The sequence below is a fragment of the Camellia sinensis genome, chromosome 4, assembly GCF_055761805.1.
Source record: "Camellia sinensis isolate YWXY chromosome 4, ASM5576180v1, whole genome shotgun sequence".
Lineage (NCBI taxonomy): Eukaryota > Viridiplantae > Streptophyta > Magnoliopsida > Ericales > Theaceae > Camellia > Camellia sinensis.
In genome coordinates, this window is record NC_138964.1 from 185,286,468 (window position 1) to 185,358,556 (window position 72,089).

Genomic DNA, 72,089 nt, shown 5'->3' on the forward strand with positions numbered 1-72,089 from the left:
ATATAAAGCAAGATGCTCACCCCTGAAGAACCTTTGAAGAACAAATGGTCCAGCCCTCTTCTTTTGATCAAAATCAGTCCAAAAACTCAAGAATCAACCCCCCAAGTCCCTCAATCTCGGAGCTAGGTGTAATAGTGTGTGTAATGGTGCAAAAGTAAGGTAAAAACACACTTTTGGGCCAAAAATCACACACAAAGGAGGAGAGAGAGGGAAATATAGAGATAGGATGTATCTATATCTCTAAGCTCTGGTTTTTGCTTCTAAGTTTCTAACCTAGATCAAAGAGGAGAGCCCATCCTCTTATAGGACTCCCTCTTGCAAAGCTTATACAACAAGCTTGCTTAGAGGGAGATCCCTCCATACACGTGTATGGAGGGAGGCAGAGTTGGTGCCAGCTATCACAGCTGGCACAAAATATCTCCATAAAGTATATGAACAGTGGTCGGCTGCCCAAAAATGTTATTTCGACAAAATTTAGTGCCGACCGGCAACAAAATATGCCGACCGGCAACAAACAGTGCCGACCGGCAATAAAAAGTGCCAATGGAATCAAAAACCAGCCGGTGACCTCTAGCCACTGCCGGTGGTGTGTGGGGATGCCTCACAAGGCATTTCCTGCTCCTCCAAGGCAAAACACAAGTGTTTTGTGCAAAACCAGACATTAAACAGTCGAGCTCGGAGATCTTGAGGCAAGGCGTGCGAGCCGAGACCTCCGGGAACTCCAAACGAACACAAACATGGATAATCACCGAGTGTTCCAAGCGGTGACGTCCAAGTCTTGAGGACGGTCAAAAATGGGGTGTCTACACATGGTCAAGCCAAAATTCACATTTAGACAGTTTAGCGTACAGTTTCTGTTCTCTTAGGGTTTGTAGGGCAAGTCTCAGATGATGTTCATGTTCTTCTATACTTTTGGAGTAAATCAATATGCCATCAATAAATACAACAATAAAGTCATCAAGGTATGGTTTAAAAATTCTGTTCATGAGGTCCATAAATGCAGCTGGGGCATTCGTGACTCCGAATGGCATAACTAAAAATTCATAATGGCCATACCTCGTTCTAAAAGCAGTTTTATCAATGTCTTCCGGTTTAACCTTCAGTTGATGATACCCCGATCTGAGATCAATCTTGGAAAACACTTGTGCACCCTGTAACTGATCAAATAAATCATTAATACGTGGTAATGGGTATTTATATTTCACAGTTACCTTGTTCAATACACGGTAATCAATGTACAGTCTCAGCGAGCCATCTTTCTTCTTTACAAACAAAACCGGTGCACCCCACGGTGAAGTACTGGGTCTGATAAACTTCTTGTCTAACAGTTCTTGCAATTGCACTTTCAACTCCTTCAGTTCAGTTGGAGCCATTCGGTAAGGAGCTTTAGAAACTGGCTGTGTTCCGGGAATCACATCCACGGTAAATTCAATCTCCCTGTCAATCAAATCTCCTGGCAAATTTTCTGGAAAAACATCTGGGAATTCTCTGACTATAGGAATACAGTTTACATTAACATTATCATCGGTAGATACAGTCAGTACAGAACACAGATATCCTTTACACCCCTTTCTAATTAATTTAACAGCTTTCACTGACGAAATCAAGTACGGAGGAGGTACTACTCCACTCCCATTAAACACAAATTCAGGCAAACCAAGTGGACGGAAAACAACTTGCTTGGTCACACAATCAATAGTGGCATGATATTTTTGTAACCAATCCATCCCCAATATTACATCAAAATGATCAATGTTCAATGGTAGTAAATCAATAAACAGATGCATATCCCCAACAATGATTTCACAAGCAGGATACATATAAGCACATGTCGTGGATCCCCCTACGGGTGATGATACGGCTAGCAGATAGTTCATGGGTTCTAAGGGTCTATTCAATTTCCGTGAGAAAGCATGCGATACATAAGAATGTGTAGACCCCGAATCAATCAATACATATGCATTTTGTGTACAAATAGAGAGAATACCTGACACAACGGTTTCAGTATTTTGCACATCTCCCGGTACTAGTGCGAACACTCGGCCTTGCCTCATAGGCTCTTTCCCAGTAGCTTTAGGGTTCGGTTTTGGTGGAGCGTTTGATGCTGCGCCGCTGGCTGCAGCTTTGCTATTGCCCTGAGGAGCAGAAGGGCAATCTTTAACCATGTGGCCCAACTTGCCACACCTGTAACAGGCTCCAGATAATTTGTGACAAACCCCTTTGTGCTTGTTGCCACATACAGAGCAGGGTGGAATGAACCTACTCCCTTGGCTGGGGCTAGTTGTCGACCCCGTATTCTGTTTCTTGTTGGCCGGGTTGTGCTTGCCTTTTTTGAATTTGAAACCCTGCCTTTTACCATGCCATTCAGTCATTGGTGTTTCAGATTGTTTTACCGCTGCAATGTTCGACTCGGCCATCAATGCCCGGTCGAGAACACCCACAAAAGTCGGTAGTTTCAAGACATTTATTCGGTCAAGAATTGCAACATTAAGGCCACCTTCAAATTTTCTGGCCTTCTTATACTCAGTATCCACCATATGCGGTGCATAACGGGCAAGTTCAGTAAATTTTGTTTCATATTCGGCAACAGACGTGGTGCCCTATCTCAGTTGTTCAAACTCAGTTACTTTCCTATCCCTGATACACTGTGGGAAGTACTTTTCAAAGAAGGACTCCTTGAACTGAGCCCAAGTCATAACAGTATTTGTATCGCAGATCAACATCCACCACCTTCTAGCTTCTTCTTGTAGGGTGAAGGTAGCTAACAATACTTTATTTGCTTCTGAGCACGGAAACACTTCAAATAGTTTTTCTGTTTCAAGCACCCAAGCTTCAGCCTTTAACAGTTCCAGTCCTCCCTGAAAGGATGGCGGTTTCATCTTGCTGAATTTATGGGTGAGAGCAATAATATCCCCATCATTCACATTCGCATTAAGTTCCGGCTGTACCGGAGAAGGAGGAGGTGGGGGCTGTTGGTTCTGTTGTTGTTCAAGTCTAGCAGTTATCAGTTCCATCATTCTTTCCATTCTTTCCATTCTTGCCTCGGTAGACGAGGATTCAGGTTCATTTGTATTGTCCATTTCACTATAAGCAGTTATAACAGTTTTAAACATAAGCAGTCATTTGTTTCACAGTTTAACAGATTAGCAGATATTCAGTCATAACATAACCACACACTTTTCAAGTTCATGAAATGCCCTAATCACTTTTCTAGGACACCCTGTAGCTCATTTGGACACGTGTGTGCGATATGACTTGTGTTTAAGTATCGCTCTGATACCACTCTGTCACGACCCAAACCCGGCCCTATGGGTTTAGCACCGTAACCGGCCAGTAATCCGAGATTACCGATGGCCTGCTTAACAGTAATACAGTAAAACAGAGTACAGGGCCTGGCGGAAGCCAATACAGTAAATAAATAATGTCCATTGAGCTGTGACAGTCTGTATGCCCAAAAAGATTTTTCATGCATTTATACGTAAACAGTACAGAACAGTATGCACAATATTTACAATCATTCAGACTAGGGACTCAACCCTATATAACAGTACAGTAAACATTCAGTCTATACAATCCATACGGTTATTACAGAACAGTAAGGCAGTACAAAAGGGGGAATCCTAAAACACCCCTAAGCCTTAGCAAGATAGGCTCGGAACCTCGCAGTGAGGCACATAGGCTGACTTGACAAAACTAGAGTAACCCTGACGCTCCTAGCCACGGTCTGGTGCCTGTACATCTACATATATATATGAGCAGTGAGCTAAAGCCCAGTGAATAACATAATGCGTAAAGAGGTTAAGAATGAAATGTCCTTACAGTAATGAAAACAGTTCATTAAACAATACTTCAGTCTTTCAGTCAGAACAGTTATTCAGTCATATGTGGTACATCCATTAGCATAGCAGTAAGCAGTAGGTCTAGGGAGACCGAACAGTAATGATGGCCATCAGTCAGTAAACAGTAGTGGTTCCACGAGGGAACCGACAGAGAATTCTATCACAGTAATCAGTAAACAGTAGGTGCTAAGGATGCCACAATACAATTCAGAATATAGGACATACATTCATTCAGTTAACAGTATTCAGTTCAGAAAACAGTACAATTCAGTTGTTCAGAAGATATTCATTTGTGAACATATCTTTACACAATCGTTACTCACAGACTTTGGGTTACAGTATGCTAGAGCGTGCTCCCCAGTCGCCAACCCTACACAGTTTACAGGTTGAACACACACTAAGCTACACAGTTGGGAAATATAATAACTTAATCCCTAATGCCTCGGTGTGTTCTACATCTATATCCTCAACAAGATGCCTTAAACTAGGTCTAAGAATGCCTAGAATGGGATGAGGATGCAAAAATGTGATCAGAAAACAGTTTCAGAATTTAACAGAAAACAGAGTCCCGCTCGAGCGCAGGTTTCCCCGCTCGAGCGGTCATGCAACAAAGGTACACGCTCGAGCGTAAACTTTCCCGCTCGAGCGTACTGTAAAAGTACTGGATAGGTGAAATCTCCGCTCGACGCCCGCTCGAGCTTGAGACACATGACTCCGCTCGAGCGGACTGAAAAACAGTGCAGAGATACTGGATGCTCGGATTCTACGCTCGAGCGCCAATTACCCCGCTCGAGCGGAAGTGCAAAATCTGGGAATTCCAGATTGCACCTCCAAGCCAAAAACCAAGTTCAAATGCATCAAAACCGATCCTCTTGGGCTGAATTTCCAGAAAACACTTGTAAACATAAAGAATGACATGATTCAAAGCTCAATTTTAAGAAATCAAAGCCCAAGGGTGTTTAATTCAAACCATTTTCAAGTCAATAACAAGAACAATATGAACATGCAAACATGCATGAATTCAAATCATTTTGAAGCTCCAATTTGATGCTCTAAGGAGCCAATTCTTTTCAAAACATGGTGAAATCATGGACTTAACATAATTATGAACATGCATGTACAATTTTGCCATGAACTCAACTCAAAACTCATCAATTCAAACATGCATACATGAATTATGCTCTATATCAACATGTATGAACTAAAACATGTCTTAGCTCTATGATTTAACATGGACCATGCAAGAATTAGCTCAAACACAAGAATGAAAAGATGAAATCCTTACCTAAGTCTTGAATTAGGAGACTAGGAGCTCAAATATGCGATCTATGCTTCAATTCTCTTAAATTTCCAAGCAAAACCAAGCAAAGTGAGATGAAATCTACCTCTCAAGTCTCTCTCTCGCTCTAAGGTCGGCAAGACAAGGAAGAAGGCTGAGGAAAACATTTTGATTCAAGTGTGCAAGGCTCTAATAGTGACTAGGTAGTGGGCCACTCATGTGGCAAAATAGTAATTAAGTCAAACTATGAAATTGGTCAATATTCAACCTAATTTAATCCTACCTAATCAGTTTTCAGATAATTATATCATAAAATCACATTAATTCTAAGGATCCTAGAACACTAACCAATTCCCGGTTCGGCCGCCGATAAGGCCTTCAATTAGCAGTTTAAACATAAAACACGAACAGATCAAATAATCAATCAAACAGATAGAATACAAATTAACATACACACTCAGTCAATTCAGTCCCAGTTTTCAGTCAGCCAGTTCAGTACTTTAACCAGTCCAATTATCAGTCATAATCAGTTCAGTTTAATGGTAATCAATGTTTACCGGTAATCAATCAGTCATTAATCGGTAAACAGTATGAGGGTTGTTACACTAGGGCAAGGGCAAATTTATTAATCTAATTGGCCAAGCATTTTGGCCCCATGCTGATTGATATGTGCCACAACCACTTCATGTACTACTTTTTGCCTTACTAAAACGGCCTAATTAGATAGTCAGCAAGGATACAAAATGTTTCATCCAAAATAGCAACCAAACAATTCCATTCATTAGTAACAGCAAAGCACAAAGTGAATTTTTATTAAGTAAATTAGGCACAATTCCATTCATTAGTAATAGTAAAAGCCTGTAAAAAGCTGAAAATTACAAGCAAATTCTAAAACAAAAACAAGAGCCGCCTAAGTTAGCCTTCGGAGCCAGACTCCAGCGGCTCAACATCCACTTGCTCATACGAAATCGGCATAGCCAATGACACATTAGCAGCAGCAAGGGCTTTGAACCAGCAGTGTTTAAATCCCCGATTCTCAAACTTGGGAACTTCGTCTACATATTCATCAAAAGCTGATTTTCTCCTAGCATCGAATGCGCTGGAAACCTTTAGGTCGGCTGTTTCCTTCGCCGCCTTCATCTCTGCCAACCCAGCTTCCAATTTAGAGATCGCCTCCTGGGCCAACTTTAGCGCGTTGTCGCTCGCATCCGTTCTCTTGTCGGCGACCGATCTCAATTCTTCGGCATTGCGGGCTCTCTCTGTCTCGGCCTCAGCACGGGCACCCTCCGACTGCGCCCTACTCCTTTGGCCCTCAACCTTTGCTTGTAAACGGCCAATTAGCTCGACGGCATCATGATAGCGACGGCCCATGTCGGCTATCCTTCCGACAATCTGCAAAACAGGAATTTGAGAACAAAATAATATTTGCGTAAAGAAAAAAGACAAAGTCCAGATATATACCAAAAGAGTCGATTGCGCAGCCAACCCAATTGCAACTAGATCAGGCTCCACCCGAAAAGCTGCCTTGTCAGCAGGCAGCGAAACAGACGTCGCCAAGCTGAGTGTAACCGCTGGATCTTTGATCACCGAAGCATCGCAAGAGATCGGCGTATTTTTTATCTTGGGCTGAATAACAAAAGGCATAATCACATCCGACTTATCCAAGCGAGGTCATTTGTCGGCATGGTCTTCTTCTGAGCCGGCATTGACATTAGCAGGGCGTCTCTCCAATCTTTGCTTAGTCTGTACACTTGCCTGCATAAAAGGTTCTGCCTCGGCACTTCCATTCTTTGTCGTCCGCTCGATAACAGGCAAAGAGGACTGGGATTGAGATTCGACAGTCCGAATCTCTTCTGCCCTTCGCCGCGCAGCCAGCCTTTCCGCGTTCGCCTTCTTGGCAAGTTTAGTTAGGCTCAACCGGGCCATATCTTCTGGGAACGCGCCAGGAAGGTCTTCCAGACCGTGAAAAATATTGTCAAGCGCACAGTCTTCTCGACCCGAAGTGGACGGAGGATCAGCCGAATTGAGGCCGGCTTCTTCAAATGCTGACTTCAAAGCCTCGTCAACCTCAATTTCGAATTGGTCTGACTCGGCGGAGTTAGCTACTTCCGGCCACTCTGAATCTGATCCCTCGCAACCGATTTGCCTCAAATTTCTGAAATCAGTCAAGATAAAGGCGGTAAGAAACTCCTCACCCTCCGGAATTTGGATATTTTCCGACGCCGAAAGGGTTGTATAAGTCGGGTCGTAGCGGAGCAGAACGTGGGCCGCCCTTCCTTGCTTCTGAAGACTTCGTCGGCTGAAATATTTGAGCGCAGTCTTGATTTCCGAAAGGATGGCGTCATCGGTCGAGGTCAGCACTTTTTTCAAATCGTTTCCTGCAAAAGCAAAACCATGAGGTCTCGAAAATAAAGCTTTATAAACATAACAAGTAAACAAATAAAAGCAAACATTCGGCCACCTGGTTCGCCCCTCCGTCTAGGAATACGATCAAGGCGATCCTCACCTTCGCTGAATTCCCAGTTTCCTTGGACGACGACCATAACATCATCGACTCGCTTCCCAGGGCTGGAAAGCATAGTCACTAGTTGATGGTCGGTGTCTTTGGCCCCTAAGGAAATAACGCCTGTGCCGACCAGAGGACTTGGCTAAGGCGTAGCAATGCCGAATAGCGGGAATACCAAGGTTAAGCCTAAGGCGGCGGTTTAGCGCGATAATTGTTATCCCAGATAGGCAACCCAAGAGGGGGGGTGAATTGGGTTATTAAAAATTTCACAATATTAAAAATAACACAATATTCAGAATTTTTATAAATAAAAAAAAAATAGAATAATAATTATCAATATAAAAGTAGAAGAGATAGAGAGAGAAAATCAAACACTGCGATTTATAGTGGTTCGGCACGCCAGGCCTACATCCACTCCCCAAGGAACCTCCTTGAGAATTTCTTTACTATCAATTGAATAAATACACCACCAAACTTGTGGATTTGGCACAGGACTTACTCTTATCTATTGAGCCTCACTCAACAATAAATGCCTTACCCTTACAAAATCTCTCACAAAAATAAGGAATAAGAATAAGTGGTAATTGAACCCTCTTTTACAATAATTCTCTCACAAAGAGTAGATATGAAAGTGTAAGAACAAAAGCTAGACTTAGATCTGAAAGTGAAAGAGCAGAATACTCAGAATTTTGGAGCTCACAGAAATATTTTCTCTTCAAGTTCTTGATTTTTCTCCACATCCAACACTTCTATTTATACACAAAAATATACCCGTTGGACACTCCTTGCTGACGTCATGGCTTACATAAGCACGCTCCTGACGTCATGGCTTACATAAGCACGCTCCTGATGTCATCGCTTACATAAGCACACTCTTGATGTCATCGCTTACATAAGCACACTTCCTTGATTTTGAATAGTCAGCAAAAGATAAAAAATAAAACTGATTTTTTCTTTTTGTTATTTCAAACATGGAGCCACCATTTTTGTAAACAATTTAATACAAAGTTCACAACTGTCAAACAAACAAATAATTTTCTCCATCTAGTTTATAATATATATATATATATATATACGCATATATATATATAACTCCATCTTGTTCTTCTTGTTTAATATGATATAATCAATGTAATGTAAAAAATTTAATAGCGCACGTGATGTATTCTGCATATAATGTTATATAAGTTCTGATCAAGATTTTGCATACAGAAAAATCTCTATAAATAATATTTATGATGGATCTGAAAATATATGTCCTGTTTAAAATATTGTATATGTTGTAAAGATTTTAAACTAAATATATTTTACCACTCCATATTAATTTTGTCAAAATAAGATAATTAATCGATTTGTCAAAAGATGAATAGTAATTAACCCTATTTTTCAAAAAGTGAATAGTAAAGTTTTTGAAAATATTTAAAATAATATTTAACATATATATTTTAAAAAGATAATATTATTTTATTTAAATAATATTTAACAAATATATATATTTTAAAAAGATAATAATTTGTGTCAAATAATATGTATATTAACTAATATATTTTAGACATCATCAAAATTAAATAATATGATTAACAATAATCCCCATCACGATCCTAAAGAAGTTGACGTTGGGTTGGGAAGGGATTAACCCCTAGTGGCAAAGCACGGCCCTAAGGAGTAGGTGAAGGGGGAAGCGGACCCCACCCTCTACGATTGATAGAAGAGGGAAAACGATCGTGGTTTTGTCAACTCTCTCCATATCGAGGGTGCTGTCTGTCACGAATGACAGATGGACGTCATCAGAAATGGAAAAATGGCGTCGGAAACCGGAAATTCGATGCGGTGAAAGGAGATCTTTTAGATGATTCGCCATTTTCCTCAGCCAAAAGGATTATGATAAGTCAAAAAGAAAAAAAAAAAAAAAAAACAGATGAGGAAAGAACTTACAAGAGGCGAAGGAGATAGAGCAGAGTAGGAAGTTGCAGAGGTAGTATGGAAGGCAGTCCAGTGATGAGTGTCTAAAAGCGTGTATGCGTTTGAAAAGACGTCGAAATTTTAAATCACAATAAATAGAAGTGTACGAAGAGGCGGGAAGTTGATATGATAACCGAGAAGCGTGTGCATAGACATTTGCGTTGGAAAATGGTCAGCCGCCGAATTTCGACTCTGACTCTTCGAGTTCAAAGCCAAACACTCCAGCCAATTGTCGATAATGGAGTGCTTGGGGGGCAATTGTGGGGGCCGATTATTGAGAGTCATAGAGATTCTGGATAATCAAACCTGGGAGAGTCGATATTCCGAAGCATTCGGCAAAGGGCTCGAAAGCTCAAATCCAACCCTACTCGGCCAAATGACCGATCAAGCAAGGGGCCGAGTGAAGATCGAGCAGTCATAAAATGTGCCGAATACGAGGTGGGAAAGGGATCTAATCCCGAGGCCCAAAGAAGAAAAGATATAAATAGGAGAAACATTAGGCAGAAAGAGGTATGTGAGAATTACTGTTCTTAACTTAGAGTACAAGCATCCTTGAGTGTAAATACTAACTTGCCCTTCGGAGTGCTAATTCCGGTACCCCCGACCGGAATGTTTATTCTCTTTCAAGTGACCAGAAGAGGATTACGAGCGTTCCCCAGGATTAGAAGAATATTTTCAAACCACTTCCCCACAATATATATATATATATATATATAAAATCTATTTTTTATGTTATTTTAATCACTTTAATTTAACTAATGTGTATTCTAATCAAAACTTTTCACAATCAATCATGTAGGCGAGAGAATGCGTTTGTTACAATGATGAGCCGTTTGTTATATAAATAAGCAAATTTGTTAATGCTAAGCAAATTTGTTAAGAGTATATTAAATCATCTCAACTATCTCTACTGTTATAGGAGATATGGAAATCTACGAGGCCTTATTTGTTTCCAAAGTTGGAGGGTGGGACTGGGACAAGTAGTGAGGTAACATTCAAAAAATTACGTTTATTTTGGAAAATGACTATGGAATTAAGAATTTCATTGGACTATGAAAGGCCTTTAAGGAAGGGACTAGCGATCCCATGGAAGAGGTGGTATTGGGGAGCTTCTATTTACACATTCTCAATCCCCTTTTTACACACATTTAATAAAAATTATTTTTATTATAATTTTATTTTCAAGTGAAATTATTATTATGAACATTAAATAAACTCATTCGGAAGTTGAATGTCGAAAAAATAAAAAAAATTTGAAACTCTACTTCCGAACAAGTTATTTTTGGAATGCTACTTCTGAACCAATTGTTTATTTTCGAAAATCTACTTTCGAACCAATTATTTATTGAAACAAATGTGTAAAGAGGGGAATGAGTGTGTGTAATATTTTGTCCCTCATTTTATATTTATACTAAAAAAATATATATCAACATAAAATAATATAGTACAAAAATATAATTTTTAATATTAAAATATATCAAAAACACCATAGGGTATGTATGGTATTTCATATAGTTAATACTCTCACTAAAATATATAACAAATAAACATAATTTTTTTTAGTCTCCTCATAATATGGCTCATGTAATATTAAACACAAATAATTGAGTAAAATTTTATTGATAGTTGGATTCTTTAATATATAGTTGCCCAAAAAAAAAAAAAAAGATAATAATATTGAGTAAAAATTTATTGATAGTTGGATTCATTAATATTAATAAATAAATAAATAACATTGAGTAAAAAAAAAATTGATAGGTGGATTCTTTAATATTAAAAAAAAAAAAATTAAAAAGGAAGAAGAATAACATTGAGTAAAAAATTATTTATTCTTTAGTTGGTATAAGCCCAAATTTGATAATAATGTAAAGGGTATTTGTGAAATTTTATATGATTAATCTTACTCCTATTTTTCAAAATAAACATGAACTATTACTAGTCTACTAAACACAATTTTTCTTAATCCCTTCACTAGCAATTCTCTCACTCACAATTCCATCAATTCTATCTCTGAAAACAAACGGGCTCTAAATGTAATCATGTTAAAGTATCCTTTTCTCCAATTCTCTCTATTCCAAAATATTTCAACATTATAAAATTTTCAAATAGAGTTTATTTATATTTTAAATATTTTTTTTATCATAAAACTAAATGCATTTATTTTTAAATAAAATTTTGAGTTTTTTTTTTAATTTTTAAATGCCCTGTATTTTTATAACAAATATAAAAAATTATATGCCCTTTATTTTTTTAAGATTCATTTTCCTTTAACTTTTTTAATTTTTAGATTCATTTTTCTTTCTTTTTTTTTTTTTTTTAAATTCACTTATCTTATTTTTATTTTTTTTTAGATTCATTTTTTCACACCATATAATTTAATTATGATTGAAAATAGAGGACTTTTTTAAAAAAAAAAATTAAAATGAAATTTCATTTAAAAATAAATGCATTTAGTTTTATGATAAAAAAATATTTAAAAAATAAATAGACTACATTTGAAAAGTATATAATGTTGAAATAGAAAGAATTGGAGAAAAATGTATTTTAATCTCTAGGAAGATACATATATAGCTTTTCCTATATTCTCTGATAGTAAGTAGTTGAGATGATTTAATGTATTCTTAATAAGTAACAAAACCCATAAACAAATTAAATTTAAACAAAATTTTATTAGTCTGAAGATGCTAGCACATAAGTTTTGCTCCAGATTATGGATTCGAATCCCAGAAACGATATATTCAATACCCGACTTGTAAGGTTCAAATTCCGACATCAATCTATTCAACAACCCCACTACGTAATTTGATGTTTTTAAATGTACCAAAAAATGGAACAACAATTTGTCATAAATTCATTTAACAGAACAATTTTCCTTCTAATCTTACAAAAGAATGGCATAGTTTTACCAACAAAATTTACAAATGAGGTTCAAGAACCACTCATACTCACATCCCCAATTAAGAGTTTTCAGCTCCTTTACCCCACAGCAAAAAAACTCTGCAATTCAGGCTGAACAAGCAAAATCAACACTATACATCAATGTATATCATCTCGTCAGGCTGAAGCAAATTGAATCTGAAGTCTACAACACTCCTCTTTTAAATATTTTCAACTTGAGAAAATGGATTTGTCTAACTATAATTCTCTTAAAATGGGCCAACCTTTTTTAATAATGTTGTCGATCTTCGCATCGATCTGCTTTTGAATCTTAGTTGGACAAAGCTCTGCTGAATAGCTGTTCAGTTTTGCTGCCAGGCTTGAACTCTCAAGCTCAACTTCCGGCAGGTTTCCAATCAGCTGAAGAAGGAACGGGTTTCGTTTTAGCTCAAATTTCTGCAGATATTGTATCATCAGGGCAAGTAGGCCAGTCTCTCATTAGAAAAGTAAAATATTTCTTCACAAGGAAAAATAAAAACTTTAAAATGCTAAATCTAAGATTTCATCAGAATGCCTTGTGTTTATTAAACAACAGGCAAAGGGCGGGCAGCTGTGAAAGCCACAAAACTAAATGAACAGAGTTGAGATTCCACACCACAACTTTCTTTAGTCCTGCCCCACATGTTTTCGAAAGGGAGACAGCCTAATAAGCACAGAGACCAACACGCCAACACAAAAATGTAGGACACAACACGTGGAAAAGAAGGATTTATACTTGGCATATATAAGAATAAGCCCTTGATAGAGCCGCGTGGAAAAGAAGGATTTATGTAGCCGACCCCATTTGATGGGATTTAAGGCTTAGTTTGGTTTGATTTAGTTTGGCATATATAAGAATAAACAATTATAATGTCATATATATATACGAATATTTAGTCCAAATATAACATTTATTAAAATCTAAGTATAAATTTGTGTTGTTTTGCTTTTATCATTGAATTCTAAGTATTTGAGTTGTGTTTTTTTGAATTCTGAAGTTATACAAACCTGAATGTATTTCATGTGTCTAAATAAGACACGTGTTATCCATGTGTCTAAAGCGTATATGAGTTTAGAAAATTCTTTAAAATAGTAAGGCATATTTGTCATGTTATGTCGGTGTCTAACACACCACGCCACCTTCTTACATGTCCATGCTTCTTAGGAGACAACTAATCTCCTTCCAACATTGATTACCAGTTCCTCCTAACAATTGCAAAAACATTCAGATCCGCTCTTCTTGAGACATTTGAAAACAAAACTAGCATTTGACAGAATCACAAAGTACCATGTTTGAAACAAAATCTTAATCAAATCATTTGCTGCTTCATTTTCAATCCAACAACTTCATTTTCTGCTCCCTGACCTGATTTATTTTTATTTATTTTTTAAACTTTTGTTCTAAAAAAGAGCATGGTTAATGACTTCAGCTATGATTATTTCAGGATTCACTGTTGCTGCCCAAATCTCAGTTGTTTTATCTGTTTCATAATAGGACCACATTAACGAGTTAGTTTTGCTTAGGAATTCCAACCTGTTCACATTAAAGAATACTAAACCTGATGTTCAGGTTCTGCAGGATAAAATGTTCCAAGTTGTTGAATTTGTGTAGTTACGATACTGCTCTTTGACTTAGTCTGCTCTCTTTCTTTGCTGACTGCAGCTAGTCTGGATTCTTCACTTCCATTAGTGAAGATAATAGACCTATAGAGATACAGTAGTCCATTGGGTGAGAATGAGGTTTGACACAAAGAAATTATGAAAAAGAAAATGCTATACAATCCAATTTCTTACCCTATTTTCTCACTTCTAGAGTCCTAGACACAATCTGTGTGTATAGAAATGAGAAAATGGGGTAAGAAATTGGATTATGTAAAGCATTACTCTCGTGAAAATCACCAATTTTACCTGTACTGGCTCCCTACATCAGGACCTTGCCCGAAAACTTGTCTAGAGTCATGACTGGACCAGAAGACCTCCAAAAGTTGCCTGAAATTAACCAGCTTAGGATCATATTCAATCTGCACAAGCAATTGAAGAAAGACATCATTTAAGTTTCCATAAAAGTATCGATGGACAAGAAACATGCCCTACACAGTATATGAAGTGGACATAAAGTGCAAACCCAAAAAGCCTATAAAAAATAATAATTAAAAAAAAAAAAAAACAACTACAGTGCAAAGTAAAATTCAACTCCATGAACCACTCATTTACAAAAGGGTAAAAAATACAGGCTACGGAGAATCAATCAATTTTTCGATATCTAGGTCAACAAAGAAAATAACAGAGAGTTTGATAAAAAGATACTTCAGATCAATTGATAACAAGATTATTGGCACAGTTCCCTATTCAAAAGAAAAATATATTTATTGGCGAAAGTTAGTGGTTAGTTGTTAAATTAACACCTAGGAGTTGAACTCCCAACCTCTCCCTGCAAGCACTAATGTCTTGCCACTATGCCACAAGGCCTTGAGCACAGTGCCCCATTCATTAGCATTAACTGATTAAAGCAAAATTATTTTCATCTGAAATTTCATTTAAATTTTAAACAAGAATCCACGATGAAAGATCAATAACCAGCTCCTTGGTACCACCACGGTGGTAGCCTAGCGGGTGGGAGATAACTTCCATTGGATTTCGTGAACAATTGGCTCTGGGTTCGAGTCTACTTGGGGGTGATGCAGTTCCCATCCACCTATGCTCCCAGCTTCTGCTTGCTAGGACCCTAGTGGGGCCAGTCTTGAAGGCGAGCCAGCAGTTCTCCCATGTGCAGTATCCCCATTTTTCTGGGTGTGTCTAGGCCCCTCCTGTCTAGCTCCCCAGCAGGTAGGGGTTACTTCAGTCATGGCCAAGGAAGATTGTAGGTACACGATTCTTCAGTTCACCAAACGCCGCACTCAACCCCACTGTCTTTTCCTACAAGCCTCGCATACCACATGCCAACTCCACACGGCAACGCGCGAGCCAATTATCTAGGTTAAGCACCATTGCCAAGCTCACATTCATCGAGCCCGGTCGCATTTTGGTGCCGCATTACATTAGCCTTAGTCAATTGCTTGGCTTAATAACAATCCCACCGAGCGAGGCCCTCATTCTCGAAGAATCAAGACACGCCACCTATGCTACCTAGGTTGGCAGTAATAGGTACCTTGCTTGGAACCACTGGAGGACTTATAGATTAGAGGCTAGAGTTCAAGGGTTTGTCTGGGTGATCACCGAGCTGCCCATCGGGATGAGGTGTGCTCAAACCAGTCTGAGAGAGAGACAGACCTTGACCAAGATGTGGTACCTCAATAGTCAAAGAGCACTAATGTTTTTGACATGCCCAAAATGGGATGTATCATACCTACTCTCTGTCCACATATGATGAATTTTTCATGCCTGCACTAGAGGCTACATGGTTGACCCAGTTTCCCTCCATTTTGCCTAGCCAAAGGGGGTTAAGCCACCTGTCCTAAATTAAACTGACTCAATCTGGCTCACCACCATATATAATGGGGACTCACCATGCATACGAGACATTAATATATACTTGAATATCCTTGCTCCTTCAGCACACAAGCCCTCCACTGCCACCTTCTCTCTCTACCAAGACAGTCCTTGACATTCTCTTGTCCCACCTTCGGTGGTGTCTAGCAATCTTCCTAGAAGGCGACTAGCCAGTTCACTCCCACACGGCATTCTACAAATGTCACTTGTCAAAGATTGAAGTCAACATACATTAATGCCAAGCATGTTCTTTTGAAGTCATTCCTAACAATACCACATGCAAATAGCATACTCGGAGGATTGCCCCATCCATTTTGGGTAAGCAACATCAATAACTCCCAGAAATATGATCTTATTCAAGACCTGATTACAAATAGTAGCATTCGAAAGTTGTTAAGGGTACAACATTTCCTAGACTGACATGTTGAACACAGTAAAGTGATATGATAAATTGCAAAATTGAAATGACTTTCCAAAGGCCCCACTGATAGTAAATGATATAGTGGCAGAGAGAATATAACTGACAAAAATATTAAACGTTTCTTGAAAGTGACATTTTGTCAATTGCAATCAGAGGATTAAAATGTCATCAACCACATTCACCTTAAGAATTGTGATAATAAGAATGCACAAATTCTCGAAGTATAGCCAAAATAATGCAACTCGGCCCTGTGGGAGGGGGGAACACTAAAGCACAACTTGGATAGTATTAAAATCCAGCAACTAGTAATGCCACAATTATTTGTAGTTTATGGGCAAATTCTAAAGAAATTAATAATAAAACACTACTCCCCAGTTTAGTCCCCATATGATGGGGTCTGGAAGTTGCATCTTAAGTACATCGACAACATTGTTTGCAAATCGGTAGTTGTACACTTAGAAAGTATAAATGCCTTATTGGACTAATTAAACAAAGGTGCTCACAGTTTCACCAATCCACCTATGCTAATGTCACGAAGCAAATAAACTTAAACATAACGGATGATACGAGGCCTTACCCCATGCTACCATAGAAAAGAAAGGGTGTCAAAGCGGTAGTCATTTTCTCCATTTGACCTTTTACAGAAGAATAAAAAATCACATAGACTATTGACATGGTTATTCTGTAAAATGGCACTCCATATACACCCTTCAAAGATTTTCATGCCACAGAGCATGGGCTAGTTGCAGTCCCCAATCCAAGAAACTACAAACACGGAACATGGATACAACATGATCCAGGCAAGCCCCACACAACAAATTCAAAATATTTGAACATGGACACAATAAGGACATGGTCACAAATAAGAAGAAATTTTTATATAAATACATCACAAATAATAACTTATTCAATTTTTCTTCTTCTTCTTTTTGTTACACATATTTATAAGTTTTATTACATAAAAAATAATGAGAACTTATTTACTTTTCACATTTTATGTGTTGAAAAAGTAGGAAACGGAAGTAGCGATATCTTTTGTAAGAAACTCTATTCCTAAACACATCGGAAGTAGTAGGCTTTAAGGTTCCTAAAACGAAAATGCCTAAAGAAGGACACAACACAACGGAAAATTATAATTTTAATTGAATTTTTAATTATATATAATTATTATATTAATTACAAAAATAATGAGAGTTATGTTGCCAATTGCTTTAGGCATCTTTTTTTATTTGGGTAAATTACACTGATCTCCCTTGGGTTTTGCACATGATCATCTCTAACAACACGTAAAATTGATTTAGGCTCATGGAAATTGATAGTACCAAAGCAAAAACGAGGCCACCCTTTTTTTTTTGCCCACTTTATGTCCCCTTTTTTTTTTTTTTTTTTTCTATTTGAGACATAACTCCACGTGCTCAAATCCTCAAAATATACAATGAACAAACCCTTATATATAATAAATATTTAAAACAAAAACCTAAAATTCTATTAGAAGAAGTTGAGATCATGAGATGGGGGAAAAATGCATGTTTGCCTAAAAAATAATAGAGAGAAATCTCATATGAGAGAGCTCTAGGGCTATAGCCATTGTAAATTTATCTCGCTCCTTTCAAACCGTTTATTCTATTTATAGAGTGAAGCATTGCTTTAAGAGTTTTTCTATAATAACACAATGAATATAGAGTCATAAAGTAATTATCCATAATTAACCAGTTGGAATAAAAAAAATATCAAATTCATTGTCACAAGAAGTCAGTTTAAAAAATACATGTCAAAGCTTTCCTTAATAAATACATACATCAAAGCATGAATAGTGAAATGTAATGATTATAATGTAGGAGAGTCATTATATTAAGCCAGTTGTAAAGTCTTTTACCTACACCATATAAAAACTTTTCCAAAATAATGTCTTGTACCATAAAAAAAATCCAAAATTAAGGTGGGAAAAGCGAAATTTTATTGACTATAATGTATGAGAGTAGGTCCTATACACAATACCATATAAAAATCAAGAGGGGTCATTGCAACGAATAGCTTCGCCCCTGACCTTGGCTACTGAGACAGTGGTGCATATGTGACAACAAATCACCTTAAAAAACAAAAAAAGTCAATCTATCACATGGAGAGACAGAGAAAAAGTGAAACCAGTTGCCAATTAAAGACCAGTCACAAGCTTCCAGGTTGGTTCTTCCTCCTCCTCCTCCTCCTTCTTTGTTGGTCACCAAAGCTCAATGTGCAACTGATATTTCTTTTTCTTACTGTGTTGTGTTTGTGTGTGTGTTTGTGTTAGATTGCTAGGGCTCAACCTAATTGAAATAAATTAGGACTAATTCTTCTTCTTTCTCTCTCTCCCTAGATCTCTCTCTATTAGATCACTAGGGCTTGATTCAATTAATGCAAATCAGAGCCAATTTTTTTTCTTCTCTCTCTCTCCCTCCACACTCACTCTTTTCTTCTTCTTTGATGTGTTTGGGAAGTGTCATGCCAAAATTTTTTTATATATATACATATAAATGGACACACGGTTAATGCTTGTCTAACGGTTGTCCATGTCCAACACGTGATGGACATGCATACATCACCCAGGGTACGTGTCAATGTTTCTTAGGATTTACCCCATATTTTGGCATTGTCATGTTTTGATGTCCAAAACAACTCAAAATGACAAAAAAATACTATGTAATGCCACCTACTTCTCACAGTTGCCATCTACATCGATTAGTTGAACTAAAATAAAGAATGGCACAATGAACATTCAACCCATGCAAACAAAAGGAAGTCATATTAAAAACTTGTTATTGAACATTAGTTGCTAAGCGGATAGAGAAATTACAGCGGGATTTTTTTATGGGGAGGAGGGGGAGAGGGTTGTCACTGTCATTTAGTGGCTTGGATCGGATTTGTACTTTGAAGGAAAATGGGGGTTTGGGAATCCCGCGTTTAATAAAGTTCAATTTGGCTCTTTCGGGGAAATGGTTGTGGCAGTTTGTGGGAGAGAGGGAGCGGTTATGGAGGAAGGGGGTGGTGGCTAAGTATGGTTTGGGGTGGGCAGAGTGGTGTACAGATACAGTGGGGCAGTCTCATGGGCGGAGTTTATGGAAGGGGATTTGGTTAGAGCGGAAGGAGTTTTGGAAACAGGTGAGTTTCAAAGTTTAAGAATTTAATTATTGATGTTCATAAACTTAGCCACTGATCTGAAATCTGTCTGCTGGCATGTCTACATACAATTATTCATTGCTTATGGGCCTGGTGATTCCACATCAACCAGCTTTGAGTTTAATCATTTCCACCCAATCAATTAATTCATAATTGAAATTCAACTCAAACTTGTGTCATACAAATGGAATGAACATAATTGAGTGTATATTTTTTTTCATCTATGGTCCCAAATGTTGAAAATTCCAGTATACAAAACTTGAATCTCTTTTTTCCCCCAGAAAGTTCCACAAAAATATGAACCCACACACGTCATTGAACACGGACCATTGCGTATACGTATAGAGAGAGAGAGAGAGAGAGAGAAACCTGTACAGACTCGGCGTGATCACCCAAGCTTCGGTACTCGGGATTGGCTTTAGATCCACCAGCGTAACCAACAGTTGTCCGTACGACTCCATCCAAGCAACCAAAAACGGCTTCAGATCTCCAGAAGCTTCCGAGAGCGAAAACAGCTGATTTAAGGGGCTGTTTGGGTGGGTCAATGGGGACTTGAGAGATCCGATCAGGAAATCTGATGCTTAAAGCCGTTTCCGCCAATAAAATGCTCACAAGAAGAGCAAACCAAACAAGACGACAACAGAGGGCATTGCTCTCCGAGAGCTTCATTGTTGGCCCTCTCTCTCAAACTCTTGAGAGAGAGAGAAAAGAAGGAACGCAGAATATATCCGGGTCGGTCAATTCTCGTGGAATATTCAGAAGAACTAGTCAATAGATCACGTTTCTGCACCGGATCCGAACCCGGAACCCGGAAAGTTTTTTTGGGCCCAAAGAGAGGGTCCAAAAATATGAAATTATGGGATGTGGAGTCACCTGTTGTATGCGTTCGTTTCGGGTCTTATTTTAATTATTTATTTTCTCAAAAAATGTCAAGTTAAGTATATTTATAAAAAGTCAAGTTGTACAAATAATGATACATCCTCTATCAAATTACATTTGTAAATAAAGAAAATGAATGATAAGTGTAATTTTAAGTACAAAACTTAATATGAATGTAATTAGATGAAAAAAAGTTATCGATATCCGATCAATTAGATTTTTTGTAAATATATATTTACTCGAAATTTTTAAAAATAAACTATTTGAATCATTAAAATAGAACTAAAAACAAGCCCCACTAACTCTAACTCCGAAATTGTTATGTTAGATTATCTTAAAAAATGAGTTAAATTTAAAAATTTTAGTTTTTAAAAAAAAATTAATTATAAATATGATAATTATTACAGTTAAACAACTTAGAGTTGGTTTGTGATTTTCTAAAAAAGTGTACTTTTTTACTTATTAGCTTATATGGGTTGGGTTTGGGTTGGGTTTGATGTGATGTGTTAGAGAGTTGATGTGATTTAAATAAGATGATGTGACTTAAATAGGATAGTGACTTTTTAATTTTTTGTATTATTTATGCCAAACCAACCGTTAATACAATCCCCACAATGACAGAAAATTAAAAGTTTTTTCCCACAACGATGCTCTCATATTAGTTTGAGCCACTATGCAATTTTAAACAGCACTTTAACATGAAAAATATGTAATATGAATCTAAATTTCAAAAAAGTCTTAAGGAGTATAAATTTTTTTTTTTTCGATCATTCAATAGAAAATCATTTATAATATAAAGAGAATTACATCTAAAAGTTGAGTAAGTAGCCTAACAAAGAGTCCTTATAATGGGGAAGAAACAACCAATCTAACAACCAACGAACCTAATAAAGAGTTTCATGAGAGAAAGAAATGAACCATACACCAAAGTGTCTTACAATGAGAAAGAAATTATCAACCATTACATTCTCCTAACCTCTTAAATTAGAGTATATAAGAGTGACGAACTGAATACAGTTGTCTAGAAAGGATAAGGCACATTGACCTTGAGGAGCACAAGTCAAAATGCATAATTGGCTTAGAAAAATGCTAAAATTTCAGTCAAACAAACACCTCATATGAAAGAGAATTGTAGAAAAATCAATAGAGCAAAGCCATCAGTAACTAACACCAGACAAAGCAAGGAAACGTGAGGTTGGGCAAACTTGAATACCTAGTTGAGGGTTGGGAGACATTCTTGATATTCTTTATTTCTTTTCTCCAGTTTCATTTGGCAACTTGTGAAGATTTTTAAGTTGTGTGGTTTGGAAAGCTCCCAAAAGGGTAATCCAATGAAGCTAAGGACAGAGAAGTTTGGACAAAGAAACACGGTTTCATCATGAATTTGATCCCAACATCTCCCCTACAACTCGGTCCACCTCTCAAAACTAGTGGCTCTCCCTTTCCTTGACTAAACAATAAAGTTTAGAAATATGAAAAACAAACAAAAAATTGCACACAGAAAGTAAATAGTCTTGGGGTAATAATCAGTGAACTAGTCTTGGGGCAAAAAATGGAGCTTCTTTTGTTGTTCCTTCTTCTACAAATATGGAGGAAAACAAGAGAAAATTAAAGGAAAAAGATAGTAAACCTCAAGATAGGGAGAGAGATGATTAGAGGAATACTTCCTTCCTATCAAACCAAACCAACCAAGTTCAAAGATTTTGGATAAAACAACCAAGTTCTTCTTCAAAACAAGGAAAAGAGACACTCTACAAGCCTCCTTGGTTTACATCTTTGGTAATATTGTCATGTTCTCTCAAATTGTAAGAGATTGTATCTATGTGTAGGGGTATTTTGTTTCACTTAGGCCATGTTTGTTTGGGCGAACTGGATTAGCTTTCTCATGACTAATAGTTTTAAGATTACGAATCCGTTGGATTATGTATCCTATCTTAACTAATAGTCAAGTTTAAAATAATTAATCCGTACTTCAATTGTTTAACCAAATATTGAATTAATAATTTTATTGAACTATTAGTCCAATCCCAAGCTCATGTCTACCCAAACAAACATGGCCTTAGCCTCTTAGATTGTGTGAGAGGTTTTCATACTGACTAGGCATGAGTTTTCCTCTCACATTTTGGAGGTGTTTTGAGTTTTATTGTATATTTATTAAAAAGAATTATATATAATAAAACACTAACGTATAAATAAATTGAAGGACAACAGTAGCATAAAATCCAAACAAAAATCTTAATTAATGAAGGAAAATGCAAACCATCATTCCAAAGAATCAAAGGGATGTCATTAATCTAGATAGATATACAAAATATATATATATATATATACAACAATATGTGAAGATACCTTGAAATTGTGTAAAATTATAACGTTTTTGGCATTTTATTTTCTTGGTTAACAAATCATTGGTTGGACTGTCAAGATCATTTTTGAAACAACATCATTTAAGATATAAATATATATAAGACACGGAAAAGACTTGATAATTACTAATAGCCTATTTAGGGATAATAAACCAACCACCATGATTGGTTGTTATATCAAATTATCATTTAGTGCTCTCCCTCAAATCATCATCATCATATATATATATATATATATATGTTATTAATTTGGAGAAATTTTTAGCCAAGTGGGTCGAGTAATGGAAGGGATAACACCAAGTTTTTTTGTTTTTTTTAATGTTTTGATGACCCTTTCTTTCACAATCTGGGGAAACTCAGGTTGTACCTCATTTCAAATAAGATGGAATTTATCCATTTTTAATAGAAAATCACCATTTTCACATAAGGGTATGAAAATAGGACGGCAAGACATTAATTTAGATCAAATTAAGGCATATAGATATTAGAAGATATGTACTGTATATATTGATTTTTTTTTTTATCAACAAAATTATGTATATATATTCATAATTAAAGTCACTTTGTGGCGTGATTAAGTAAAATTAGGTCATATCAAAATTGTTACTACTTCTGCTAAAACTACTTAAAAATCTTATTTACAAATAATATGATAACTCATATCTTATTTAAAATTTGTTGAACCAATAAACAGGCTAATTTAGTAACTTTTTGGCTATTTGACTAAAAAGGTAGGTAAAAAAAACTTGTATATTTGGGATGACTTTTTGGCTAATTACGAAAAAATGTGCAAAAAGTAGAGAGAAAAGAGAATCTTTAACTTTTTGGTATGGATTGTTGGCTTTTTGGCTAATTTAGTAACTATTTGGCTAATTGGCTAAAAAAATAAGTCCCCAAACGGGTAAACCTGAGCACCAAGGATCCTCTAGAGTGAAATTTCTCTAAAGTTTCCTAGAGTACTATATTGTGTGGTTGAGATTTACTGGCAAGTCACATCAGAAAAATTGATGTGACTTGCTAGTAAATCTCAACCACACAATGTAGCACTCTAGGAAACTTTAGGAAAAAATCACTCTAGAGGATCCTTGCTCAAAACTGAGAATATTATCAAATTTTTTTTATTTCAATTTTTAAAATTAAGAACATTATGAAGTTTACGTAGTAATGTTCCAGATAATTATTTCACTAACTGATAAAAAAACCGAGCATGAGATTAAACGTTTTTGCCTCCTACTTATTCGTTTGATTCAACTATTCAATAAAACCAAGAACATTAACCGTTTTTAAAACTGAGAACATTATTAGTTTTTTTTTCATTTTAAATTTTTTTTTAGTTTTGCACATCAATGTTCCATCATCTTGCTCCTTTATAAACACAAAATTTTTATTTTTGTACAAAAAAATAATTCATTTTTTTCAAAAAAAAAAAATAGTGTGTTTGATTTCAGTTTTTTTAATTCAATTTTTTGACAACTGAGTTTTTTTTATTTTTAGTGAATATTTTTAAAATTTTAAGCATTTTCTTTTACTTTTTTAGATACACCTTATTAGATGTACTTAAAAAGTAAAATATTTTTAAAAATTAATAAATACACAAAAATATGAAAAATATACTAAATTTTCATTTTTTTAAATATTTTTGGTATTTAGTGATTTTTTTTAAAAAAAAATTACAAAAATTATACTTTTTAAGTGTATTTATGTTAGGTGTGTCTAAAAACTAAAAAAAATTGCTTAAAATATTAAAAAAATTCCGTAAAAATAATAAAAAATTATGAAAAATAAGAAAGTAGAATTTTTTGAAAAGTGTTTTCAAAATATTGAAAACAAACATGGTGATTAGGTTTTTTTATTTTTTTGCACATAATTTTTTTTTCTAATTTTTTCAATTTAAAAGTTGATATTTTAAAGTTTTGAAAATCAAAATAAATGTCAAATTATTATGTTCCTTTATAAATAATCATAAATGGTGAACAATCATTATTTGAAAGGCAATTCTGACTATTAAAAATTTAATAGGAGTTGAATGTCTAAAAAAATCTTAATTAGGATTGAATGAAGTATAAGTTTATAAATTAAAATTTGTGTGTAAATGTCGAAAAAAAAATTGTTACTACTTATTGAATGAAGCATACCATACATTACAACATATAAGAGTTTTACAAACCAAATATTTTGGTTTCTAAAAGTAAAAATTTTGTTACAAAACACATTTAGGGACCAATTTCAATCGTCATGAGAATAGTCGCTAAAATATCGTCCCGAAAGTAAATAACAAGGCTTTTAGCGACAAAATTTTGAAAATGTCACTAATAAATAAATTTTTAGGGACAAAATAATTTAGTCTCAAAATAGTTTATCTTTTGAGACAAAAAAATTTGGTCCCAAAAGGATAATAAATCATCACTAATGTCCAATTTTTGTTGCTAAAAATATAATGACGACACTTTTTGTAATAAAATTATTTGGTTCCTAAAAAATAATTTTATCTCTAAATTTTGATACGTAAAATCTTAATTTTTTGTAATGATATAACTGGCCTTTTAACACTATATTAACAAAAAAATAAAATAAAATTGTATTAGTTGGACATGGACAACTCATCAATCCAACGAACAAAAAGGTACTATAAAGTTGAAGTCATTTTCAAGATTTTGTCTAACAAAAATGCTCCGGACCCCCAATTTAGGCTGACCCCTAGCACCCCTAGTTGATGTGGAAAGTCACGTGATATGCACGTGTGTCAATTATCCCATACTTGAGAATTCAAAATTTCTCCCAAACACAGATAGATCTCTCTTCCTCCAAAACCTTGACTTCGACGATCGAGAGGGCAACAACTCCTTCTATTCACTTCGACGCCTGACTCTCTTCTTCCCTTGACTCTGACGCTGAACTCCCGATACCAGACTCCTGACTCTCTCTGTCTCTGTTTTCTACTACAACATTTTCTTAGTTTAGTGACATTTGAAAGTGTTACAAAATTATTCTTCTAATGACATTTTTTGGTCTTGTGGCATTTTGAACAAGTGCCACTTCTATTGGTGTCACGGTAGATACGAGAGCCACGGTAGATACTTGCAAGTGCCACTGTACTATCATGGCTGAAAACTTTCAATGACATTTTAATGTCATGGTAAATATTATTTGTGGCACTATCAAGCGCCATTAAAAAAAGAGTTAGTGACACTTGTAAGTGTCATTACACCATCAAGACTAAAACCTTTCAGTGACACTTTAATGTCATGGTAGGCAGTATTCATGACGCTATCAAGTGCCATTCATGACGATAATTCGTTGTAGAACAATTTGATCCGCTCTTGCGGAGACTCGAACTGCCAACCTTCCGCACCATAAACCTTATACACCACACTTTTCCCACTACACCTCTATAGCACCACATGATTATATATGCAACATATATTATTTATATAGTACATACATTCATATTAATATAAAAGTATATGTATAAACATAATTATTTTATTGAACCTAATTTATGTAAAATAAACTATTTACTACCAAAATAAAAAAAAAGACTACTTTTGGCGACTAAAAATATTTTTTAGTCGCCAATTCTATATTTTTGGCTACTAATTGTTTTTTAGTTGCTAAAAAACTTAATTTTTGTCGACCAAAATCGGATTTGGTCGCCGAAGATGCACTTTCATCTACCAAAATTTTGGTCACCAAAAAATTTATTCCCGCCTTAGGATTTTAGTTCTCCCGCGCTAAAAATGACCACTTTTGGCGACTAAACTTATTTTTTAGTCGCCAATTGTAGACTTTTGGCTACTAAAATTTTTTTTGGCACCAAAAAGCTTTACTTTTGGCTACTAAAATTTTTTTAGTCGGTAAAACCCATATAATCAACGACCAAACTTATTTTTAGTCGCCAATTATAGACTTTTGGCTACTAAATTTTTTTAGTCGCCAAAAAACTTTACTCTGGGCTACTAAAAATTTTTTAGTCACTAAAACCCATATAATCAGCGACCAAACTTAGTTTTAGTCGCCAATTGTAGACTTTTACTAAAATTGTTTAGTCGCGAAAAAGTTTTACTTTTGGCAACTAATGCTGTTTTGGTCGCCGAAAATATCTTTCAGCGACCAAATTTTTTTGGTCAGGAAATTTAGTCACCGAATATGCTTTTTCCTGTAGTGTATATTGAGTTTAATTCATTTATTTTTAATCATTTACTGCATTTTAAAAATTTAGAAAATATATTGGCATTTTTTGTTTTTGCAAAAATGTCATTATAATCTTGGAAAGTTTTTAGCTTAGTGGCATTTCTCAAAATGCTATAAAATATTTGTTTATGACACTTTTCACCTAAGTGCCATAAAAAGTAATTTACACCTACCTAGTGTCCTGACATTTTTTAAAAAATGCCATTGCAAATATTCATAAAAAGTTTTTGTAGTGACATTTTTGCTGTAGTGAAGTGACACTTTTTTTAATTGAAATGCCACTAGAGCCTTGTATGCTTGTGGCTCCATGACATTTTTCTAAAAAATACCACCAAATATTCTTTTTGTGACATTTTTTAAGAACATGCCACTAGTATGGTGTCACTAAAATATGTTTTTGTTGTAGTGTTGTGACACTTGTTCATTGAAATGTTACTAGAGCCTTTTATGTTTGTTGTTTTGTGGCATTTTTCAAAAATGTGCCACTAAATATCATTTTTGTGTCATTTTTTAAAAATATGTCATTAGTGCAGTGCCACTAAAGTATGCTTTTGTTATAGTTTTGTGACACTTGTTCTTTGAAATGTCACTAGAGCCTTTTATGTTTGTCGTTTTGTGGCATTTTTCAAAAACGTGCCACTAAATATCATTTTTTGTGGCATTTTCTAAAAATATGCCACTAGTGTAGTGCCACTAAAGTATGTTTTTGTTGTAGTGTCCCTCTCATCCAACCAAGTACGATTTAGAGGCAAACCTCCCGACTTTCGACTTAGACTGTCTCTCTTTCCCTCTACGAAGTACGATTAAGATGTATAGCTACTTATATATATCTATCTGCGTGCGTGCGTGTATATCTATCTATCTGCGTACGTGCGTGTATATATCTATATGTATATGTATTTAGGGCTGTGTATAAATTTATCTACGTATGTTAAGTAAGAAATTGGGTTGAATGTTTGGATTTAGGAATGTTGATTTGGGAATTGAGTTTGGGCTTTTGATTTGTTTATCAGATTGGCCTTTTGATTTGGAGTTTTACTTTGCCTACCCTACCATCTGCTTGATAAAATTCCTCAATCAAAATGGCCTTTTGATTTGAATAACAGTTTTAATTTTTTTGATAGGTTGTGAAAAACCAATCCAAATCTGTAATGACTCGTTAATGACTGTTAAATGAGCTTAGACCTCAGCTCAAAATCATCTTGAATTGCTTTACTAAACAGGTAAGAAAAACATTTTCCAAGTTTGAGTTCAAAATTCTGAATTATTAAGGAGCTGCTAGGCTCTTTTTATAGCTCTATTTACCAATAACTTCAAAGTTTGCATCTTAGGAATATAATTAACTTCTATGCGAAGAATATCTACAAAGTATTTAAGAGACCCTTAAGTTAGATCATATGAACATCTACAGAGTCTTTAAGAACATCTACAGAAGCTTATGTTACACATATAATCAGAAGTAGAAAGGGTTACAATACTTTACGAAATGAATGATTTAAATTGGCCATCTTGTACTTAACATGAGAATTTAAGATAAAAGTATCATCCAATCCACTTTCTCTTTTACTTATCTATTCTTATAACTAGCTTCATCCACAGTGTTTGATGTCTTAGTGCATATCACGTGAGCATATATGTAAGAATATATGTCTTAGTGCATCTCATTGTTAACATAGATAGACTTGGCTAGTGTTGAGAACTCAAACCAGTGGCTAGTGTTGAGAACAATACTGAATTTTTGGAACTTCACCACAACACACAAACCAATGGCTAGTGTTGAGAACTAAATTGACAATTGACAATTGAACAATATTGATGATCTTATAACTCAAACTAGTGGCTAGTGTTGAGAACTAAATTGACTAGTGTTGAGAACTCAAACCAATGGCTAGTGTTGAGAACAATATTGAATTTTTGAAACTTCACCACAACAAACAAACCAGTGGCTAGTGTTGAGAACTAAATTGACAATTGACAATTGAACAATATTGATGATCTTATAACTCAAACCAGTGGCTAGTGTTGAGAACAATATTGAATTTTTGAAACTTCACCACAACACACAAACCATGGCTAGTGTTGAGAACTAAATTGATAATTGACAATTGAACAATATTGATGATCTTAGAACTTCACCACAACACACAAACCAATGGCTAGTGTCGAGCTTGTGGAAAGACAATTTTTATTGCATTTTGCATAGTTCTGCACTGATAAGTTATGATAGCTTTTGGAGGATGATTTGACATGCAACTTAACCACGACTTGAATAGCCAAACAAATGTGTTCGTGTCTTCACTAGATAACAATCCACAACCAAGTAAAATGGACTATCCATGGTGATTAACTCCGACAAATGGAGCAAATGGCATGTCATATTTGTTCGTCAGATAAGTTGTGTCAAATGAAACGACATCTCCAAATGCTTCATAAGTCGCTCGACTCCTTGCATCAGCCTAAAACAAGTTTCTAATGCGAAACTCCTCATCAACATCAATCATATAAAAGAATCTCTCACTATGTGCTTGTATCCTCATAAAACAATTTTGAAGTGATTCGGCATCACCATTCCCAAGCCTCAATCTTCTAGCTCTCTCAATGTAATTCCTTGCATCTCGCTCATCAAATGTCAATGACTTATATCCCCCTGCTTCAACAACCATTGAATGAAAGTTCCTAGACACCCCAATCCCTGCTTGATCATTAATTTCTAATCTTCTCTTCACAGGAGTAAGAATTTTCTTATTCATTGCAAAATGACGTAAGTCAGTGGGAATCAAATCATGATTATGCTCAAGGTTAACTGTGGTTAGTTTATATCTCCCATCATTTTGTACACTACCTTGTACCATTGCTTTGCAACTAATTTTTGTGGACAAAGATGGCTTCAGAGGGTTGGCTTCAGAGAGTTGACTTCTGATTTCTTTTTTCTTTCCCCCACCCGAGAACATTCAATTGCAAAGTTTTTTAATTGTTCATCATCTCCAAAATGTTGTGCTCTATGAGCTATAGAAAATCCAACATGCTTAGCATATTTGGCATAAACTGTGTACATTTCTTCCATTGAGCTAAAACACATATCCTTCTTAGGTTCTTCAACTTCTCCACCCTCATTTACTGAAGGATTGTCACCAACATTTGAATCAACCTCCATTCTTCCACTTTGCATGAAATAACAATTAAATGATTTTAGAATGATTATATAACACAATGCCCAAACAAACATAATGAATCAGTTCCCTAACACAATGCCCAAATTAAGGACAACTACTAATTTGAACCATTGTTGAATAATGGAACTGATTTGAACAAATATTATGTGACTATCCCCAAAGTGTATGAACAAATATCAGGGGATAGTTAATGAAACTAATTTTTTATCTAGTGAAGAAAGTGTATGAACAAATATCAGTGAATAAATAACAGTGTATGAACAAATATCAGGGGATAGTGTATGAACAAAGTGTATGAACTGATTTGCTAATGAAACAAATGTCCAAATTGAGTCACTTGGGGTTGGGGATAGTTATATATGGAACTGATTTTTTTTTTTTTGTTTAACTATTATTACTGATTTCTTACTTGGAGAGCTGGGGGAAAAAGTTTACCTCATAAACTACCGATCCGGAGTATGTGTGAGACAGAGACAGAGACAGAGATAGAGACGAACACGCAGCCGAAGATTGAGGATAGTGACGGACAAAGATGCAGCCGAAGATTACATCTACCTCAGTCGCAAGATCATTTGGATTGTGTACATAGGAAAAGCCTAAGTTTGGGTGGACAAAATTGAATACTGATGGATCTGTAGGTCGAGATAATGCTAGCTTTGGTGGTTTGCTTCGCGATTACAATAGTCGTCGTCGACAGCGTAGAGCTAGGTAGAGGAGGAGGATGGCGGAGAGCTGGCGGCGACAGGTGAAACAGATGAGGGAAGATGATTTTGGGTTTTGGACTCCCGCTATTTCCATCTTTTTCCTTTTTTTTTTTCACAGCTGCGTGCATGTATATAACCTTCTCCCACATCAGCTGCCAACACTGGAGGTCCTGGGGGTCCAGTTTCATTGGGGGTCTGTAGCGGGGTTGTTTATCTAAATACTACACTTCTTTATCTCAAACTCAAATAAGTTATTCTATACATCAGGGACATTGTATTCTTTAGAATCACACCATCATGTGAAGTCTATCCCAAAATGCAAGTACTCGTGTGATTGTGGTTATTGATGGGTTGGGGCAATATCCTATAAGACACAATAATTTGTCTTATGGAAAATATACAAAACCCTTGCAGGTCAGTTATTGATTGTTGTTTACTAAACAAACATATTTTAGGAATAATGTTATATATAATCTCAATTCTTATCTTTTTTTTTTCACATGGAGACAAAACAATAGGTGCTTTGGAGTGATAAAAAAAGGTAAAAATAAAATTTTATGTAGTATTTTTGCATATTTTAGAGGACTATAGCATTAATATCTTCCCTAATTGGACAATTATACGATAATTTCGAAATACCATGTGGTATATTCTTTAATCAATTACCATTTATTATACCCTCTTATGTTTCTCAATCACCCAATAAAAATAACTAATACTCCACATTCTTAACCAATCATATTATCATGGAGCACCACGTGGCTGTACTTCGAGACAACTGAATAATCACCAGAAATGGGGTCACTACTGTGCCTCAATTTGAGGTGCATTATGGGATAATTTTTATGATCTGAACCATACATTTTGTAGGGTTTGTTGAGTACTTCATACCTACCAAAAATCATATTAATTGGATATCAATAACTATATGATCGAATTGCATATTTTTTATGCTATTTCTCAAAAGAAAAACTTATTGTTTATCTTTTTGGTTATCAATCATATAGTTATTGATATCCGATTAATATGATTTTTGGTACGTAAGAATGAAGTACTCAACAAACCCTACAAAATGAACGGTTCAGATCATAAAAATAAGCCTATAATATATCTTAAATTGAGGCACAACAGTTACTGCTGTGCATTTAATACAATAGTGACTCCAATTCAATAATCACCCATCTCTATTTAATGTTTTTATGATGGATGTATCTTTTTAATATTGTGACCCGATTTTTTAACTTTTTGACTATCGCATTAATCTTATTGTGACCCATTTTTAAAAAAAAATTTGGTACAAAAAATAGGATGTTGGTGAGTTAATTACAATGTAAGGACCATAGTTATTCCATCAACTCAAATTCTAAACTTCTAACATTCTCTTAAATGGATCATTGGGCCAACTGTCCTATCTTTTTCTGAGCCATATAGAAAGAAGAAAAATATTATTTATAATAGATGTTTTATTTGATTTTTTTTTTCCACTACACACAAAGGTATTAACCTCACATTTATTTATTAATATGGATCCTACTATTTTTATTGTCTAGTGACATAAAAATCTGATAAAAAAATTATTTTAAGTATAATATTATTCTTAAAAAATACAGGCCAAAATTAAGCAGCATTATGTGAATAATCTGTACCATTTCAGTTCATGGACTGTTATAGAAATCTCTTAATTAAAGGTTCCCTCCAAGTGAATGGCAAGTCCCACCTGCATATGCACCTAAAGTGGTAGAACGGAGGGTGGTAAAAGCATGTGTCCAACAATAGTTCACCATCAACTCACAAGTAACACTAGTAAGGTTAAACCTTTAAGTCTAAAACAAAACAATAAAAAAGGTTAATATTTCACTTTTATCTCTGAATTATTGTCAAAAATTATCTACTTAATCAAATAATTTTAAAATATGCTCTAAAAATAAAGTGTATAGTATAAATTACATCCATAGTTTTGACCAAAAAGTGTTGTTGGTGCCATGAATGCCACTCCATCGTTAACAACCAATTCATTTCTAGAAAAAGAAACAGAGGAAAATAATCCTGATGTGAATATTGACGCCATGAAAAAAACTGTCTTAATATATAAAACTTCAAATTCTCAAGGACTATGATGATCATGTCTCAATATTTGATATGATAATTTGTAATTAATCAAAATTATTTAATTAATCAGCTGAACATTCCTCAATAGTTGTTATAAAAGAACTAATAATAAAGTTTGTCATTATCGGGCTTGGTGGCACGAATTCAAAATACATAAACAGACTCAGAAAATGAAAAATGATTGTGTAGTAGACAGAGAGATTGAGAGAGGAATCGAAAAATACAGGGCAACTTTTTATTAATATCAGCTTTTTCATAGGGCACAATGCGCATCCCTGATAAAAAAGAAAATCTAAAACCATATACAAACCTAACCCATAAAATTTTAACCTAATCTTGGCAATTCTTTCAAAGAAAACCCCACTAACTTTGGTGTTGTAATAGCTTGCTTCTCTGTGCCAACCAAGTTAGAATAGATTTACTTTGCTATGACACTCTATATACACTCACACCTCTCTTTATTGATATTGTTGTTGTAGTATGTACTTTGTGTTTCATCAATAAAGTTTTTTATTTTGCAGATCCAAAAAAAAAAAAACTCATCTTATAGTTTCATCTGATCATGGATGTGAGAGAGAGGAAAACAACTTCTTCACAAGGAATAGTGAGACCCATGTTATTCTTAAACCCAAACTCTTCTTCAGCTCTTTGAAGTAGAGTTTGAAACTCAGGATGAGCTAACCATGAAATGGGAACAATATATCTACTTCTGTTTTCTCCGACGTAGATGGCGAAATGACCCTTTGGGACATCCTCAGGGAGACCATTGTTGCTGTCTTCATCATAGCCATTTGATTGTTGTTTCTTCCCAAAGCTTGAGCACCTTTTGAGTATTTGTTTGAAAGAAGCTGTTTGAGTAAGCTTGTTTGATTTCTTGATGAGAGCCATGGAGACTAGTGTTGTACAGAAAGAGAGAGAGAGAGAGAGGGGTGGGGATGGGGGTGGTGGTGTGCGGTAGGGGAAGATTGAAGAGATGGAGAGGCATTTATATATGGGGAACGGAAGAGAGGGAGAGGGAGAGGGAGAGAAACAAAGGCATGTGGGAGTGTGGGGCTGGGGAAGAAAGGAATGGCGGTGGTTTTTAGATCATCATGCAGTGTTCATACCCCCATTGGGCCTACCTTACCTTGTTTCATCTGCTATATATGGACATCATGGACCACCCCAATCTCTCTCTCTCTCTCTCTCTCTCTCTCTCAAATTACTAAACCTATGTGCTCAGAAAATTTGCCAAGAAAACTATCCAAAACAGTGATGTGGTTGAGATTGGGTTATTGCATCGGGGATCCATAACTTAGACACAATGAAGCTTCTAAGTAATATTTCCGAATTTGTAGCATTGTTGCTCCCAAATTTCTTGTTTTTGTCATTTCTCTCCAATGAGATATTTCTTACTTCTTGGTTAGAGTAGGGGAAAAAAGATATCGCATTGATTGGTTAAATGGATTACAATCACATGAACTAACTTCGGAAATATTCTTTTTAAATCTGCACTCCAATATTTAAGTTAGTAATTGCATGTAAACTCTCAATATGGTGATAATAAGGTTGCTTATAATTGTGTATTTCTACTTGAAGGCTATGTGTGCGTCTTAGGCTTCTTAAATTGACTATTGAGAACGTGCTCCGCCCTAGGCGAGACCATCAAATTTTCAAAAACAAGGAGTATAATTTCACTCTTTATGAATATTTGATTGGATTTACCATTCAAATAATTGATCATATCATGTTCAGCCAAGCAATGCAGATGTGCAAAATTATCTCCCACATAATACTATCTGATAATGCAGTCTGGTCGGCGAAGTGCGGGTCGAACTGATCCAAGCACTTCATGGATTGGTTGTCCTTCGTCTTCCTGATCACACCTGCAAAAGGTCGAGTAAAAAAATTTCGAAATGGGGATGGTTCTTTTCTATGAACCCTCCGACGATCAAATTAGATGAAGAGGTAGGAACTTAGAGAAATTTAAGCGTAGAGGAATGAAGAGAGAGAGAGAGGGAGTGAGAGTAAGTTACTTGTTTCAAACGTTTCTCAAAATTTTTTTTATATCTCTTGTTAATCATTTCTTTGTCCATTCATGCTATCCTATTGGCCAAAAGTTTGTCACCTACTTAACATCGGCCATGGCCATTTCACCGTACTTCAGAGTGAGAGGTCTTATTACATTTAATGTTTTGACAGTCTCATTTAATGCTTAGCATGTGGGTTCAATAATTTTGCAGAATTTTTGTCTGCCACGTGGCTGGACTCCTGTTTGACACGTGTCCACCTGATGTCTAGGCTTGACTATTGTGGGTTCTCTATTAGGTTTGGTGTTGGACCCATTCTACTGAGCTCTATGATGATAACTAATCAAATAATTGCTTGGAGAACCCATAAAAACCATGGGTTGGGCCCTTTTGGGCCATGCCCATCACTATCCATGCATACAAAGTTACAAATATTAGATTTTTTTATTTATTTATTAGATATTTGGTATTTAAGAGAGTATTCTAAGGTGGTGTAGGTGTTGTAGTTCTTTTTTTTTTTGTTTATATAATTCGGCCCATTGATTAATCTGGATAATCAATCACATCATCCATGCGGAGGAGTCTTAATTAAAGACAAGATAAAATCTTACATAGATTGGTCTCAAAAAATTATTTACACCTAGAAAATTTTGAACTTGAGATCTTGGAAGGAGTACACTCCCAAGTCTCAAGTCTTTACCACTATGTCAACTCTTTAAAATTAGGTGGTATAGTTCTTGATTGGTTTATATAAGTGTGTTTATATTTATGTTAATATTTTGTCTAATAATATAAGGGTGGTATTTAATGATTAGTGTGAGATGCTATATGAAAATGTTAAGTGGTGATGTACTCTGTTTCCAGCTATCCTATGGTCGATTGGCAAGTATGCCATGGCAGCAGGGTCAGGGCAGTTATCCTGGATTCATTTGCGGCGCGGTTGGATTCATTTGTATGGTAGAAATTGAATTGGTGTAGCGTAGGTCCGAGCATGAAATAAATCTAAGACATAAATTGGTCATAATTCAGTTATGTAATTGATTCTTAAGAATTTCATCATTAAACAAAAAAATTGTATATCTACAATTGCAGAGTTGTAACCATGTACAATCAATGGTAGTTTCACAAGCATATATACCAATGAATAATCAATCTATCAAGTAGAGAGCTCACACATGCGACAATAATCTCTTAATGTGCGAACTATTGCGAGTCACTTTACCATAGTACAACTTTTAATTTTTCTTACTCCATCAAGAGTCTTTGCGTAAGCCCAAGCTTACCGACACTAATGTTTTAAGAGAATCCACCCATAGATTGTTAGCCATTTTCTTGCTCTATCAAAAGTTACCATAGCCAAATTTGGGGCCCATCAACGTGCAACGATATCAGTCTAATTCATTGGAGAGAAACTTCAAAATCCATATACATGACACTGAAACCTAACATATATTATCAGTGAAAAATATATCCAACGTATATTAAAACTCACTCTTTTTTACTCTTTATCTAATGTGGGAATCAAATTTCATCCATACTCCAATAAAAACAAAACTAAAGAGAGGCAATCCCCAATTCACTATCCACCCAAAAAAATCCCCAATTCACCAAGAAGCCAAATAGGTCAACAATTGGGGGTGGGGGGCTTTGATGAAATGACTATTGATTGTTGTTGCTGTTGGCTGTGGTCAAGGAATAATTTTGATAGTGGTTCATGGAACCCTCATAACTAACATTTTTGGCTTGGCTTTGGCCTCCATTGAACCATTGAACCCCTGCTGTTGCTATCTTAGCATAACGAATCCGGAGTCTTTAGAAAACCTGAATTCCAGCAGGACACAACCATGTGGTGGTCCTATGAGAAGTTTATTCATTCTAGTTCCATTCCCAACCCAAGCATACACCTCTATATAATAATAATAAATTGTTCTATTTTCCCAATAATATTAATAAACGTCAAAAGAACCCATTATTGACTCTCACAACAAATCATTTTTTTAACAAACACTATGTGTTTCGTGTTATTTTGATCTTTACAGTTTTAAATTTGTTAATTTTATTCCTGAATTTATAATTTGATTAAAAAAAAAGTCCAATTTTAGACAACTGTTAAATCATTAACAAAATACCAATAAAAATACACATACGGTTCCTACAACACGTGTTTTGTGTCAATTTAGTTCCTAAAACTTTAAATTTGTCAGTTTTCTTTTGTTTGATCCTCTTGTGTTTTAGTTTTTTGAAATTCACAAAATTTAAACTTAGATGAGCGAAAGTAACACAAAATGTATACTCTAGGCCCTACAGATCAATTGTGTATTTTATTATCATTTCATTACTGATTTAGGCAGCTCACTTAAAATTAGATGAATTTGATAAACTAAATTGACAACAGAAAAGATAAGGACCCCAAACTTCTGTCTAGAAACTTACCCAAATAATAATCATTGGGGGATTTTATTTACACCCAAAAAATTAATTAATATGCCTAATTTCTCAATACTCTCAATACTCTTTTTTTTTTTTTTTTCACAAATTACCCTTAAATAATATAATATTTTAATTTTATGGTACACCTAAATATAAAATCAATTTGGAATAGTCAACTTATGTGAACTTTCAAAGAGTTAGCTTGTTCGGTCGTTCAGTGCCGAACAAGATTGTTTTGTTTGAAATTTTAGATCCAAACAAATTTGTCCGAACAATATTGATGTAAAACAGACTGAATATTCATTTTTACGTATAAAAAAAACACAAAAAATAAAATATTATATTTTGAATATTTATATGAATATTTACATCCTCTTTGATGGGTTGCTTTAAAAAAAAAAAAAAGTTTTGATTATCCATTGTTTGATTTTGTTCAAATTTTTTTCTATTTGCAAGTAATAACACAATAAGAAACAATGAGGTTGATGATAATGGTGAGTTTTGGTGGGGGTGGATATTGAAGTTTTACAATGAAAAAAAAAAAAAAAAGAGAGAGAGAGAAGAAAAGAAGAGAAAATAATTGAAACTTGAGGAAGAAGATGAAGAGATTTGAATATAAATAATATGTATAAGTGGTTAGAATATACCATGAGAAAAAAAAAATATTTTAAGATTTAATATGTGTTGTCTTTATTAGTAAATTTGCATTAGTGTATAATAGAGAGAGAATTTTATTTTGCCCCCCCAAATTATAACTCAATAATTAATTTAACCCCGGTACTTTTTATAATTTCAATTTTATACCTAAATTATTCAATTTTGGATTAATTTCACCCCTGTCATTAGCTACCGTCTATAATTAGACAATATTTGCTGTCGTCTTCATTTGAGATTTCTTGTTACGTCCCAAACTATCTCTAAAATATCAATTAAACCCCTAAACAATATGAAGTTTGGAGGTCTAATTGATATTTTTGAGATAATTTGGGAGGTAAAATAAGATTTCAAAAGAAATTTTGGCGCCACATCAACAACTTCTATTTAATTATAAACAATAGCTAACCACAAATTGTATGTTAAATTCGGGAAGTGTGAGTTCTGGTTGAAGGAGATGAAATTGAAATTGATCCAAAATCAAGTAGTTTAAGTGTAAAATTGAAATTATAAAAAGTACAAGGGGTTAAATTGATCATCGATGTATAGTTTTAGGATAAAATGAAATTTCCTCCACAACAGAAACTAAAATTTTAATTGGACGTACTAAATTATTTTTTGGTGCAAATAGAATCACCCATTATATTGGGATTCAAATTAAACCATTTTTTGATTGGATCCATATGTAAATCAATCTCAATCCTACATTAATTTTTTCTGGGAAATTCTAGATCGAAAATTTTCTAAAATCCTAGCATAGCTGAATTGACAAAATTACAACTTAGAATACCTAAGAACACCAAAGTTCAGGTATCATAAGTTTTGTTTTTGAACTAATTCTAGTATATACATATCAAAGTCGAAGGAATGAACATGCAATTTGGCTTCCTTTTTTATTTTTTTGTTTTTGATTTCCCCCTTAATTTTGCGAGGATATTTGTTTCCCCTTTTCTTTTTCAGAAAGGTGTGAATGTATGGGGATGATCATTGTTATCACTGTGCTAGTCCGGCACTTATGGGTGGAATGTCTGAACATTATATGACTTCCCATGTGATCATAGAACCATACTAGAACCACCACCATGATCAAAAACAGTGGAAAAACAAAAACAGATCAAAATTCCTACTAAGAACAAGCACCACTAACATATCTGGTCTCTGGTCTGATGACACCAAACAGCTATATAACCCATGTTCTAAGGCCAAGGAAAATGGCATCTTCCAAAACAATACTCTCCCTGTCCCTCTTTCACACTCTTCACCAATTTCATCTTCAACTTTCACATCACTATACCAAACATCCATGCTCTTTGCTTGCACAATAAAATTAATATTCAGTTATTCTACTTGTACAGAAATCAATCATAAAATTAGACACAATATTCTTATATGAATGTAGGACTTACAAACCAATTATTCAACCTTCTCACATCTATACCATGTGAAAATGTTGTGAAACTATTTTTATGTTTCTAGACCTTACATGAAAAAAGAAAAAAAACGAAGTCAAATGGAAAAGTAAATGAAATATCCTTTTTCCTTTTCAAATCTTCACTCGAATGCTTGATCCAAAAAGAGTTTACGATTCATCTAATTCCTACATGCAAGAACAACTACACACAACCTTCTCACATCTACATTATGTGAAAGGATTGTGTCCAATTTCATGAAACGATTTATGTGTTTCTAGACTTTTCATTAATATTAACTCAAACCCATAGCTCAACTGAGTCAAGTGAGTCAATATTTTGTTTCGATTAAAGAATTGAGGAGATATTTATTGAAAGAGAGAGAAAAAAAAAATAAAAAAATAAAGTTAAGAGAAAAGGGAATGAAATATAAATTATTATTTTTTCCTTTTTGCTTTTTTTTTTAAAAAAAAAAAATTCAAATCTTCTCTCGAATCCTTGATCCAAAAAGAGTTTTAAATGTCCAATTCTTCTAATTCCAATGTGCAAGAACAATAGGGCACCAAAAAAGTATTTGTATTTTGTAATATGTTTATTTATTTCTTTAAAAGTAAAATAATGTTCATAATGTGTGATAGAGAATTTCGTGTATAATTTGATGGTAAACTAGGTGAATGTTTATCAACACATGTCAAACACATACTACATATTCTTCACATAAGGCAACTAAATCAAGGTTAGAGAGTTCCCTTGCCAACAAAACCAATTCAAAATGATCAGAGATGAATGGGCACAAAGTAGAGAGGCTCAAAAAGAATAAGCTCTATGCCATGTTCTGTGAATGAGAGAAGGGTGTGAAATGTGTGGATGGGCTATCATTGTCAAAAGGGAGGCAAAGGCCATCATTTGCTAATCAACAAACAAAGGACTCATTCTTTTATTTGATGTTGACCTTGTCTTGTCTTTCAACTATAGCATGTGATGCCCATGTTACTCTTGTCTTCAAAACCTCTTATGAAGACAAAAATAAAGACATCAGATCATTCCCACTGCTTGAGAAAATTTTATCAGATAAGCCCCTGGTTGTTCCAACCATCTTCTTCAATACTGAAAAATGAAAGAAACTAGCATTACGAATTTACGAAAATTGCCTTACGGCTTTCTAGCTCAATTACACTTTACCAACCGTAAGAAGTTGGGTGTTCGAACCTTGCCAAAAACGAAATCGAGTGACAGAGCTCCTTTAACTTCTATTTGTACCACTTGTCACGGATTCACTCGTCCTTGTAAGAGCATGTGTTATGATCTCATATTGATTAATAAAGGTCTTAACCATGTCAATATAAACCTCTTAGACACCCTCCCCCTGAAAATCGATTTTCAAAAGTGAATTCTACCCAAGAGTTTTTATCAAATAGGCTCAATACATAAACTCTATTTTAGATTATTTTAGATTTTCAAAAAAAAATTATTAATAAAAACATAACTGTTACCAAACCAATCTGAATCAATAAAGTCCGGGTTAACAAAAATCATTTGTTTTCATTACCCACGGGTGCTTCTATTTACACCACACAAAAATCTCTGTATTTTTTTTTTTTATATATTTACAATATCAAACTATAATTTCTCCTTCCACCAACTCCTCCCCATCATCTCCTTGCCCTATCTTCCCGGGAAATTCTATTTTCACATACCAAATTATCTCTGTGTACATCTTTTCTCAATCCACACATGTAATTATTTGATTTTTACTTCTTTATCTCACTCCACACACTTCACATTCCAAATATACCCTCACCTTTTCTGTGCACATCATCTCCGTCCATCCTCACTACAAGGTACGCTGCGACCTGAATCTACTTGTTATACTCTTTCCCATTTTGGTGGACTTGATTTGATGGTTTCATATTTTTGTTGTTTGATTTTAATTTTAGATGCGAATTTGTCAATGTTTGTATAAAAATCTGAAAGGTTAATGAAAAAAGTTCTAATTTTGCTTGGATTGATTATGTTTGTGCGTAAAAGATCGATCTTCTTATATTTCATTTCGTATTCCTCCAATTTATTGTTTTGGTTTATATTTGTGTTTGATTCAAGTTCAGTTACTACACAACTCTCTCTGGTTTGAATGGACTCATGGTTGAGCTTGATATTTTATCAATTTATAAGTGATCAATATATTGTAACCTTTTCTTTGTGATTAATCAATTCAATTGTCTGATTTGTATTCCCCGCTTTGTATGGTTAAGGTTTGGGCATGGAAGGAAATGGCCGGTGGTGAAGTAGCTAGTGAGATTGTGATGGGTGAGATACGTATGAAGAAATTGTGAGATGTGTGGGTGACATAGTAATTTTTTTTTTTTTTTTTTTTTTTTTTTTTTTTTACAGGAAGATCCTCCCTACCCTCTCGCAGATCCAACGCAGCACCCCTTACAGAAATCAGCAGGGTATTCGATTAGCCGTTCCGAGCGAGAAAACTATAACTTGGAAACTTGCCCCGAATCATCAAGGTGTCCTGTTAGCCGTTCCGAGCGAGAAAACTATAACTTGGAAACTTGCCCCGACCAACCTGGAAACTTGCCCCGACCTCCCAAGACAAGCTCTGCTTAAGTCAGGACTCGCACAGCAGGGGAACACTGAACCCACACCAAGTGCTGATTAGACAACTTGAGATCCAACCTCCTAACCAACTGTACTTCGCCCAGGAGATTGGCCCAAGGGGGAGAGAATTAAACTTGTGACCTTATGGCTTAAACCGCAAGTCTTAACCACAATGCCACACACCCTTGGGTTGTGAGATAGTAATTTTGTTGAAGCATAAAATTGTGATTCTGAAAAAATTCATTAATGCTGTGATTGGTAGGGGGATTTGAGGAGAGATTTGGAAAAAAAATAAAAAAAGAAGGTAAAATGTGAATAAAATATACCTATATTTCACCTAGTTTCCCACACTTTTTCCCTTTCCCCTTCCAAATCCCTCCTCAAATTCTCCAACCAAACACAACATAAATGTGTAGAGTAAGGAAACTTGGTGTGTAGAAATATGATAATTTCTCATCTTCCTTCATTCATTCATTCACATTGCTAAAATGACTAAAACACCCTCACTAGAATTCAAATGCTAAAGAGAGGAAATCTGTAACATTTGGCAAATGTAAATCAAATAACATTGTTTAATCCCAACAAATTTGAACCAAATTTGGCGAGTTTTCCCCCATATAATCTATTTAATTTATCTAAAGAATTTTCAAATATGAACGGACTATGGCCTCTTCCATCACTACTTTCCAGAAACCATTTGGAAGGATATAAACAAAATAACAATAAAACCATACCTGTCTGTTAGAGAGAACTGCAGAGGTCAATGGAAAGGGGGAGAGATGATTTTATAGACATGTAAAACAAAATAAAAAGTTGTTTATCAAGGGTAGAATTTTACAGCAACAATGCAACATCTAATAACCAAAAAATGATACAAGAAAACCTATGGTACATTTCAAGAAAGAACCCACCAGGCGGCTTTTCCAGCCCAATATTATTCATCAACTCAAAAGAATGGCCAGTAGGTGAGCCAAGCAAAACAAATTAAGGCAATGTGGAATCAAAACTGTACCGAACTAAATATTCGAAGCACTCAAGGCCATCACCTTGCATTGTTCATTCATGGCCAAAAGCTGGGCCTCTTTTTTGTCAAGTAGAGTGGTCAACCTCACATTCTCTTCCATGAGTTTCTGGACTTCAGTTTCTTTCTGCATTTTCTCACTCTCCAACTGCGTTGTTTTCTCAACTAACCTGCCCCGGAAAAAAATAAAAATAAAAATAAAAATAAAAAATATTACATAAACAACTGGGGTTACTATTTCATTTATCAATCGATACCATCACAATTGCAGTGGAAACAAAATGGCAGCCCAGTGTTACCAGAAAACATTAACACTTTAGCAAATTAGGTTTTGGAACATACATCCAAAACACGGTTACATTTTCGTTTCAAAACGTTGAGTTTAGTGATTCAAAGTGATCTCAAAAGTTTTTTTTCTAATATATTTCCTTAAGGTTGTGTTTGGATCTTGGATTTATAGAGAGAAGAAAAGAGAAAGGAAATGTAAAGGAACACAACATATAGTTTTCCTTTGGAGGAAAAAAATCAAATATAATGTACTTAAATCTAAAGCTAACGAAGTTTTGGCATGACAAAATGTCAAGCATGGGTGATAATATTTATATAAATATGTTGCTACACGATTAATTTAGGGGGAAAAAAGTTAAATTTTATTGGATGTCTAATTGTTAAAGAAAATTACTCTAGAAGTACTTTAAATTCTTATAGCGTAATCTATATACAAGTCTACTCCCATTGTACCACATTCCCATACCGTTCCAAGTAACATAGGGCAAGCCATTCCAACAGTGGTCTATTCTTCAAGAGAAATACCAAGCTAAGTCGAACACTGATTTTCACACTTAGCAGTGTACAAATTAGACCTTCCTCAAGCTGAACTAGAACAGGATCCAAGCTTAACTAACCTCTTCAGCATGGTTTTGTTATGTTCTCTTGACCCTGAACTTCTCCAAATCCAGCATTCATTCCATGTTAGGAGTCTATTACTCCCAAAATTCCTAACTTCAGTAAAACTAAAAGAGTGATTGCAAGTATGCATACATAAAAAACATGATTATTTACACAATTCCTCTAGGATTGAGTTTATATCATTTGTTAATTGCATATTTTAAGTAAATTATTTAAGTTACATAAGGGATCATATAACTGCACGACACTAATGACAAAAGCATATATTCTAAATCAAAGCCAAACCCAGTCATGGTCATCCTTGATTTTTCAAGGAAGCCAGCTCAAGATGCAAATTTGAACTGTGCTCATTTAATTGGCAAGAACCATGATGTACCACAATTTAATTCATAAGCTTCGGCCAAGATGTTCATCACCAACATGGCTCACTAGCCAGCCAACAACCGCCATAACTAAAAATGCCTGATGAAAGCCATGGTTCTTAAAAAGCACTTGGACTTAGGTGACTTGTGTAATCCTCAGACACCATTGCAAGGGCGAAAGAATAGGACAGGATAATTGCCTGAATGATATCCTAATCACTTCAGCAAAGCAATAAATAGAACTAACTGAGTAACAACATAATCAATCAGGAGGATAATTGTCCAATTCGACAAAAGACAGCCCTGATGAAAATGATTTAATTTGTTCGTCAACTAAAAGTTGTTGCACAGTACCGACAGCTTAGAAGTGCATCGCTTTCTCTGTTATGAACTAGGGAAAATCTAATGATTTAGGGATAGCTTGCAGAAAAATAAAGATTTGAAAAACAGGCACATAATCACTATAAGCAACTAGGACAAAGACAAGGACAAACATAGACATGACCTATGTTACATGAACTTGGGTAAATGTGTCAGGTGTGGGTATGCATCTAATCCTACACCACATGGTTAGCCATTCATATTCATAACATTCTTCTTTCATGTCCTAGAATAATATAGCGCTTTATGGGACGTAGAACTTTAAGCACGGGTACTTTATTCACTTTCAAATCAACAATAATTAACAAAATCAACGCAATTAAAGTGTTTAACTTACAATTATATAGTCAACTTGAATTTCCAAACATGTTGGTAAGGTGCACGTTGAAATAGATGATTTGAGGCCAGCAAAGGAGGGCATGAAGTTGGTGGGCGAGTGGATGCCAGAGATGTAGAGGTCAGGGATGAAGAGACTACAAGCAGAGGTTGGGATTGGAGAACTGGTAGATGCCATAGAGCCACCACTGGAAGGTATGAGAAAATTCTCGAAAAGAAAAGAAAATTTTGCAATTTCTGAATGCAGCAGTAATTTCGCTGTAAATTTAAAGAAAACACTTCGCATGGAAGAGAGTTGTAACAGTCTCTGACCTTGAACCTCTGTGAGAAGTAATATGATGAGGGCATGTGATCTAACTAATTGTTGAAGAGAGCAGGAGCATGTCAGGTTGGTGGTCCTTGAAGATTGCCAATTGATTCTCAGGTTATAATTTCATTGCTTTGTGTTTTTGGTGATGGGAAAACAGAGAGAAGGTGATACAGCTTAAGTTAAACAAAGGTGATGAAGAGAAGATGGGAGGGTAAACATGACAGAAGACAATAATATGCATGGCTCCATAAATTTGATGCATGGAATTAGCAGCTCCCAATTAACAAAACAACTGCTAGGTCTTAATATTAATGGCTCATTGTGGAATCCCAAATCCCCCTCCAAAGAAATATACACGTATATGCAAATAACATTGTAAAGTGCTACTTATGTGAGAAATACACAGACGGAAACATTCAGCATAAACGATGGATTGAACAATATAGCAAAGAAATACAGTAAGTACAGGATTTATTGTTAGCATATAAATCAGGCATCATCATAATCCAATGTAACAATATAGCATGTGCCTATAATAATAAAAGTAAGGCCTAGGTTAAGGCAACCATTTTCATTCATGAAAGGGGAAAATAAGCATACTAACCGTTCAAAAAGCCTCTCAATTGTTTGAAACTGCTTTTCTGATGACAGAAGTGTTTCTCTCACATTGATAAGGCTACTAACATAAGATTTCAGCGATTCAAAATCTTGCTTCACACTACAAAGCTCCTGTTCATTTTCTGCTGCTCGTTGCCTCTGTCTAGATGTTTCTTCAACCAAATCTTCAACCCTCTGTCGCATCTCATTCAAAATACAATTTGTGCCCAGTGCAAACCTTTCCATTTCCTCCAACTTCGTAGACATGCTCTCAATTTGAAGTGCCTTCTTTTTTATCTCTTCCTGTCCCAATGTTACCTTCTCTTTCTCCATAGCTGTTTCAGATTCTGCCATTATAACCCTCTTGACAAGAGTTTCCATTACATCAGTAACCATCTGCACATTCTTTAGTACTTCACCAATATAAGCTCCATCTGGTTCATCAAGAGAACCATGCTGCTTGCTAATCCCAATCCATGTTTCCCCATCTGGACAGTCAAAGGAAGAAAGATCTATGTTCCTAGATGAACCAGATAACAGTAAGCCATTTTTGTCAACAAGCCCCACCCCATCTAATTGTTTAATGTCACATGATGTATGGGCTAAATGAGTAACAGCCATGATTCTTGCCTTCGATTTCAAGAAAGTCAACAATGTTGCTGTAGTTTTGACTCTCCGCCAAAGAACCTCCAACTCCTTTACCGTGTCTTCCTCATACCCCTGTATGCAAGCCTTTACCTCCATAATTTTTGCTTGCAAAAGATCCACTTCGGATTGGCTTCTTCCCATGTCCTCTTTCCACATTGTTTGTGTTTGGCTTAGCTGAGACTTCAAAGTTGATAAATCAACATCTTCCTCTGATGCCATCACCTTTCAAAATCACACAATACTGCACGTGAGAACTTAGTAAAACCCAACTAACAAACAATCAAAACAATTAGACAAAGATGCTGACAAGGATTAATCTTAGAAAATTTTCATAAATGGTCTTCAAAATAACATATTTTGAAACTACAGCAGATCCCAAGTTGTAAGAAGAATTGTATCTAACGTGAAGGTTCACACAATAAAACAACCATAAGTTCATAACTCTCATTGCAATATGTTACATAAGTTTCATTGGGATAGTCCTTATGCTTGTGAGCTTCAGATTCTCTAAATTGGTAATACACAGAAAACAGTAGAAAATATAGTTTGCTAAGCAAGAGCATAAATCATGGTCAAATAGACGTAAATGCCGCTGATTCAAGTATTTGTATGTCAGGGTAATAAAACTTTTGGTTGATATAGGTAATCTTGCCCACATCTCCCACAAATATCATAGAATATTTGTCAAAGGCCTTGAAAAAAACAATAGCAAAATTTTAATTTGGTTCAATTTATTTTTTTAAAAAAAAGAAGTGTACATATGGGTGGGCAGACAAACACAAGGCTAAACACCTGCAGAAGCATAAGAGCCAGGTCCTAAAAACGCTATAGCAAGCCACTTTTCCAAAATTATTAACACTCAAATTATGGTTTAGTGGGTTTTAAATATGTTAGAATTTACCATTCACACTCACCTACTACACTCCACTACTCACACTCACCTACTACACACTCACCTACTACACTCCACTACTCACACTCACCTACTACACTCCACTACTCCTCACCTACTACCCAAACCCTCTCCTATATAATGCCACTCTGATTTGTAATACAAAATAACAATCTTGTAATCAATAATCAATAATACATATATTTTTACATGGTATCAGAGCAAGGTTAAAGAATTTAGTGATTCCGCTTCACCGGCGGGCGGCAGCCTCACCTTGGCCGTCCGCCGGACAAACCCAAATTTTCTAATTCTCTCTCTCCTTCCTCCATACTATTCACCCACATACCTTCCATCCGCTGCTCACTCTGTTTTCAAACTGAAGGCTTTGCCGGTTCAAGTTTTGGTTCCTTATTCTTCGTCATCCGGTTCAGCTACTGCTCACTCGGTTGCTCCGCAAACTGGCAGGTCGACCAATATGGCTTCATCACCGCCTTATAACCCTCCTTCCTCTGGCACTTGCAATGAAATCGTTCCGGTAGGAGACACCAACCACACTTCCTCCTCCAGCAATACGACCCAAATCAACGAACCAACTACCACCACCAACAACAGAAGCGACAGTGAGGCTGAGGCGCTTTCTAAATTGATCAAGGCAGATCTGAATTCCATTGCCCTTGGAGCTGCCCGTGGGATTCCATACCTCCACTCACTGGGCCCCACAAGCCCTGCTCCCAGCAACTCTTCACGGTCGAGCAGTGGCTCGCCACCGACACCTCACCCTTCGAGCTCACAGCCATCAGGGATAACTGTGGTTGGGACGGTTCTAACAGCTCACGTCTCTCCTTTCTGGACCCGTCCACACACCCGTTTCGGTGGCAAGATCAACAACGCCACCATCACCCAGCCACGTGTCTGCTTCATGTGCAGCTTCGGCGGCAAGATCCTCGCCACACCCTCTTCTCCTTCTCTTTCTCATCAAGTGACCGCCAGAAAACAACCCATCAATGGCTCCCACGGCCGGCACGACAGCTGCGAATTCCAGTGGGGGGAAGCGGTTCAGAACAAAATTCACGCAGGATCAGAAGGAGAGGATGCACGAATTGGCAGAGAGAGTTGGGTGGAAGATGCAGAAGAGGGACGAAGAGTTGATCAACGAGTTCTGCAGCGACGTTGGGGTCGACAGAGGTGTGTTCAAAGTCTGGATGCACCACAATAAAAACACTTTTGGGCAGCACTAACATATACTAAGACCACTTGTTTGAATGAGTGGAGTTTGTTGAGGTGGACACACAATAAAAAACACTTTTCTTTATTTTATAATTTTTCACCTTTCAAAGTCTGGATGCACCACAATAAAAACACTTTTTGGGCAGCCATATCATCCATTCCCTTTTGCCCACACACCCGTCCTCCTTTTTATTTTTTAAACCAATCTTGCACACGACACCCACTCTTTTGTCAACTTTCCAGACCACTCACGGTTTATCTCTCTCTAAAGACCCACACCACTCACTTTCTTTATTTGTTCTTTTATTTCCTTTACACCAAGATATCCATGTGCCTTGTCCCCTCTCTCCTCCGTTTTTGATTCCCAATTTATTATTTTTATTTATTTTTCTTTATTTCTTAAAAAAAAAAAAAAACAAAAAAAAAAAACAAAAACAAAAACAAACAAACAGAAGAAGAAGACGAACTGCAAACTCATTTTATTCATATCGGGCCTCACCCCGATCATCATTTTACACAAAAAAAAAAAAAAAAAAAGGATACAAACAAAACATCCACACCCACAGTGGAATTTTTCTTTTCCCTTCTCTATTCTACTGCAGGTCTCTTCTTCTTACTTTTATCTTGGGTGTCCCGTGCCAGTCCGGTCTCCGTATTTCCTTGTCCGCCGAGCACGTTCACTCCCCCATACTCCTCCACTGCAGCATATGGTGGACCTCCAAATCGGAACATCACGGTGGCCTTCCGCTTCAGCTCTTTGTTTTCTGCCCTTAGCACGCTTATCTCTGCTCGCGCATCCTTATACATGCGTTGGAGCAGAGCCAGTTGGGCGTTTAAATGCTGCACATCATTTGTCCTACTCTGCAGCCGGTTCGACAAATTTGTGACCGCCGTCATGGTTTCCACGCATGACTTCAGAGTATACTGATTAGCCTCAATATCAGTTTGCATCGCCATTTTTTGCTCCACCGACCGCATCGGAAAGTTCAATGGAGCAAAACCAGAGGTGTTTGGTTGCGGTTCACTGGCCACCGCACCAGTTATTTCTCTTGTGGGCTCGTTCAGTTCTGGAAAGAGCGTGAGCAGGTTCTGGGTAACTGGACGGGAAGAAGAGGCCATGTTTTTGGGTTGCTAAGTGTTTCAGCGAAATAGCAATTTCAGACTGGTAATGTTCGGAAGGGTTGGTGACAGAATGGCAACAAAGTGTTCCACAGTTTCTCTCTCCGCAGAGGCAGAGTTTTTCAGCGAAGGGTTGGTTTCAGAGGTTTCAGAATGGTATGCCTCAGCCTCAGCCTTCGTCTTGGTTAAATAGCCGCGGTAGCCACGCGTATCGCGCGCCTCTTGCCGCCCGACAAACTGGCACGCCTTTTCATGGCACATCTTTTGATAAAGTGGGCACACCTTTTGATGGCACGCCTTTTGATAAAGTGGGCACGCCTTTTGATGGCACGCCTTTTGATGAAAGATTGGGCACACCTTTTGAGGGTGCGACTTTTTAGGGGTCCGACAAGACTCTGTAAACTGTCCCGACTTAGATTCCGGTTAGTTTCTACAAGGGTCCGACAAGACTCTGTAAACTGTCCCGACATTGATTCCGGTTAGCTCCTTTATGGGTCCGACAAGACTCTGTAAACTGTCCCGGCATAGATTCCGGTTAGTTTCTACAAGGGTCCGACAAGACTCTGTAAACTGTCCCAACATAGATTCCGGTTAGTTTCTACAAGGGTCCGACAAGACTCTGTAAACTGTCCCGACATAGATTCCGGTTAGTTTCTACAAGGGTCCGACAAGACTCTGTAAACTGTCCCGACATTGATTCCGGTTAGTTTCTACAATGGTCCAGCAAGACTCCGTAAACTGTCACAACATTGTCTTCTACAACGGTCCGACATGACCCCATAAAATGTCTTCTACAACGGTCCGACATGACCCCATAAACTGTCTTCTACAACGGTCCGACATGACCCCATAAACTGTCTTCTACATCGGTCTGACACCACCATACAGTGTCCTCTACAACGTTATGACACCCCATACAGTGTCTTCACCAACGGTCTGACACGACCATACAGTGTCTCCTATCCTTTTTTATTTTTATGTATTTTATTATTTTGTTCCTCTCTTCAAACTCAAGTTGGTTAGTTTCTATCCTCCTTGAGTTTGCGGGGGGCTGTTAGAATTTACCATTCACACTCACCTACTACACTCCACTACTCACACTCACCTACTACACACTCACCTACTACACTCCACTACTCACACTCACCTACTACACTCCACTACTCCTCACCTACTACCCAAACCCTCTCCTATATAATGCCACTCTGATTTGTAATACAAAATAACAATCTTGTAATCAATAATCAATAATACATATATTTTTACAAAATACTAAAAGTTTATTAAATCACTTAAACAACTTCAGGCATGGGCATCATGTTTGGAGGCCTAGATGCAATTTCAAAGGGTGTTAGGGAAGCTGAATAATTCATTTTTTTAAAACATGGCCCAAATGCAGTAATTTTATTGCCCAGGAGTAGCATTTTCCAAATAAGGTTTCTCAAGTGAAGTTCCTTTTACTTGTGTAATGATAGTCCAATTGTAAACCTCGCTGTAATTAAAGAACCACACACTCGCCCCCCAGCCACCACTATGCCATCTGGACACCAACCTCCAGCAACCCAGGCTCTGGTCAGGTAACAGCACTAGGCAATCTTTGTCCCTGCTGCCATGCCAACCCATCGGGTAGCCAATGGTATTTTCCACCCTTCAATAAAGAAATTGACTCCAAAAACTCATGAAATATTCTTTTGTTCTCATAAGGATGAGAGTAGAACCCAAAACCAAAAAAAAGAGGTAATTAAGATAATTTGAGCTATGTCACTTGTAGGTGAAAAATAGAATTTTGTTTGGTACAGGATGGGACCAAGTATAAGGAATTAAATTCTTTTAATGTCTATAAAATACAATAATATAGATAAATAAAAAAATGTCCACAAGTATATATTGAATTTTTTTATTATCACTGCATAAGCATGCAGAATTTATGTTTTGGAACTATATTTCATGCTAATAACTATAATAATAATTAGGGCAAAATCCTCTTTACCCCCTTATGGTTTTGGTCTAGAGCATTTTTCTCCCCCTCACATTTGAGTATATGCAAAATCCCCTCAAGTAGTTTTGACTCATTGCCCAACCATGAGAGGGTACAGGGCATTAGCATTTACAAAGGATGAAATTGATACATTATATATATATATATATATATCATACATGTGTGTATATTTTCACTATTTAGCCTATTGGTGAATTAATTTTGGTTAAATATGACTGTGGTGATTGCGACACAGTAGAGGGTCACATTAAGGAGGAAAAGAATATTACAATGGTGAGGGTATGCCCATGGCCTTGTGGCCTAATGGCATGGAGGCAGCACTTAAGTACTTGAAAGGTAGAGGTTGGGGATTCAATTTCTCCTAGAAGCTAATTTAACAACTAGAAATTGACTTTTGTGGATAAATAAAAAGTAAAATTAGAAAAAATAATGCTGAGGGTATAAAAGTTAATTTGCATTTTCCATGAACGACGTTAACTATGCACTTTAGGCCCAAACCACACGAAGGTGAATTGCATATTTTTAAATAAAAGGGGAGTGAATTATTGTGGAGCCAAACCACATTATGAACAAAAAGAATTTTGCCCTAATAATAAAGGATTTTTCCCTAATGATTAATGTCATAATATAGTTTAGCCTTACCAAACAATAGATTATCACATATAGATAAGGAAAAAATTAGCATTTCAATCCCTAATCACTTCCACAAAATAGCCAAATAGACTGATATTTAAATTTAACAGCTAATAACAGCACTTTAATAAAAACAAATCCAAGAAGTAAGGCTGCATTAGGTAGCATGTCCATGCATTGAATTTGTAATAAGAGGACATTTTAGTTATAATTTTGGTCTAATATAGCTTCTATTTCCAATTCCAAGGCATGCATTCCACAGTGCCAAACACAAACTTAAACCAATTACAAGCACACTCAATTTTCCCATAATAAATTTGCAAAAGGCAACTTTTCATTAGCCACAGCTCCACAAACAGGAAGTTAATAGAAACACATTCTGGAAAATGAAGGCCAATGAGCAAATAATTGCATGAAGCACAGGAGACAGTGATCAGTGATCAAATAAAATCGAAATTTCATGCGGAATGATCTTCAACAACAAATTTACATTGAAATTAAACCCTAATCATGAAATGATTACTCAAGCCAGGTAACGGAATTTTCACATTCCTGCCCAGAAAAAGAAGAAAAAACCAAGAAAAATGCTACCAAAATCAATATTCCAGAAAACTAAAGGGGAAATTACACCAAAGTGGAATTCAGAAAAGAAAAAAAAATAAAATTATTCATGAAAAAGTATACAATTTTAATTATTAATATTTATAAAGTTTCTTCTCACTGCTTTCATTTTTTCAAAATCCCACTGATGTGATATCCCCAAAACAAAACAACACTATCATGAACTCAGAAAATCCCAAGTGATCTCATTGGTGTGGGCTATTACTGATAAACCCTAATCATAGGAAATTGTTTGATTTCAGTGATCCAAACAGAAAAACACGTTCTTGATCTCGAATTCTTAATCAAACCCTAATTCAGGGAGACAATGAATACGGTATATGAAACTGATATTTTGATAACAAAAAAACAAATATAGTTATGCGCTACATGGACAAATCGAACAGCTTTGGGTTGACAATTCAGAGCAAAACAAACAGTGTTTTGTGGAAGATGAAAGGGAATTGGTGATGGAGAGAGGGATCACCTTCTGATTCGAGGACAATTTGGGAGCCTCTGAGAGGCTTCGACTCAGGGGGAGAGAGAGAGAGAGAGAGAGAGAACGCTGTGATTCGTGAATCACATATTCGTCCCGTTAGGTGGCTGCAGCTTTTGGGAGGTTTTTTTACGACAATGCTAGGTAGCTCAAATTTTTGTGACTTAAATGGCTCAAATCTGTTAAAACGATATCGTTTTGACAGATTTTGAGTGTAAAATGACGTCGTTTTGACAGATTTGAGCCATTTGAGCCACAAAAATTTGAGCTACCAAACATTTTCCGTTTTTTTAAAAGGACGTTTTATTTATTTATTTAAGCGAAAATTACATGTGGGTGGAAGAAAAAAAATATTTTAGTTAGAGTTTTTTAAAAATATTAAAACAAAAAATTTATTTTTTGTTTTTCGTATTTTTTTTTATTTTAATGAATTTTTTTTAATATCTTAAGAAATTTTTTTATATTTTAGATATATCTAACATAAATATACTTAAAAAATAAAAAATTTGTGAAAAAATTCTTTTAAAAATTCACTAAATACTAAAAATACAAAAAAAAAAAAACGAGAATTCAATATATTTTCTGTATTTTTATGTATTTATTAATTTTTTAAAATATATTTTCATAAATTTTTTACTTTTTAGATACATCTAAGTAAGGTACATCTAAAAAAATAATAAAAATATTTAAAATTTAAAAAATATTCACTGAAAAAAAAACACGAAAACCAAAAAAATCAATTTTTAAAAAACTTAATCCAAAAAAATTTAAACCAAACACACCGGTTAATACATAGGAATATAAGTGTATTTGTAATAGGATGTAAATGAAAGAGTGTGCAGTGCAAGTATCATTGATACTCTTTCATGTTTTGATTTTTTTTTTTTCCCTTCTCACACCTACATATAATTCTACAATTTTTCTTAATATTAAATAAAATAAACTAAAGTGATTTATTTTTAAAATTATTTATCAAATTAATCGTTTTTTTTAACTTCATCACATTTTGAACTTATAATTTTAAAAAATCAAGTTAATTTGGTAAATAATTTTAAAATTTTATAGTTAAATGAATACATGAAGATTTGATTTCATTATTATGAATTGCATTTTGAATTTATTGATTAGTCGTTGTTGAATTTCTTTTATATAATTTATATTTAATTTAATTAAGAATATTTATTTTACAATCTTATAATTTAATATATATATATATATCATATAAAATCTTTATGATAGTCCAATTACGATATATTGATATTTAATTTTTTAAATAAATTTTATATAATTTCTATGTTTACATATTTTTATTTTCCAAATAATATAAACAAAAATTATATAGTTAGAATTAATTTTAATTTTATGTTACGAAATCTTCTTCTAATTTAACTATTATTTTTAATATCAAAATGAGTATTTATTTTATTATTTTATAATTTAATATATATCATACCAAATTATATGATAATTATATTTTTATAATACGACAGAACTAAAATTATCAAAATATACAAATAATTTAACTAAAATTAATATATATAAGTATTTAAGTAACAATTTTATAGAACGATAGCGCCAATTTTATCAAAATAAATAATTAAAATCATACTTTAATTTTAAATTTAAATTTAAATTATTCTTTTATAACACACATTGTACCATCAAATATTTTTTTTTAAAAAAAATAATATGTGCATTGCACGTAAGGGTGTGCGTGGTGCGGTTCTGGCTGTTTGAGAGTAAAATTACAAGTCGAATGGCGGGTTAGTTGATTAACGGATTGACAAAATGCGGTTTAGACAATTTTTGGCGGATTGAAGAATATCCTAACTAATTATCATACATTTGCATAATATATAACATTAATTTGTATAATATTTTTTAGATATATAACATAAAGTAATTTTATATAATATGTTTCATATATATAACTATTAATTTATAATAAATTTCATATCTTAACACTACTAAAGAAAGGGTCTTTTGAGTCGGTTTTTTGAGTCGGCAAATTTTACCGTCGCAAAAGGTAGCTTTTTTGAGACGGCACAGAGTTACCGACTCAAATACCAAACCTTTAGTGTCGGCACCGTTGGCCGACACAAAAAATTAATATTTGATAGTATTATTTGAGTCGGTTGAATTTACCGACGCAAAAGATAGACCTTTTGAGTCGGCATAGACCTTTTGTGTCGGTAAATTTGTGGCGACGCAAAAAATTAGACCTTTTGAGTCGGCAACTGATGCCGTAGCAAACAAAAAAAATTTATAACAAAGATATATATTTATTTACTTGATTATATTTAATAAATATATTTATTTATACATATACTTTTATATTAATATTGAGTGTATATACTATAAATAATATATATCTCGTTTAATATCTGAAAGAGGTGTGGTGGTGAAGTGGGTGTAGTGCGTTGACCTTGGGTCAACTTGTCCAAATGGGTGTGTGTCTCAAAAAATTAAAACTTTTTGCGTCGGCAGATTGCCGACTCAAAAACTTTTTGCGACCCCACCATTTTCGTCCCTTGAGTTGCCGTCGAAACGCCGTCGCAAAAAGTTTTTGCGTCGGCAAATCCGTTATTTGCGACGGCAAGCTGCCGACTCAAAAGCCCTGCTTTTTAGTAGTGTAAATATCTCGCATACTCATTTTTAAATTGATATTTCATTGGAGGTTAAAAAATATATATGTATTAACTATAACGGAGCGGAGCGGTTTAATTGGCGGATTATAAATTTTAAAGTTTAAACCGCGGTTAGCAGTTAGAACAGTGCGGATTGATGTGAATCGATGTGGTTTTAGCGGATTGGACTGTATTTTGCATAGCCCTAATTGCACGGGTCAATTGCTAGTGTGCTTATAAATTTACATAATTTGCTCAAACGACTAACGAATCATTGACGGAAAGAAAACTAAGTGTTATATGAATTAAATCTTAAAGAAGCCTAATGTAATTATACAAAATTTGTAAAAGTGATTGTATTTTTTTAAGGATAATTCTATTTGCACACCATTAATTTTCTTAGTACACACCATTACTTAGTACATATACATAATAATTTTTAGATTATGAAAATATCTCAGTTCACACTATAACTTTTCCTTTTTACCCCTAAGCTAATAATTTGGTACATGTCACAATCAAAGTGTTCAATTTTTTATGTACGAACATTTAATATTAATTAACCTTAATAATTTGAATAAAATAATTTTGTTCAAATATAAATAACTGAACATTTTATAACTATTCAACTCTGGTTGTTCGAATACATGACGAACGAACAACTCATTTTCTATATGAACGAAATAAACAAAAAAGTAAACTGACCTTTTCATTGTTGTATTGTTCCAAATCAACAATCTGAAGCTTTATTTGGGAAGAGTTAATTTAGAGCATACCTATCAATTCCCTTATAATAGTTTTGCTAAAAAGCAATTATAAGGGGTTGATTCGTCCAAAATCCTTCTCCACCAGATCCCTTATACAACCCCTTAAATTTAAAATTGCTACAGTCACTCCTTATTTGTAAGGAATCACTGTAACTCCCTTATATCTGACAGGGTCGTCCACCCGGATATCCCAGATGAGGCAAAACTTACATCATCGATCGCCCACCCGGACGTCCGGCTGGTCGACCTCCTAGACGTCTGATCCCTGGCTTTTGTTTCTGCTGCTTTCTTCTGTTTTTTACTTTAATTCATATTGCTTCTGCTGCTTTCTTATAGCATTGCCTTTAGCCTCCATTTTTTACTTTAATTTATATTGTTTAATTATTTTATTATTAAAAAAATATTCAAATTTAAAAATAGTTAAAAAGATTATTTTAATAGAATGGAGAAAAAATAGGGAGTTTATTTGAAGAAGTAGATAAAAAAGTGATTCATAAAATAAGGAATGAATTTTTTAATAATATTTTAAGGTAAAATTTAGGTAGGTTGATAAGGATGCTCTTAGCTTGACTTTTTGACTTTTTTAACATGGCTAAATTAGTTCCGTTTGAGAAGAATTTTTGGCTTTTTTTTTTGTTTGGATGTGATGATTGTAAAAGAAAAAATGAAATGATTATAGTTTGGATGTAACATTTTATGTTATTAACTTATTTGGTTTGTTATGTCTTTTTGTGCTTATTAGTCTCAAACAAAGTTGCCAAACGGCAACTGATATCATTCATGGTATGCAAATCTTCAAAATCAATTGATTTCAATATTCTTAAAACCTTAAATCTTCAAAGGCAATAATATTTTGAGTTTGAAAAATAATAGTGACGATTATAATGGCGAATATGATGAATATAATGTGTTAGATTATACTGGTGAAGGTGAACAGTATTGAAGGAGTGTTGAAAGAGAAATTTGTTCCAAAAGATATAGTGTATAGATGATGGTGTATAAAGAGAGATTTGTGTTTTTATATGTGAATTACTTGAATGAGTACATATATATCTATATTGTCCTTAATAATCATCTTACTTAAAAATATTATTATTATATAAATTTAATAGTTATATGATGTATACTGAAAAAATTCATGATATGTGAATAGAACCTCCATTTTTTAAAACCTCAAGGAGGTAAGAGTAATTTACCCAAATAATAATAATAATTTTATTTACTAACAAACAAAAAATGAGCATAAAAAGCCATAAAGAAAAAATGTTTTTTTTTTCTTATGAATATTTCAAAAAATAAAATTATTTTTACTTTTCATACTATTTAACAAACTAATCGACTTTTTAAAAAACGCAAAGGCCCGTTTGGGATGAGTGTTTGGGCTAAAATAGTTATATAGGAAAAAATAGGTTATTTTAGCCAAATAGAACAAAATGTCACATCTAACCCATAATCATTTCATTTTTTCTCTTATAAAAATCAAAAAAACTAAAAAAAATCTATCTCAAACAAGGTTTTCTAGCCGTAGGCTTAAAAAAATCAAAAAGGCAACACACATCCCAAACGAACCCTATAAGGGTTTTTTTTTTTTTTTTTTTTTTTAAGAGAGTCACGTTGGCATGTATTTTCTTAATTACATATAAAGTTCTACAAAAACCTAAATTTAATTTAAATACAGATAAACATGCAAATGAGAAACAATTATAAAAGAAAATATATTAATTATATTATCACAATGTATTTGTATTTTGAAATACTAAAATAACAATAACAGCCTTTGTAAACAATTAGCAAATGAGAGCCCTGTTTCTCAAGTTACTGTAAACAAACTTGTGAATGAAAGTACATGAAACGAAACAAAGGAAGAAGAACAAAGATTGTAAAAGAAATGAAATCGAATTGCATTGCATTCATCGAACATTCAAATACTTATTAAGAAATATATATTTCTTCACTATCGCCATTGTTGTTCATTGACTCCTCCCAGTCGATTTCTTCTCGCTGTCCCCCGAAGCTGTCTCTCGTCCAACACCGTAAATAAAAGGTTTAACATTTAAATTATCAAATGAAAAAAAAACATATACGAAATGAATTGATACTTATATTATTTTATACCTCCAACGAGAAGACTTACATCTCTGGTTATACCAGAGAGTAACTTCTCCAAATCTGCATTTGACAACTGTGGAGGTGAGAACATGTACCGGTAGGCTGTGACACCAGCTTCACCTACCCCCCAAACAATGAAAAACCCCGCCAGGTTTCTCATTGTTGGTTCCAGTTTCTTCCTAAACAATGAATGTACTGCTGCCCTCGCAAACTTCATCTACAATCAAAATCTTCTATACTATTAAAGGTGGAATTTATCAACAGACATGACACATGATGTGGAATAGAACTGAATCACACTGAAAAATAGCAAACCCAACCATGATCACTATCAAATACCAAACCAAAGAATCATATTCCAAGGATAGATGGAGAAGTAAAACTATATAACTTTTAAATGAGATGTAGGGTGACCAACTTGTGCCATCTCTAATATAATGCAGGGTAAAATTTAATTGATATATATTTTTTCCCTTTTGTCTGTAATTCAATCAATATCTTCCACCAGAAAAGGGAAAAAAATTACAAGGGTGCAAAACCCAAACAAATTGGTAGCAACAGACCTTAAAACTAAAACGAACAGGAATTGAGATTTACGATGAATGCAATGGCGAAAAGCGGAATAATACCTTAAAAAAAAAACATTAATCGAAGACGGAAAGAAAGAAAAAGAATAACCCAAATCGATAGCAATGCAGAATGAAACAATAACTTATAGTGACAAATAACGGAGAGTGATTAATGTGGAAGAAAAAACTACGCCAATAAAACAAGAAACAATCGTCCAAACAAAACCCTAATTCGCTAGAAACAAACAAAGACAGTCAAGATGCAGAAAGGGTAAAAAAACAAAAACTTAAATCGTAAAATTACAAAACAAAAATGAAAATCAAACAAATTGAAACTTACTATGAGTGCAATGGCGATGACGAATTTGTTCCAAGGTGGAACAAGTACTCAAAATCTTAAAAAAGAACCACCAAAAAAAAAAAAAACTAGTATTAATCCAAGAAAAAAAAAGAGTGGCAATGTTACAAAACAAGAACAGAATGAAAACCAAGCTTACTATGCTACAATGAAGGGCGAGACAAATATCGAAGAGTGATTAATGTGGAAGATAGTGTTGGATATCTATCACCCCATGTGAGGAGTGATCTTCTCTCCATGTGAAACCAATGCAGCAAGTCAGAGAAGACAGTTGCCAACCGACAATCCGTAATGGACAGCCATTGAAAGTGAGTGAATAGTTGGCTATTAGGGGTGTAATTTTGCCCTGCGGGCGGCCCGAAGCCCTCCTACGGCCCAAGGTGGGCCCGGCCCGTTTAGGCCCGAGCCCAAGCCCAGCCCGAAGCCTTGGGCCTGGGCCTAGGCCATCGTTTTGAAGCCCGGTCCGTGGCCCAGTCCATTGGCTTGCTCAAGGCCCCACCCAAAAGCTCGGCCCGGGGCCCGGCCCGGCCCACCCGACCCACCGGATGTCCAATGTTATTTTTAATAGAAAATAATAAAATTTTGGTGGAAAAATAACAAAATTAAAAAAAATTGTTTAGGCCCGCCCAAAGCCCAAGCCCAAGCCCAAGGGCCCGGCCCACTGGCCCGCACAAAGCCTGAATACTCCTAGGCCTGCGCTTGGGCCTGAGTCTAATTTTTTGGCCTGATTTTTTGGCGGGAGTCTGCAAGGCCTGACATGTGCCGGGCCGGGCCAAAATTACACCCTTACTGGCCATGTGCTGTGCCAGCCAAGCTCTGCAGCTTCCTCCATCTTGATATATAAATGAAGAAGCTGAGAGAAGAGTTGAGAGAGAGAGCAAACCAAGAAAGAGTGAGAGATGTGAGATAGAGAGACCGTCTCTCTCGATGTGAGAGAGGGAGACGGGTGAGTAGGTGAGTGAGGATAGTGTAAGCTCCTCCTCTATTGTAATCTCTCCATCGTTATAGTGATAACCAGTTACTCTCCCGTAGACATAGGCATCGAGGCTGAACCACATTAAATATTGTATCTCCTTGAGTGTTTGTATGTTTTTCTACTTAGTATAATTTCTTGAAGGTCTTGGGCGGGATCCTTGATCCCCAACAAGTGATATCAAAGTCCCGTCGATCATTTTTCAAAAAAATAGAGGGTGTTTTTCGAATCTGCCTAGAAATCAAGTTGCTTGGAATTCACTTTTGAGTATACCAGGAGAAAGACCTCGACGAGAGAAGTCTAGAACTGCAAAGCAGAGGCCCAGAAAAGTCCACACGCACCCTCACGCGCCTCCTGAAAAAAGCGTGTGAATCCCACTCTCAGGCACGCGCCACACACGCCGTTGAAGACTCCGACGCGTCATCCTAGTCGCGTATACGCGCCGGACGCGCGACGGAAGGAAGAAGGCAAGTGCCGCGCGCATGTCCGTGGCGTCACCGCCACGTCAACGCTAGCTCAGTGCCACGTGACATCCTCAGAGCCACGTTATCTCCACGTGGCAGACCAGTCAATGCCACGTCAGCACACAGAAGATTGATCCAGTGCTACGCGGCTAAGGTACAGCCGCAGATCTGAGGCGTCCAAATTATTTTGGCTTTATCTGAGCCATTCTAAGTCCGTTTTTTACAATCCAATAGTGCTTTCCAACTATTTAGAGTATTCTGGACACATCCGTACAGTCAAAATAGTGAAATTATGAACAATTTTTTTGAAGATAGTCAAAACATGGGAGTTTGTCATCTTTAATAGTCGAGGGAGGTTGCCGAAGATTGTAGAACGCTGTGGATTCACTGAAGAGGTTAGAATGAGTAGATTCTGACCAAATTGGACAACCAGATATAGATCAAGATAGATCATTAGAGACCAATGGAGATCAGGTTTGATCAAATAATAAATCGAGGGAGATCAAGATTGGTTAAGGGCGATCAGAAGATTGTAGAGATAATTTTCTTCGAAGTTCATTAGAAGATTTGGTTCAATCAGAAGAGAAGACCATTCATCGACAAATAGATGATTTGGCAACAAGTACAGGCTCAGGGAAATGTTGTAGTTGTTGTAGCTACTATATACGAGTAGGTACTGGTGGTATGTGGACGTGTAGAACAATAGTTACAGAGGAGTATACTAAGCGCAGAAGCACAAATGCAGACATGCAACAGTGCAGGGGTACGCTAGAATGTCGTACAGAGGCACGAGAAGAGTGTGTAGGAACGGGTTGTTAAAAGTTCACAAGAACTTCCAGACAGAGAAATTGAGACAGGTAAAACGCAAGAGTGCGCTCCAAGGAGTGGCAAGTCTCTTTTCTCTATGGTGGTTTCTTTAGTTTCATGGCAACGGAAAATAGAGTTGATGCGGATCTCTCAGGCGAGCTCGACGCTAGGAGACCAGAAGCTATGGGTGCGAATACTATGCAAGGAATTGCATAGCTAACGATGCTTTGACAGATGGAGTGTGACAACCTTCACCTCTGATTAGCGTTAATTTGAGATTAAGCATGATAAGTAATTGATTAAGATGAAATCCTAAATTGATTACATGAGTGTGTTGTTTTAATTGTATTTCTATCTGTTTGTTACAGAACGATCTGTTCATGTTTTGATTTTAAATTGCGAATTGAAAGCCTTATCGGTGACCGATTCAGAAATTGATTTGTGTTATATGCTAATTAGGATTTATATGATTTTAGGTAGGTTTAATTAAAATTCGATTTGGAATGATTAAATTAGAATAAATAATTTTAAATTACTTTAGCTTGAGTTTATTACACTTTTGCCATTAGTGGGTCTTTACAAGGCCATTTGCTTGATTCCTTATATGTTTGGCATCATCTACCTTCCACCTCCTTGAGCAAAAACGTGAGTGAGAGAGAGTAGGAGAAAATTTGTTTCAACGAGAAAGAATTGCTTGAAATTTGAGAAAATTGAAGAAACTTTAAGGACTTGTCCATCTTGCTCAAGAATTTAGCACCTAAAGTCCAATTAAACATCTAAGGTAAGAAATCTAGTCCCTAGTCTTGAATTTAAGTTGAATCACCTATGAATTCAAGTGATTTGAACCTTGAGTTATGAGATTTAAGCTTAAGAAATGTTAATTCATGCATACATGTCCATATCATGGAGTTTTGAAGTTATTTTGCATGAAATTCTTCCACGCATGTCTAGATTATAGTTTTAATCTAAGAATTCATCATGTTTTTGAAAAGAATGTCTCTTTGGATCATGCATTGGAAGCTATGAATTCAAATAAATGCATGCATGGCATAATTATATAATGTTCTTGAATTTTGGATTGAATTTGTGTTCAATTGGTATACTTTTGGGCTTTGATTTTATGAAATGGTCTTTAAATCATGTTGTATTATGAGTGTCTAAGTATTTTCCTGAAAATTGGCCCAAAAGGATGAGTTTTAAAATGTTTGATCCATGGTTTGAGCTTGGGGAGCAAATCTGGAAAACCTAGAATTTGGCTTCCTTGCTCGAGTGAAGGATTCCACGCTCGAGCGACTTTTGTTTTCAGAATTTCGCTTGAGCGAAGGAATGTTGGCTCAAGCGTAAATTGCAAGCTCTCAGGTTTTTGCGTGTGCAGACGCACGCTTGAGCGACAAGACCTACGCTGGAGCGAGGAACTGTGTCTCACGCTTGAGCGAGCATCAAGCGAAAAACTTCAACAACCAGTACTTTTCATATTCTTGCAGATCGCTCGAGCGAGGGAGTCTACGCTCGAGTGACCTCTCTCATTCAGTAAGCTCGCTCGAGCGAAGAAAGCCACGCTCAAGCGAGACCCTTGTTTTCAGCAAGTTTTGAAAAACATTGTTAAGTACATTTTTGCATCCTCATTCCATCCTAAGCATTCCTAGGCTAAGGATAATTTTCTAGAACCACACTAAATCAAGTTAGGGGTTAAGTTATTAATCCCGAATGTGTAATTTAGTGTGTGTTCGTTCTGTAACTGTGTAGGGTTGGCACCCGAGGACGCTGATTAGCCTGCCTATAGCCCAGTAATCTGTGAGTAACAATGTTGTAAAGCTATGTTTAATTTCAATTATTTTCTGAACAATTGATTGTACTGTTTCTAAAACGACATTGTTTACTAAATAAATATTTGTCCTATTTTATGAACCGTACCCGTGGCATCCATAGCAATTGACTGTTACTGCTACTGTTACTGTTACTGTTACTGTTACTGCTACTGTTACAGAGATCTCTGTCGGTTCTAATATTTGAAACTACTACTGTTTATTGTTTTGATGGACATCAACTGACTGTTCAGTCTATTAAGACCTACTGTACTGTTCTGCTATTGGATGTACTACGTATGACTGCTATGATTTCTAAATGATTGACATAGCATGAACTATGAGTCACTGATTGAATAACTGATCTACAGATGCAATTGACTGTTTTAATTACTAAAAGGAAATTCATTCTTAACCCCTTTACGCATTTGTTATTCACTGGGCTTTAGCTCACTGTTTATATTTATATGTAGGTGGGCAGGCACAGGACCAAAGCTAGAAGCGTCGAGTTAAACTCATATTTTGTCCAGCCAACCGTTGTGCCTCACTTCGAGGTTCCGAGTCTGCTCGAGCCAAGGCTATTTTTGGGGTGTTTCAGATTCACCCTTTTGTCTCTATTATGTATCGAATGTTTAAGACTTGATTGTACAGTTATGGTGAAGGGATTGGATCCCTAACCTGCATGTTATGTGTATCTGATATGTATATATGTTTATGGTTATGAATGTGGATTAGTCCATAAAAGTCCTTTCCCATTCAGATTTTCATAGCTCATTGGACACCTTGTTATTACTGTTTGGCTTCCACCAACCCCTTTTATATTATATTACTGTTTTTACTGTCATTCAGGCCTTCGGTAATCACGGATTACTGGCCGGTTACGATGCTAAACCATTAGGGGCGGGTTTGGGTCATGACATGGAGCTACTGTCAACCATCAATCTACTGGACAACAAATCAAGGATTGCAAAAGTACAGGCAACGAGCGTATGTGGAAACGCTAGAAGGTTGTTCAGAACTGTAGAGGGTAGAGGCTGATAGTTCAGAGGAAAAGCTCTGAGCAAAGAAGACAGAGGAAGTTGACCAGGCAAGGCATATTGTTTGGAAAACAAAGAGTGTTTTCTATTGTTCTAGCCGTGTATTGTGATACATGGAAGGTTAGTGTCATTCCAAAGAGGAATTGCAATATCACTAAACACTCAAGGGAGTGCAGGGCATCCAATCAGGGGGTGCAGGATATCTTGGTTATGTAAGTTCAAGCATAGCAGGTGAAAACATCTGAGACTAGAAGCGTAGAAGAGATCTATTGGAGATAGGAGCAAAGGCTCTCTCCAAATCAGAGAGTGGTGTGAGTTGAGTTGAGGATGTAGGATTCCCTAATCCTCTTGTATCTCTGGTGTGTTATCTCTAACTTCAGGGGATGCAAACGTCTCAGTGAAGAAATGTAGACTATGCTGAAATTTCGGCGTGACAAGATTACCAGCAGTGTGTGCACTAGATCACCTCACATGGGTTGAGGGGGTGATTTTTTGGATATCTAACACCCCATGTGAGAAGTGATCTCCTCTCCATGTGAAGCCAACGCAGCAAGTCAGAGAAGACAGCTGCCAACCGACAATCCGTAATAGATGGCCACCGAAAGTGGGTGAATAACTGGCCATGTGCTGTGTCAGCCAAGCTCTCTAGCTTCCTTTATCTTGGTGTATAAATGGAGAAGCTGAGAGGAGAGTTGAGAGAGAAAGCAAACCAAGAGAGAGTGAGAGATGTGAGGCCGAGAGACCGTTTCTCTCGGCGTGAGAGAAGGAGACGGGTGAGTGGGTGAGTGAGGATAATATGAGCTCCTCCTCTTTTGTAATCTCTTTCTAATCTCTCCATTGTTATAATGATAACCGGTTACTCTCCCGTGGACGTAGGCATTGAGGCCGAACCACATTAAATATTGTGTTTCCTTGGGTGTGTGTGTGTTTTTTTACTTGGTATAATTTTTGAAAGGTCTTGGATAAGATCCCCAATCCCCAACAGAAAGAACTACGCGATCGATCACCAAAGGGACCAAAAAGAGACGATCGTCCAAACAAAACCCTAAATCACTAGAAACAAACAAAGACATAACATTAATCCAAGAAAAAAAAAAAGAGTAGCAATGTTACAAAACAAGAATAGAATGAAAACCAAGCTTACTGAACTACAATGGAGAGTAACACAAATCGCGAAGAGTGAGTAATGTGGTGTAGAACTACGCGATTGATCACCAAAGCAACAAATGATCGTCGAAACCAGAGAAGCACAAAATCGAAGAGCTGTTTATATTATTATGTATACAATTTCCTACTAATCTCTGTTGTTATTTAACCATTTATATATGTAAAACAAAATGGGTTAGGCGGTTAATTAACATTAGGATAAATTGCACTCACCTCCCTGACGATTTAATAAAATTACATTCCACCCTCACAATTTCAGTATAATTATATTAGCACCCCTACATTATTTATTTTTTGGGTGTTAGGGTTGTTTTTATTTTTTGGGTGTATTGAGGCTTTTTTTTTTTTTTAGTAAATTAAAAATACACCTTTTGAGATTTACTTAAAATGCGGATTGCCCCTATAATTTTGAAAATTACAAATATCCTCTTGTCATAAATTTTTATTTAACGAAATTAATTAAAAAAATAAAATTATTCCTAACTACTCTTTTATACAATAATAAATTACCTGAATTATTAATTGAAATAAAATTTTGACATTATTAAAAATTATTAATTGATTTGATGATTTATTAATAAAATGGTCTATTTGACATGTAAATGTATGGTTGATTGTAACACACACAGGGCTGCAAAGAATCAAGATGGTCATGCACACAGAATATCTTGAGCTCAACTCATTTGCTAGATAAACCAGATCGAGCAAAATTTTTAGGTTTTTTTAGTAATTAAGTCAAGCTCAAGTATAGATTTATGTTCAGCTCAAATATGCTCGTGAACAAAAGGATATAAAATTATTTTTTAACTTTAACATTATACCAATTATTTTATTTTATTTCTTTGTTTACTGATATTTCAATGATGTTTAGTAGTTGTGTAAATCTACATTAATTGATTGATGAAATTTATTAATAATATGAGCATTCTTTTTATATTTTGTTCATAATCTTCTCTTTTTTCTCTTTATGTGCATGTCATGTTAATTTAAGTTTGATTTTTCCTTTCAAGCTTGAGCTCAGGCCTTCTATGTAATCGAGTTGAGCTCAAGTTTCTCAAATGTTGGACGAGCTAAACTCAAACTCACTTCTTTAAGCTCGACTTGAGCTCGGCTCGAGCTTGACTAATTTGTAGCGAAATGGGCTTGAACACCCGAAAGCTTAACTTGTCTCTTTTGCAATCTTAAATAAACAAGACACAAGTTCCACTTATGGAATTTCTTGATGTACTATATATAATTTGGAAAATTAATACAGAATATAGGTCAAATAAAATGTTTTTAGTGCATGTGCTTTCTCTCTGCTATTTTCAGATTGACTGTAATCTTAAGGTATTTGAATTGATTGACAACATTTGGAGTCAATCGGTTCTAAATTGAAGTACTAATTTTTAAATATTCAGTATTTTATATTCATGTTATGATCTTGTATTAAGATATGTGTAATGAAATTGAAAGTATTTGTTGAATAGCTTGACATACATTGTTGAGCCCATTTTCTAATAGTTTAAGTTTTGGGGACAATTGGTGACTTAATAGTATTAAAGACAAGGTTGGTTTGCTTCGGAGAGGTATAAGACATGAAGGCAGCCATCAGTGCCGTGATGAAGGAATTTGTTGACAAGAGGCAATGGCTATTAAGAGCAACATTTCAAAAGGCAAAAACCCTTTCAGATATTGGTTGAAGCTTTTAGAATCTTAGATGTTAAAGTGATAGGGAATATCTCAATCAACTGTTTCCTACCCAAATGTAGCTTTTTAAAGAATGATATGTTATGTTAGTACAACAGTAGAAGTGTTTCTTCATTTCATGCAAGTATTCAAACTATCTTTACCATCATAAATTTTTTTTGCCCTTTCATCACTCCTTAATAATTGTGAATGCTTTTTTAATCGCTACTTAATTGTGCTTTCAATCACTTTCAAAGAAAATACAGATCATTTGAATTTGTTGGGCTAATAATTTATCGTATATGGCTTCACTTTAGCAGCTTCAACATCTGGTATCTATCCAGGGCCGTGAATCATTCGCTTCATATGAAAGTCTTGAGCAGCTTCACCATTTCTTGTTTGTTCTTGGTGTTACCCATGTATCATATAGCTTTTTCGCCATTGCCCTTGCCATGATCGAAGTAGGTACTTCTTTTTCAAAATGTATTATCTTTCTATATCTTTGGAACTTATCTTTTCAAGAGTGCCCTAAGATTTTTCTTCTTGTACATGCAGATTTATAGCTGGAGAACATGGGAAAATCAAGCAAAGTGGTGCGAAAAGTTTTATAGGGGGTGATTTTGTTCTTCTCTTTTCTAAAGTACCATTTATCTTTTAAGAGTTTAGTTCAGATGTTCTTCACTAGAAAATTTCTATCATGCCATATTAAAATTTTAATCTAGGTTCCCTGCCTCAAACCACACAAAAATGAGGCAGCAATCAACTTTCATTTTTCACCACACATGCCATCCGTAGAACCAACATGGAGTTCTTGTTTGGCTGGTAATGCATCTTTTTCAATTCTTGCGTCTTTGAGACGTGAAAATATGAATTTTTTTCTTTTGTTATTTATCTATTCAATTGGGAAATGAATTTGATGGCATACGACTAAATATCCTAAAAATGTGAAAATGCGGCTCAAGTAATGTTTAGCTGAGGGCGAGCTTCCAGTTGCTTTGGGGTGGTAAAATGAATATGAAGCCTAAGAGAAGTTGTAGTTGCTGAAAGGGGACCTAGGGCATTCAATATGAAAGGATAAAAAGGACTTCTTGTTGTAAATATGATCATATTTCTTGAAAAGGAAAAGTAAACGCATTTCGTTAGGTAATGACCACAAATGGCTTAGATGATTAGATAAGAAAGATTAGTGTACCATGCGGATAAAATCATCAAAAAATGAGTAGGATATGGTTTGTGGTTCCCTTGAATTTGAATGGCTCCATAGGCTTGCTAGATAAAATTTAAGTAAAGAATTTTATCTTATTGAATAGAACCCTCGGGAAAGTAGATAAATTCTCCACAGTTTCTGATGAGTCAGTGCTTTCCAGTTTTCTTGGAATTACAGAATTCAATATCTATGTGGAGTAAATAGGTACTAATAGTGTCTTCTATTCAACCTGGAGTAGTTCTTTATGAGAGAGCATTTTTATCCCCCTGACATTTAAGTATGTGCAAAGTGCCCTCAAGTAGTTTTGACTCATTGCCCAACCATGAGAGGGTACAAGGCATTAGCATTTACAAAGGATCAAATTGATACATTATATATATATATATATATATCATATATGTGTGTATATTTTCACTATTTAGCTTATTGGTGAATTAATTTTGGTTGAATATGACTGTGGTGATTGCGACGCAGTTAGAGGGTTACATTGAGGAGGAAAAGAATATTACAATGGTAAGGGTATGCCCATGGCCTTGTGGCCTAATGGCATGGAAGCAGCACTTAAGCACTTGCAAGGGAGAGGTTGGGGATTCAATTTCTCCTGAAGCTGATTTAACAACAACTAATTGACTTTTGTTGATAAATAAAAAATAAAATTAGAAAAAACAATGGTGAGGGTATAAAAGTTAATTTGCATTTTCCATTAACAACGGTAACTATGCACTTGACGCCCAAACCATGCCAAGTTGAATTGCATATTTTTAAATAAAAGGGGAGTGAATTATTGTGGAGCCAAACCAGGGGACGAACAAAAAGAATTTTGCCCTAATAATAAAGGTTTTTTCCCTAATGATTAATGTCATAATATAGTTTAGCCTTACCAAACAATAGGTTATCACATATAGATAACGAAAAAATTAGCATTTCAATCCCTAATCACTTCCACAAAATAGCCAAATGGACTGATATTTAAATTTAACAGCTAATAACAGCACTTTAATAAAAACAAATCCAAGAAGTAAGGCTGCATTAGGTAGCATGTCCATGCATTGAACTTGTAATAAGAGGACATTTTAGTTATAATTTTGAACTAATATGGCTTCTATTTCAAATTCCAAGGCATGCATTCCACAGTGCCAAACACAAACTTAATCCAATTATGAGCACACTCAATTTTCCCATAATAAATTCGCAAAAGACAACTTTTCATTAGCCACAGCTCCACAAACAGGAAGTTAATAGAAGCACATCCTGGAAAATGAAGGCCAATGAGCAAATAATTGCATGAAACACAGGAGACAGTGATCAGCGATCAAATAAAGACGAAATTTCATGCGGAAAGATCTTCAACAACAAATTTACATTGAAATTAAACCCTAATCATGAAATGATTACTTCCACAAGCCAGGTAACGAAATTTTCACATTCCTGCCCAGAAAAAGAAGAAAAAACCAAGAAAAATGCTACCAAAATGGAATACAGAAAAGAAAAAAAAAATATTCATGAAAAAGTATACAATTTTAATTATTAATATTTATAAAGTTTCTTCTCACTGATTTCATTTTTTCAAAATCCCACTGATGTGATATTCCCCGAAAACAAAATGAACTCAGAAAATCCCAAGTGATCTCATTGGTATGGGCTATTACTGATAAACCCTAATCATAGGAAATTGTTTGATTTCAGTGATCCAAACAGAAAATCACGTTCTTGATCTCGAATTCTTAATCAAACCCTAATTCAGGGAGACCATGAGTACGGTATATGAAACTGATATTTTGATAACAAAAAAAAACAAATATAGTTATACGCTACATGGACAAATCGAACAGCTTTGGGTTGACAATTCAGAGCAAAACAAACAGTGTTTTTGTGGAAGATGAAAAGGAATTGGTGATGGAGAGAGGGATGAGTCCGGATCCTCTGCCATACTTTCCTGCGGTTGGCTCTGCGGTGGTCCAAAACGACGTCGTTTTGGACCTTTTTTTATTTTTTATTTTATTTTCTTATTTTGCTTTTCAACCTCATTCCATCTCTCTCTCTCTCTCTTCTCTACCTGTCTCTGTCTTCTCCGTCTCCATGAGCTCAAGGCAAAAGAACGCCATGTCCAGGCCCATGAGAAGGACGAGAAAGAGACACGACTTCACAAACCTCATAATCATCACAAGAACTCAACAACACTCATCAATATCGAATCATGTTCTTCAGTTTCTGAGAAATTGGAAGCTCTGAAATACCCACCCACGACCGAGAGAGAAAGGCCAACCAGCTGTTCCAAGAAACCGCCGACTACAATGTTCTTCTCAAAACCCAGGTCTCAATTTTGCAGAGACTCATCGATTTCTATGGCTCTAGTCAAACCCAGAATTCCTTATAGTGATTTTCCCATTTTTATCAATCAAGAACAGATATGTAATATATATATATATATATAGATCGGTTGATTGATTTCTTTGTTTTTCTATTTTAGCTTTTGTATTGCACTGTATGGCCACTTCTTTTAACTTTAAATAGTAGAATTTCATGTTTCTCGGCTTCCAAACACATTTATTTCTTTATTATTTTTTTTTCCTATTTTTCTCATTTGTCTGTGGAAATTAGATGAAACCATGGATCTGTCAATTGGGTTGGGTTTTGTCTATCTCTCTCTCCTTAGATCTGAAATTTGAATCAAGAGAAAAGGGGGCTCTAGGCTATGGGTTTTGTCTATCTCTCTCTCTTTGGGTCTGCCAATTGGTTTTTGTTTAGCTTTTGTTTTCTATATTTTTTGTGTTTAATTTGTTTCACTGAGAACTCAATGTCATGTTCTAATTTAGTGCTCAAGGACCCAAATCCCGTATCATGGTTAGGAATTTTTTCACCATTGTTGTTCATCTTACTACCATTGTTGGAAGTTGTAGCAATG

At 35.4% G+C, this 72,089-nt stretch overlaps 4 protein-coding genes across 6 annotated transcripts; all 4 read right to left on the reverse strand.

The window, feature by feature from the left end:
* Positions 1-12,414: 12,414 nt before the first annotated feature.
* LOC114294495 (peptide methionine sulfoxide reductase A5) lies at positions 12,415-20,530 on the reverse strand. Of its 2 annotated transcripts, XM_028238631.2 has the most exons (5): positions 19,938-20,530; positions 14,411-14,523; positions 14,062-14,206; positions 12,748-12,919; positions 12,415-12,595 (listed from the first exon to the last, which is right to left on the reverse strand). In XM_028238631.2, the coding sequence occupies exons 1-5, from the start codon at positions 20,235-20,237 to the stop codon at positions 12,591-12,593; spliced, it is 735 nt and encodes a 244-aa protein (XP_028094432.2). In that variant the 5' UTR covers positions 20,238-20,530; the 3' UTR covers positions 12,415-12,590. The 2 variants fall into 2 exon arrangements, with proteins under 2 accessions (XP_028094432.2, XP_028094431.2); XM_028238630.2 differs by lacking the exon at positions 12,415-12,595 and having other exon boundaries at positions 12,600-12,919.
* An 8,930-nt stretch (positions 20,531-29,460) lies between these two features.
* Positions 29,461-29,856, reverse strand: LOC145824294 (protein FAR-RED IMPAIRED RESPONSE 1-like). Its single transcript, XM_082923926.1, has one exon. It carries the CDS (start codon positions 29,854-29,856, stop codon positions 29,461-29,463), a length of 396 nt encoding a protein of 131 aa, XP_082780052.1.
* A 3,686-nt stretch (positions 29,857-33,542) lies between these two features.
* On the reverse strand, positions 33,543-33,878 carry LOC114294502 (auxin-responsive protein SAUR50). Its single transcript, XM_028238639.2, has one exon. It carries the CDS (start codon positions 33,876-33,878, stop codon positions 33,543-33,545), a length of 336 nt encoding a protein of 111 aa, XP_028094440.1.
* An 8,978-nt stretch (positions 33,879-42,856) lies between these two features.
* LOC114294496 (uncharacterized) lies at positions 42,857-53,758 on the reverse strand. Of its 2 annotated transcripts, none has more exons than XM_082867114.1 (3): positions 53,618-53,758; positions 46,020-46,882; positions 42,857-43,287 (listed from the first exon to the last, which is right to left on the reverse strand). In XM_082867114.1, the coding sequence occupies exons 2-3, from the start codon at positions 46,877-46,879 to the stop codon at positions 43,113-43,115; spliced, it is 1,035 nt and encodes a 344-aa protein (XP_082723240.1). In that variant the 5' UTR covers positions 46,880-46,882; positions 53,618-53,758; the 3' UTR covers positions 42,857-43,112. The 2 variants fall into 2 exon arrangements, with proteins under 2 accessions (XP_082723240.1, XP_082723241.1); XM_082867115.1 differs by lacking the exon at positions 42,857-43,287 and adding an exon at positions 44,990-45,269 and having other exon boundaries at positions 53,618-53,756.
* Between the last annotated feature and the right edge of the window lie 18,331 nt (positions 53,759-72,089).

Bases quoted from the DNA above. Each gene is read 5' to 3' on its own strand.
- LOC114294495 (XM_028238630.2), bottom strand. From the start codon at position 20,237: ATGAAGCTCTCGGAGAGCAATGCCCTCTGTTGTCGTCTTGTTTGGTTT. The intron at 14,524-19,937 runs GTTTCTCTCTCT...TTGCTTGTGCAG, and splicing joins ATCACGCCGAGTCTGTACAG to ATTGAATATGATCCTAAGCT. The intron at 12,920-14,061 runs GTTTAGTATTCT...CAATATCTGCAG, and splicing joins CTGCAGAACCTGAACATCAG to AAATTTGAGCTAAAACGAAA.
- LOC145824294 (XM_082923926.1), bottom strand. From the start codon at position 29,856: ATGGTACAAGGTAGTGTACAAAATGATGGGAGATATAAACTAACCACA.
- LOC114294502 (XM_028238639.2), bottom strand. From the start codon at position 33,878: ATGGCTCTCATCAAGAAATCAAACAAGCTTACTCAAACAGCTTCTTTC.
- LOC114294496 (XM_082867114.1), bottom strand. From the start codon at position 46,879: ATGGCATCAGAGGAAGATGTTGATTTATCAACTTTGAAGTCTCAGCTA. The intron at 43,288-46,019 runs GTTAGTATGCTT...TTTCCGGGGCAG, and splicing joins ATTGAGAGGCTTTTTGAACG to GTTAGTTGAGAAAACAACGC.